Source organism: Lycium barbarum, chromosome 11 (assembly GCF_019175385.1).
Source record: "Lycium barbarum isolate Lr01 chromosome 11, ASM1917538v2, whole genome shotgun sequence".
In the NCBI taxonomy this organism is placed as follows: domain Eukaryota; kingdom Viridiplantae; phylum Streptophyta; class Magnoliopsida; order Solanales; family Solanaceae; genus Lycium; species Lycium barbarum.
In genome coordinates, this window is record NC_083347.1 from 53784711 (window position 1) to 53856799 (window position 72089).

The window sequence follows — 72089 nt, forward strand, 5'->3', positions numbered from 1 at the left end:
CGCCGACTAAGACTAGCTAACGTATATGAAGACAATAAAGTAAGAATAACACGTAAATAGCAGACTACAAGTCATTACTAGACAAGTATCCACAATACCAATCACAACCTATGTTATAGCATCTAAGCCCAAATGTTCTGAGCTTTAGAATAATCACCCAAGACCAAACTATTACTACAATATCTCTGTCACGACCCAAACCGATGAGTCGTGACGAGTGTCTGGCCTCTAGTGACCAAACAACCCTATACTCATATCTGAATCTTACTGAACATGAAAGGCCCATATAATGACTTAAACTGATCTCATAAATCGGCGACATGATGAACTCTGAACGATTTGTATATACATAAATATGCTGAAGGAACAGTGCAAGCCAACTAAGCTGCTACATATACTGTACACAAAAGAATTGAAGCCGACAAGGCTACATCATCTGACTAATACATACAACTGTCTACAGACCTCTACTGGAATAAACCTGTAGAAAGGACGGGACAGGGCCCCGTCATACCCATATGCATATACATCTCAAAAGGGTGGTATACCAAAACTAACTGCAGCTCCGAATCAAATGGAGCGCACTGATCACTGTTAGATCTAGAGGTCCTACTGGCCACCTGTCTATCTACCTGTACCTGCAGGCATAAACGTAGCCCCCCGAGCAACGGGGATTCAGTACGGATAATGTACTGAGTATGTAAAGCATAAGAACAATATATGTATACAAGAATCATGAATAAGATCTGAACTCATAAGCTAAAATGACTATCTGCATGTACTTGTATGAACTAGTACCTATATGTATCTGCATAGATCTGTGAAACTGACAATGCCATTGTGGGCGCATAATACGCATGCTCATGCCTATCAATGAAGGTCATACATTTATATGTATGTGTGTATATAACGCCTGATATATGTGTGTATAAAACGCCTGTCTCTTTTCTCATATCATATCGGCCTCTCTGCGGCCATCATCCTATACATTGTTACGACACGAACTGCCTGATTATCATATCATCATCATAGTGGTAATGCGTGTATAACACCTATCTGTTACACCTCGAAACTTTGGGTTGCTGAGCGGCGAAGGGACTAACGTAAGTTAGGGTGAACGTGATGTCTCTACAAGTGATAAGGGATACTTAATAATTCTAATTAGGATTCCAAAGAAGTTAGAGGCAAGAAAGAAAAGTTCGTCAAACGAAACCCCGACGTAGTTCTACGAAAAGGGAGTTTGACGGCCGTCCTTTGTACCGTCGAACGAGTCGACGTTTCGTCGATGGTACCGTAGATTGAGTTAGAGTAAAGACCATCCAACGGACAGGTCGACGCCCCGTCGATCAGTTCGACGCTCCGTCGATCAGTTCGATGGAGCGTCCTTCTCACCGTTGAATGAAGGGAAATGGCAGATTACTCACTGGAAATTTAATGACTTCGACGACTAGATCGACGCCCCATAAATCCAATCGACGCTCCGTCGATCTCACTGTACATTTCAGTCGAGACTGATTTCAAGAATTAATATAAGGACCCTCCTCCATTTTATTTCATTTCATCTTCCACCCTCTTCTCTCCAAGAACTCTCTAGAACCTTCTCCACCATTCATCCACAAGAAATCAAAGGAAAACCATGGTCAACTACACCAAATCCATGAAATCAAGCTTATGAAACCCATTAAAAGTTCATCTAAACTAAGAAAACTCAAGGGAAGTGAGTTAGGGTTTTGGTGAAAGAAGAGGAGCTTCACTTGAGGGTTGTTCATCCATCATCTAAGGTACGTTTTATGACCCTTCTTCAATGGTTTGAGTGGTTGAAAGTTGTAACACTTGAGCTGTGGAAAGATATGGAAATTGGGTCATGAATGGGTGAATAGTGTCATTGTTGAATAGTGGTTGGGATGAATCATGAATGGCGGTATGTTGTGATTGTAATTATGTTATAAATGACATTTAGACCATGGAATAAGTATTATATATGAGAAAACGCGATAGTGGGTTATAATCAAAATTGTGGAGAAATTGGAGAGAAATGGTGAATTGTGGTAAATGTAAATATATGATGATTGTTGTTGCTATATTGTGGATGTTGTTATTAACGTTGGGAGTTGATAGAGGATGTGGAAAAAGTAGTATAAACAAAGGAAGTGCTGCCTAATTTTCCCTAGAAATAGTGAAATGTTCTTATAGCCAAGTAACTAATGTTAATGCGATTCCTTTTGAAGGTAGAAACGTGGGCAACGAGGGGAACCAAACGAATGACAATCTAGTTAAGCACAAAAGGTATGTGAGGCTAGTCCTTTCTTTGCATGGCATGAATCCTGTAGCATGATCTCCTTTCTCTTCATGAATCTCTTAAATTCCGGAAAAGTTACGAACCTATGACCCTAAATTACTACACAAGGTAATGAGTTAGAGTATATAAATTTTGGATGTTTATGATGGGATGTTCCCAAAACATTCATGGTGTCATTTATTGTTTACACTAACCTCATACACTATTCTCTTCAAGGTGAGGCAGAATGTTAATGTGTGCTCCATAAGGAAATCGGGGAAACACGACCTTACGTCACCCCGATAAAGCATAGTTAACCTTAAGTCTTTATGCATGCATTATATTGAGCATATTATGATGATGAGATTACACCGCGCCTATTTGGCCGGGCAGCTATACACCATGGCCAGATGGCATGGGCAGACACCACTAGTGGGCGGCATGAGATGGTACCCCGGACGCGGGAGGCCTGAACGCAGGCTGATGTTATTGATTATTACACCGTACCTATATGGTCGGGCAGTATATATATATATATATATATATGCTTACATGGGATGATGATAATTGTGAGGGTAAGTCAACATGCATTATTCTTTATGCTGCATGGTCAGTTACAAGTTGCTCTTCATTGGTGTCCCCTTATTTCATTGATGTATTGTTATGGTTTATGCCTCTCATACTTAGTACAATGTTCGTACTGACGTCCGTTTTCTTTGGACGCTGTGTTCATGCCCACAGGTAGACAGGGAGGTGATCTTGATCCAGATTTGTAGGAGCTATTAGCGGAATATAGAGCACTCCATTGTTCCGGAGGTGCTTATGGTTATTTCCTTTATGTACATGTATATTTTAGGCACGACGGGGTTTTGTCCCGTCCATATGTCTAGTAATCTAGTAGAGGCTCGTAGATACGCAGTGTGGGTTGTATGGTCTCACGAGATTGCTATATATATGTATATATATATATATATATATATATATATATATATGTATATGTTATTTCAATGACCAAAAGGCTTGTGCATAGAAAGGTAATTATGTTTTTGAAATGAAAGATGAACTTCGTTGTGCTTCGAGTATAATATCGAATAAAAGAGCTTTAAATGAGCATGATAGGTAGTAGAATGAAGGATGCTCGGTGGTTAGCCCCGGGTATCCGTCGCGGCCCCTAGTCGGGTCGTGATAGAAGTGGTATCAGAGCAGTTCAGTCCTAGGAAGTGTCTACGAACCGTGTTTAGTAGAGTCTTGTTTATGGTGTGTTGCGCGCCACATCAATAAACAGGAGGCTACAGGGCATTTAGGAAAAATGACCATCTTTCTTCTTATGAGATCGTGCGATAGAGCAGTGTATAAGATTTTATCCTCTCTAATAGTGTGTTGTGGTTTCAGCAATGTCGCCAAAGGGAAAGACTACAGCCGCCCAGAAGGGTAAGACTACTACAAACAGGCGAGTAGTAAGAGAGCCGACGACGAACGTAGAAGAGGGCGAGTCACATAATGAGGCCTTATCTAATACTTCCTCCAGCCCGCCCAATGTAGAGGAACCAGGAGGAGTTCCAGCTCCAGTACCACCACCAGTTATTCCGGGACAACAAGTGACCGAGGCCATTCATTTATTGACACAGTTAGTTTCCGCCTAGGCACAGCGGCAAAATTCGGGCCCCAGTGATCGGTCAGCCAGTACCCGAGCCCGTGACTTTATGACTTTGAATGCTCCGGAGGTCTTCGGGTCAAAGCCAAATGAGGACCCGCAAAGTTTTATCGATGAGATGTTGAGAACATTGAGACTTATTCACGCCTCCGAGACTGAATCTGTGGAGTTGGCATCTTATAGACTCCGAGATGTGGCGGTATTGTGGTATAATAATTGGATAACATCGAGAAAAGAGAATGCGCCTCCTCCCGTTTGGCAAGAATTCGTCGATGCCTTCACTCGCCACTATTTGCCACTCGAGGTCCGCCGAGCTAGAGCGGATAGATTCCTGAATTTGAGGCAAGGAAATATGAGTGCCCGGGAGTATAGCCTGTAATTTAATTCCTTGGCTAGATATGCCCCGGCTATGGTGGCCGATATGGGAGATAGGGTGCATAGGTTTGTGAGTGGCTTGGGGCCACATTTGTTCAAGGATTGCTTAACGGCCTCTTTGCAAAACGGGATGGATATCTCCCGAATACAAGCCCATGCTCAGAATTTAGAGGGACGACAACCGCCACAGCCAAGAGGTGATCGTGAAGTTGATAGGAGGAAAAGCAAGAGGGCTAGATCCATGGGGGTAGGCAGTGATTATGGAGGGGGACCGAGGCAGACTTATTCCCAACATTCAGGCCAGTCGGTGACTAGTGCACCTCCTCGATTCACGGGTAGGAGATTTGATCGCTCCTTTCGTTCAGGACCGGGTCAGAGTTCGAGGGTCTCAGATTCGCAGTTCAGGGAAGATTATAGTCAGAGGAGACCCCCTGTATCACGATACAGCCAATGCGGTAAACTACATTCCGTACAATGTCGCCAAGGTTCGGATGCTTGTGGCCAGATTGGGCATATGATGAGAGATTGCCCGTCGACGAGTGGTAGAGTTGGAGTTCAGCCTACAGGTTCGGCAGTCGGTTCCTCCTCAGTGCGCCCGGTAGGGCAGACTCCCCAAATGTCATCAGGCCGAGGTAGAGGCAGAGGGGCAGCATCTACTCCACGTGCCACTCAGCCCCGTGTATATGCGCTCGCCGGACGACAGGATCTTGAGTCCTGTCCGAATGTGGTTACAGGTATATTGTCTATATTCTCTCGTGATGTATATGCGTTGATAGATCCTGGTTCTACCTTCTCTTATATTACCCCATATGTTGCTGGTTGTATCGGGGTGAAACCTGAGCCTATTAAGCCTTTTGAGGTATTCACTCCGGTTAGTGATCCCGTAATAGCAAGACAGGTGTATAAAATTGTGTAATTGTGATATGTGATCGCCAGACCAAAGTCGATTTGATCGAGCTTACAGTCATAATCCTTAAGCAACTCTAGCTATCTTCATACTCTCAAGTTTAACTCTCTTTGTTTGAATATATATTGCAAGCTCTTGTGATCTGTGTATATATCACATGGTACTCCACAAAGATAGTGACGCCATATCTTCAGTGCAAGCTCAAGATCGTGGGTAGGATAATTTTTCTCGTGATTCTTTAACTGTCTAGAAGCATACGCAATTACTTTTCCATCTTGCATGAGGACGCACCCTAACCCAACTCTGGAGGCATCATAATAGATAATAAATCTCCCCGTAGAGGTATGTAAAGTTAGGACTGGAGCTATAGTCAACCGTTTCTTGAGTTCTTCAAAACTCTTCTCACAAGCTTCAGACCATTGGAGCTTTACCTTTTTCTGAGTTAACTTTGTCAATGGAGCAGCTAGCGAAGAGAACCTTTCTATAAAATGATGATAATAACCTGCCAATCCCAAAAAACTACGAATCTCTGTAGGGGTCGTCAGCCTCGGCCAACTCTTAACAGCTTCAATTTTCTGCGGGTCCACTTTAATGCCCTCGCTCGAGATCACATGCCCCAAAAATGTGACTGTGTCAAGCCAGAATTAGCACTTCAAAAATTTGGCATATAACTTGCGGTCCTCAAGAATTTCTAACACTGTTCTCAAATGCTCTTCGTGCTCTACCTGGTTGCGGGAATATATCATAATATCATCGATAAATACAATGACAAAAGTGTCCAGAAACGGCTTGAATACTCTGTTCATTAAGTCCATGAAAGCTGCCGGTGCATTAGTCAGCCCGAAGGACATCACCAAAAATTCATAGTGGCCATAGCGAGTTCTAAAGGTTGTCTTTGGGATATCTGCTTCTCTGACCTTCAACTGATGGTATCCAGATCTTAGATCTATCTTGGAAAAATATTTAGCACCTTGTAACTGGTCAAATAGGTCATCTATCCTTGGTAGTGGATATTTATTCTTGATAGTGACCTTATTCAGTTGGCGATACTCTATACACATTCGCAGGGATCCATCCTTTTTCTTAATAAACAAAACTGGAGCTCCCCATGGTGACACACTTGGCCGTATAAAGATCTTATCTAAAAGGTCTTGTAACTGCTTCTTGAGTTCACTTAACTCTGCTGGATCCATTCTGTAAGGAGGAATCGAGATTGGTTGAGTCCCTGGCAATGTGTCTATGCCAAACTCAATCTCCCTATCTGGCGGTATCCCTGGGAGATCGTCCGGAAACACTTCTGGAAATTCCCTCACAATTGGTACAGACTCAAGCAATGGGGAGTCTGCTTTCGTATCCTGCACATGAGCTAGATATGCCAAACACCCGCTACTAACTAATTTTCTGGCTTAAGATAAGAAATAAACTTACCCACAGGCGTTCCCACTTCACCTTTGAATATTACTGGATCTTCCCCAATAAAGGAGAACTTAACTATTTTTGCATAGCAAACAGCTATAGCGTGACAAGAAGATAACCAGTCCATGCCAGCTATAACATCAAAGTCAATCATATCCAACAAGTTCAAATCTACTAATGTATCCCGACTTTGGACCGTAATAACACAACCTCTGAATATGCTATCAACTTTTACAGATACACCTATAGGTGTGGAGACCTCAAATGTACATGCTATCTACGAGCCTCTACGAACCTCTAGTACAGGCTCGTAGATACGTATGTGTGGGTTATATGGTCTCACAAGGTCACTATTGTATATACATAGATATGTGTACATTATCTTTTGATAGCCAAAGGGCTCATGTATATAAAAGTATTTATGTTCTTCAATGAAAATGATTTTCTTATGATTATGAGTTTATCAACGAAAAATGAGGCTTAATGAGTATGATGAGTGGTAGAACGAGCGGTGCTCGGTGGTTAGCCCCGGGTACCCGTCACGGCCCCTAGCCGGGTCGTGACAAAATCAAAATCGAGGGGTTATAACTACGCGAGAATTGTAAAATAGAAACAAACTTATCTTCGTGACAAAGCAGGGTCGTCCGCCCTAAAAATGTGACAAGCAGGGTCGTCCGCCCTAAAAATGAGACAAGCAGGGTCGTCCGCCCTAAAAATGTGAAACTTACCTCTTAAATAGACATTGCCTATCTCTAAAGTGGATTGTCAAAGGACGATACGCTGGTCTCGAAAATTCGAGATGACATCATAAAAACATTACCACCAATTATGTTTATGACATAATTCCCAAAGTGGGATTACATAGGCGTTTTTCGAGTTTGGTCGCACCAAACGAAAATCGTAGATATCCCTAGATAGAAATTGGGGTAGAAATTTTGAGATATTTTTGGGAGATCTCAAAATGCGGCGCGATAGGTCGCCGACGCAGCTTTAACTGGGGCAGAATTTTTTAGAGGATCTCAAAAATTCTTTCGGTACGGCAAGTTTAAGAATTAGCGAATACACTTCTACATTGGGGTAGAAATTTTGAGGAAACCTTAAAATTTCCGTTTTTTAGACTCAAAATAACGCCGTTGCCAAGCGACATGATACTAACAAAGGCATCAACTAGACAAGAGTCGCCACATCAAACGGTTTCATATCCAACTTTATCTGTCACACCTTACTAACTTTAGTATAATGGTTTTGCAGGTAACACCGTCAAACATCGAGGACATGCCCAAAATGATGGACCGAAGTGGACATCAAATCCGCAACAACGACAAGAAAAATCAAATAAAGCCTCTCGAATGGCGAAGCCGAACGGTTACACTTTGAACTCTCTTCTTCTCTTTTATGAATACATTATCATTTCTTTTGACTAGTTTAACACCTTTTCGCTTCAAGTTTTGCAGAAAGTCACCATCAAGTCATTAACGACTTCCCTTGACCGCAAATAGGAGCAATTTGTTAAAAAGGAATACCAAACTCTTCGGGAAAAGCAGAGATCCTACAAAGTGTATCAATGACCACCGTGAAGAAAAAGCATGGAAAGCGTGGCCTGCTTCTACAACGAGCAAAAGATCCTCGGTGGTGGCAGGACTTTGGTAATACAATTCAAAATTCAGAAAGGCATCAAGATGATCGCCACATAACAAAGGCTTCAAAGAAAGCAAAGGAGAGCATTTTGGCCACCCACATCGACAATGAGACATAAACCATGTCAAACACATGTTCCTCGGTATATCAATTTATTTTTACCAAGACAATATTTTCTTGTCCACCTTAGAAAGGGACAATAATCGCTCGTCCACCTTAGAAAGGGACAATACTCGCTCGTCCACGTTAGAAAGGGACAATACTCGCTCGTCCACCTTAGAAAGGGACGTATAACTGTTTGTCCACCTCAGAAAGGGACGTATAATTTTTCCACCTTAAAAAGGGACATACTTATTCATCCACCTTAGGTGAACGTTTATACCGCATTATCTACTGATAAGGTTTCTAAGGTTTTACAGTTTAAACATGCTAAAGAGATGACATATACAGCCAAGAGGGCCATTCATTCAAATTGCTAAGAGGACCATTCATTCAAACAAAATGACGAGAGGACCATGCATTTAAGATAAAATTCAAAGGAAGAACAACAGAAGCTGCAATTCAACGAAGGAACACCCGGAAAGGGTAACAAAGCTATTTAAATAGAGTTTTTTCCGCTAACTTGTTTGTTCAATGATTGAGATAGGAAATGGCGCTAGCGGAACAAAACAAATCAAAAAACTAAAGGCGAAAAAACAAAAGCAAAAGCAAAGACGAAAAATTCAAAGACAAAGCAATAAAAGCGAGAAGCATCCGAAAAGGGAATAATGATGACGAAGCACAACAAAGACAAAAACTTTAAGAGATGTGATAAAGCAAAAGCATCCGAGAAAGGGTAACGAAATCCTCCCCAAGTAAAGTTTGTTTTACACTAACAAGTTTGTTCGTTTTGCAGAGCACGAAGATTTTTACAAAAGAAATTTTTTAAGATTACAAAAAGATATAATCACGATTTACCGAAGTCTAGTCTCTACTAAACAGTATTGTATCAAGGTATTGAGACCCCTGCTAGACGTCACATCTTTCCTTGATACAATGACTAATTAGACATCTTAAATTTGGTAAGCACAGTCCTCACCTGAATCAGGTGACATAATTCTGACATCAAATTCAAGATCGCTGACACAGAATGTCAACAAAGATGGATTAATTTTGACCCGAAGGGTGGCCACAATTTTCATCTTGACAATCTGTGATTTGAAGACAACGCATTGATATCGGCATTGAAATGTAGTATTCACAATAGAGTCTAGTCCTTTCGAAAGATGTGAACCCTGTCGACGGGTGGGTATTTTTCCCCGGATTCAAAAAAGGAAGGTGTCAGTCTTGCCACCTAGGTAAGCTTCATTCCTCAAGATGACGATATGGATTAAATGACTACATATCGAAGGGGCTGAGTCAGCATCCATATATATAGCCAAAAATAGGTAGCATAATTCCAAGGTTGATGTCCACAATCGTTGAAATACGAATGTGATTCCTACATCAAGATTTGCAGTCGCTACTGCAGTTTATTTCAAGTTAACATAATCCTGGTTCAGGGATAGTGGTAGTCATGGGAAAAGGTTTCACACTTGAGTATGCAGTAGTTAACTTTAATATTCTGACAAAATGTTGTAATTCTGGACACAGAGGTTAGTAGTCATCATGAAAGGAATATGATACCGCACTCTGATGTGCAGTCTACATTTGGGTATTTTTGACTATAAGTGATGTAGTCCCGAACTGGTATGCTGCATACTTCATATGAGGATAACGATGCAGTCGACACCAGATTTGCAACAGTCACCGCAGTGGGTGAAAATGATGTGAGTCCAAATTTTCAGGTATGGCGGATGTCATAAGAAACAAAAATTACCCCGCACTTGAAAATATGGTTTTTATTAGTAGCATCCTGCTTACGAAAACGACAACTGGACTGGGGTGTGAAGGTTTCGCAAAATGCGGTATAGCCCGACCTAAATCCCAACGAAAGTTAGAATGGTATGCAATATTCAATGGCATGGCCAACTTGGTTAGAATGGTAGGCTCAAGTGAGATTTGGCCTGTACCATCGATCAGTGGGGTTAGCAGGTTTTGGTGGGACAGTGCTTATTCGTCTGGCATCCCTTAGTTTGGCAAATAGACTTGTCCTTGATTCTGGCAAAAGAGTGAATTCTCCCACAGGTTTTCTTTAGGGTGCCTCATAGTTTGCTGGTGGAGGCTGGTTCGGGAAAGTCTAGTTTTGCGGAGCTTGGTTATTAGGTGCTAGCATTTGATAATTTGGTCATGGGGTTCGGTTGCTCGGTGGTGGTATTTGATAGTTTGGTTGTGGAGCTTGGTAGCCGGGTTGTGCGTAGCACACAGTCATTGGGATATATTGGGGTGAGGTGGTTGTGTAGTTGGTTGGTGGAGGTGATTGGTAGCTATCTGGATTTTTGTGGGTCATCTCTTTTCCTTGGCTTTTTGGACTAGTAGTTCTAGAAACATAGGTTATATCTTCTCTTTTATTTTTGTCACTCATGGCGCCAGACGCACCTGATCTATTTAGTACACTAACAATCCTGCTGGTTTTGAAGCCATCTTCGATATCTTCCCCAACGACAACTATATCTGCGAAGGAACTCCCTTTCATAGTTATCATTTTGTCAAAGCAATCAGCTTTTTGGTACCGTATGAATGCGGCTAGAAGCTCAACTTCGGTCATAGGAGGTACATGTGCCGCTTCATCTCTCCAGCAACTAGCATATTCTCGGTAGGTTTCAGTCGATTTTTGATGAATTTTCTCCAATGAGAAGCGATCAGACACATTTTCTACATTGAAGCGGAATCTTTCCATGAATGAACTTGTCATTTCTTCCCATGTTTTCCATCGGCTAATATCTTGAGAGATGAACCATTCCATAGCCATTCCTGACAAACTTCGACTAAACAACCTCATGAGCAGGGCTTCATTTCTGCCACTTCCAATTAACTAGTCGCAGTAAGCCCTCAAGTGGGCTCTGGAATTGCCTGACCCATTGAAGTGATCATATTTAGGAATTTTGAAGCCTTCAAGTAGACCCAGGTTTGGATGGATGCACAAATCAAAGTATCTCAACCCCTCTTTCTTCTTAGAGCTATGTTCTGGCTCGGCAGTTTTCTTCCCCATCTCATTCTCTAGTTTTTCTATTCTTGCTTCAAAGAATATTTCCATGTTCTCCAATTCTGGTGAAGAGTCAATATGGGTGACATGGTCTTGAAAAGTGACATTTGGTTATACGGGATGGGTCACAGGAACTCCTTTTGCTCGAGGGGCTTGATAAGCATTTGCGTTTGTAGCGCGAGCTGGTGTTTGAAAAGCTGGGGTTTGGTGGGAGGAACTCGCCACATGGGTGGTATTTCGGTGTAGTGGAGTTTGAAAGGTAGCCCCAGTCTGGGTTTGAGGGAAATGATCAGGAATTGGTAAATCCAAATTTGGGAAAGTGGGTGGAGGTCTCCTAGCCTCAGTATTAGTAGCATTTTCTTTCTCGGCCCTCAGGCGGTCCGCTTCTTCTCTGGCTTTAGCCAATTGTCTCATCAGTAGACTGACAACCTCTTCCAGAGGCATTCCAGCTATATTCGCTGTTGGGGTACCTTCTACTAAAGCATTTATGTTTGGTGGTGGAGTTTCAGGCATGTTTTCTTCTTAAGGGTTTAAGGACGCTGCGGCAGCTTTTGATCGAGTGACTGGTGCCAGCGAATCGACCCCTGTGTATAAGATAAAATAACTCAAAATCTTTCAAGTTAGCGTTAGGTTTAAGCATGAAACACAAGATATCACGTTGTTCGCAGTTTATGGCACACAGAATCATATATTTTGTTTCAACTTCTTGATTGACTCCCATTCCAAGGGTATTTTGGTCTTTTTATATTTTTTGGGAATACTGATTTGCAGTAAATAGGTTGTATGGTTGATTTGCTTCTACCTATTCTATACTAAGGGGGATTTAGATTTTTATTATAAAAGGACTGAGTCTAAAATAGGCTGCCTACGTACCCCATCAAAATGAAATCAAGTCCATCCGTAGTTCAAGCATACACAGAAAAGGTTTTTCCTATGCTACCTGAAACTTAATTTTTCTACCCTGACTAGGCCTTATATAGGCTTCCCACGTATCCCCAATGGGACATCAAGTCGGCGTGGTTCTATTTACATAAAAAGGGAAAGGGATACTCTATCTTATTGAAAGCAGTAAAGGGATACTTATGTTTTTCTACCCAGCCATACTAAGCAGGTCTTCAATGTCTTTTCCACCTTCATTTTCTATCCTTGTCTTCCTACAACAATCCAAACATGGCCTTCATTCATGAGGCGTTCCAGTTCGAGCTTGAAATCCACACACTCTTCAATGTCGTGGCCGGGACAGCCATGGTGATACACACAAACCCTTTCTTTCGGGGATCCTGGGTGACCTTGGTAGGTTTGTGGCACTGCCCTTATCTTCTTCATGCTACATAGTAGGGAGTGGATCCTGGCATATGACTCTTCAAATTTGGAAAATTTATTTCTCCAGAACCTAACCTTTGATATCCTTCCTGGGTGATTTCTTCCCTGGTCATGAGTCAGGAGAGAGTGGGGTCCCCACAGTTGGCTAATTCTCCCTTGATCAATCCATTAGATAAGCTTTCTTTCTAATGCTATGCACTCATTGGCAGTATGACCCGATTGACCTTGGTGGTAGAGGCATTTTCTGTAACCTACAGAAGGAGCGCATGGTGGCAACAGATTTGGGCTTTGTGCATACACCCCAATGCTTCCCAAAGTTTGCAAGAGTTCTTGTTTTGACAACTCTACTTGTGTACACCAATTATGTGATCTTGTGCCTTTAAGAACAATTGTGCATGAAACAGGAGGCTCCTCGAGCTGAGAATCGCGCGGGTCTCTATCTATATAAACTTTCAGATTGGGATAAGTAGCTCGTCTTCTCCATATGGTATGGGGTCAAACCCTTCTTGTTGGCTGAGTGGGACATAACTCCCAAGTGGTGATTCAGGTGCCTTCCACCATTTTACCCGATTGGCAGGGTGTTGTTCTGTTAGTTCCTCAACATAAGCTAGAAGAGTTTCTGCTTCTTTCATTTTCTCATTGGCCGTCTTAGTGGTTTGTACAGCCTCTTTCATTATAGTAGTGGCTAGGGCCATTCTTTCATCCCATTGTCAGCTTTTCTCATTTGTTGCTTCCGTACCCTCATCGTCACTGACTAGGTTGACGTAAGGCAAAGTTGCACTCATCCTGTCTTGAGCCTCCATTTCCTATTAGCAAATAAACCTTTTAAAAGTGGATCTAAATTTGTTTTGATGGTTATTTTCCTTGGTTTTTCTTTTGGGTAGTGGATGAAATGTGGACCAATCATGAGTTTCGACAATATATATAATTTTCACATAAAGCAGTTATATCAAGTAAGCATTTAGGAAATATATATAGCATTCATGAGCAATCTATATGGTCTACCTAGATGTGAATACGAATGTACGATAAGCGGTACCTGGGTGGGTTAGCACTGGGTGCCCGTCATGGCCCTCGGGTCGGGTCGTGACACCAACTTATCTTCCCTTATCACATTCATTCAATCTTTCTGAGCATCTTTTATTCCCTCCATGCGACCTTTTTCATAATCTCATACAAACTCTCCCATATTACCCACGTTCAGAATAACCTGTCTCATACCAAACTGTTTAAGAACTCAATGATACGTAAGGTCTGATTCCCCTAATGCCCATAAGTGGTAGATATGGCCGTCTACGGCTCTTAACACAGATAGTCATGGAGTGAAAATCAGGTACCCTCCACCTGATATGTTCTTCCCTCAGTCTGGAAAAGATGTAAGCCCATCCTTTTTTATCTTGAACCTCACAAGGCATAGCAACGACTCCCAAGTCATCCTCTCTCAGGGCTGGATCTCGGTGGGTAGATAAGCCACTCTTATCTAAATGCTTAAGTATCCACCATTGGACTAAGAGGTTGCAACCTTGGAAGTAATAGTAATGATCGCGGCATTTTCCCAAAGCTCGGTATATGTCTAATAGGATAATGGGGGTGATGTTAAAATATTTGGTAAGCCCATTTGTTGTGACTCCCCTAAGAACAGCATAGGCAACAAAGACAACCCGGGTGTCAATAGCTAGGGAGGCATTTTGTGGAAATACCATGGTCCCCAATAGGCAAGTGATAATGGCTAGTGTTTGATTAGCTTCCCAGGATTAGGGTGATGGAAACTCAAGGATGTAGTTCTTGTACCCCCTGTTTGGATGAATACCTCCCATATAACTCTCTAAAGGCTATAGTGGGTCCCTGCGCCCAATCGGCTTTGTTGACAGCAAACATGTCTTTGATTTCTTTTGGAGCGATTTGTGAGGGATAAGGATATTTTGGGCCAATTTCTTTTTGGATCTGTTAGCACTTCCTACACTTTCCAAAACATCTCTAATCTCTTCCAAAGTGGGAGTCATCTCTATTTCTCCGAATCTAAACACCATTCTATCGTTGTCTCAATAACCGCTAATGATCTCTAGCAAACCTGAATCCCCTGTCATATCTATTAATGAAGGCAGATGCCCCACACAACTCTTAATTTCTTTCTTTTGATCATTAGTCAAATCTTTCCACCATATCACTAAACTTGGTGGTGGACCCACAACCATATCAAACTGCACATTAGGAGACATATGCAAGACAAAACACTGTTAGTTCTCCGCCCCCAGGAACAATATTTTATTTCGCATATAGCACAATAATGCTTCTAAATAGCAAATAGTGGGACATAGTGTCTTCAGGATTTTACACCATCTGAACACAGTAGGGTGTCTTTCCTGGCCGATTCAGGTAGGCCTGAGATAGCCAAACCAGTTCTATGGTCAGTATGCGCTATATCAGTAGGGATTTGACTTCGCTCTACGCTAATTATTCTAGAGTGGTTTTCAAACGAATGACATAGGTTACCCAAGCGGACAAGCTGGGGGTGGGCTCTCTAAGGCTGTGGGATGACCGCATACCCACTCGACCATAGAGACCTCTAAAGAATATATTAAGGGTTTTTTAGTGAAAGTATGACCACAACTCATCCCGCGTCATCATCCTTTAGAAAAAATAAAATAAATGCCAGGAGTGGCGGAGTATGCATGCCTGAATGACAGTTATATTTTGCAAATATTTAAACACATAAACAGTTTATATCACTTAAACAATTTATATGATACAAATACACAAATAATTGGAACCCTTATGGTTAGAACCTTAGAAATCCCCAGCGGAGTCGCCATCTATAGCGTGTCGTATTTTTTCCGATTCGCATTTGCACTTTCCTCATTTAAAGGAAAGTGTCCATGGGAAGTACGGTTGTCAATCGTACCGGAAAAAAGAAAAAAAAATATACTTCTACATAATGGTATTCTAAATGGACTTATTTTTAGAGTTGCCGCCTAATTTTTAGGAAATTAGGAAAAAACGAGTCGAAAAGGGTTCATTTAAAATAATTATTTTATGATTATTTTAAAAGAAACCTAATCTACACAGAGCCTAGGTAAGGGTTCTGGTGATTCCCCGTGAAAGGTGTTAGACACCCCGGTATTAAAGATCCGCTCAATTGCGATTTACCTACAGGGTCTAATAATATGTTTATATAGATATAAATTGATTTGTGATAAAAATAGTTTCTGTTTAATATTTCCGCTAATAAATATTAGTTATTTATACAAAAAATAGCGCATTTTCAAGAATCAAAAGTGGTAAAATTTTTGCCCAAAATTGGGCGTTTTGGGGTATCGGACTAGAACACTTAGTCTAATACCTAAAGGCTCTTAGCCTAAGTAGGACCCTACGTAAGTCCACCCAAAATAGTTTTTGAAAAATGTTTTTAAGTATGGATTTTTTTTTATACAAAAAGAGTTTTTGCATGTAATATATAATTATATCAAGTCATTTATATTAAATTATTTATATTAGGTTATCCAATTTTGTCCCAACTTTTATCCCATTTTTTATCCGTTTGATACAAGTCTAAGAATATCAAAATCAGTCCAACAATTCAAAAACGGTCCATGTGTTTCATAAATGTTCAATTCGGTCCTTAATTTCACAAAAATCAATAGTTTCGGTCCATTGGATCAATTTAGTCCCAAATTTACATTAGTGCCTCTGAATTAGTCTTAAATTTTGTAGCAAATTCATTTTTTGGCGACTTTCAAAAACGTGATAACCCAATAAGGGCTCCAATTGACATAATAATTGCGCAGATAATAATTTAAGGTACATAATTAAAAAAGATAGAGAGTTTGGGCCGACCAAGCCCAAAAGGAAGGTATTTGTGCAATTGGGTTCGCCTTAAATCCAACGTATGCTCCTTTTTGCTCCCAAAGAGTGGTTGACTCGATCTAGATACATTAGCGGGCCCCGTTGGGCCCCACCAACCGGTTTTGGGTGGACAAGAAAACAAGGGTATACATGACATCAGAATATATCCGCAAATATACTAAGTACGATGAAGTAAACTATACATGGTATTACATAGCCAAAATTAAATCACATAATATTTGGGCCTATCCCGGTATAAACGTAAACTCTAGACTGCTACTAATGTTGCCAAAAGAAGCGCAATACAGACCAAAGAATTACTAGAACTGAAGATACAGGAATAGTCGGCCCAACAAAGCCAAATCCTCAAAAGGCCCAGAACTAAAGGTCCAAGGCTTAGAATCTTGAATTTTTTCTAAGTGTGGAAATAACTTTTATGCACTGAGTATACATTGATATACACCTTTTTTAGGAGAGTAAAACAAATGCTTGCATACCCTCCCATATATATTTGATATACACCTGATCTACACCTCTTTTGTTTGAATCAATCTCATCCCCATAAATAAGGACAGGATAAAGTCTTCGAGGCACTTCCCCGTTGAAGAAAATCCCAAGTTTCCCATTGGTTTTAAAGGCACAAAGGATTTCAAAATTTTCGCAGGGATGATTAGTGATCCTACATACTCAGAGAACCATCGTAATTCATTTAATCCCCACCCAGAGTTTCAGCCTTAACCCCAGAAAACTAATAGGGTCCAAAGGAAATCAGGTGATGCAAAAATAGGTAAAGCAAGTGTGGCTAAAGTCCAATGATGCAAAACAGGTAAGAGAGAGTATTGTGAGTGTCAAGTAAGGAAGAAGCACACACAAAAGACAGTGCAGGATAAGAATAATACACCATCAACAAACAGTAAGCAAACAAGTCCTATTTTCTTGTTTGTGTATATATATATATATATATATATATATATATATATATATATATATTTTAAAAGGAAAAAAAAAAGAGTAGATCAATGACCTGAAGGAATGGGGTAAAGGACCAGCTAGCAAGGAGTTAATTTTTGGGGTCCACAATGAGTTTAAACCAGTATTAGAAACTGCCCTTTTAATCCAGTTAGCACAGAGGAGGTGTCATAGAAGCAAATTCTGGGTTCAAGATCCAATCTAAGCTTAGTTTTAGCTTAAGCAAGTTCAATTTCCAAGTAAAAAAGTTTACAGGTTCATCAAGCTTAGTTAAGTTCTATATAGTCATAGTTTAGTCTCAGATAGTCATAGAAACCATCTCCATTCATAGCCAATTTTAAAAAAAAAAATCATTAACCAAGTCTCGGAGTAGTTTTTTACTTAGTCTAATTCACAGACAAGTTGATAGAACTATTACAAGATCAATAGGATCACATCATATAGGCAACCAGGAATTCTAAGCAGAGGACAACCAAGACAAGGTGAAACAGTCCAAACGAAAGAGATAAGAGCATGGTATTGCCCCATGTGCAAACTATAGGTCAAGCTTAAAGTCATGTTGAATTCAGTAACTAGGAAGTTTCAAAAAAGAGCAATGGCAGATTCAATAAGTCTAAAATAGAATCAAGGAAAAAGGGAGGCACATATGGCTATCTTAGGTCATTGATAGAGTTCAAAGTATTACATGGCCAAACAATGAGCCAAGATCACAAGTAGAGGTCAAATAGGTATGGACAATGGTTGTAGTCAAACATGATCAAAGGGAAAATTCAAGTAGCACTTAGTATTTCAGGAGTACCAAAGATATTAGAGAGAGCATGGCACTATCCTAAATCCTTCCATAGCATTTCTAGTCATGGTTTAGTTTCAAATAAGCAAATAGAGACAAGGGAAACACGTAAGGTAGTCTCAATTTTTTTTTAAGTGGACAGCAAAGGAAGGGATATTTCAAAACGAGGACCAACCTAATCTTCTTAAAGCAGCCTTTAGTATGATTTTAGTCCTTAGGTGATCATGTTAAACAAGAGGAACCCAAACAAACTGTAAGCAACACTATTGTAAAGGAAATACAAATCACACAAGACAGGTCATTTTAAAAGAAAAATAAGGACTTAAGCTATTTTTAGGATCAGCGCTTATTTTGAAGATCACTTAATCGTCCCCAAGGGTGTTTATATCATTTCAGGATACTTTGGCTAGATCTTGGCTATTAACAATAGCCACAGGAATACCAGCTTATCTCTTAAATTTCCAGATATAACAGAGAACATGGCAACTAACTAGAAATCAAACTTAGTAACTATACTTTATTCAAAGTCATTGTATCTACAACTAATAACCCAAACTAGACTTTAAACAAATCAGATAAGATCAAAAAGAAGCATTGAATTTTCAAGACAATGGCCAAGTGTTACACCCCGTACCTTCAGAGCATCAGCATGACACGTACATCACCGTAGTAATGGAGTGTCGGAGACGTCCCATGATGTTTTGGAAGGTACAAGCCATGGAAAGTATGTAACAATGAAGTAAAAGATGAATTACGATCTCGTAAATCGTAATCGGGAAAGACTATTTTGAAACACAATAATATGGCCATTATCATGTATAATAAATGATAAATATCATGTATGAAGAGTTTCAGAAGGTTTCGAGGTCAAGCAAATTGAAGAAAATAAGTTCGACGAAAATTTGAGAAATGTTGGGCAGATTTTTAGTCAACTTTGGAGGAGTATATCTCCATGTATATTTGGAGTGTTAAGGCGTTTCAAAATCCTAAAATGAAGTTTGTAGAGTCTAGTTTCTAATGCAACAAACCGCTCGTCAATAGGACATCGGAGTATAGAATTATAGACGTTACAAACTGAGCTGTCGACGCAGAAACAGGGCGCTACAGTACTGCTACAGTACTGTAGCAACAATGACGCCGCCTCAGCTCTTATAAAAAGGGGCAAACCCTTATTTTTTTTTCATCCAAAATTCTCCAAAATATTCCAGAATTTTCAGCCATCAAAGGGCTCTTAAATCTCCCATAGAATTGAGGATTTTGAGCAAAAATTCAAGCTACGAGATACCAATCGAAGTCCGGGCAACGCGTAGTCGCGATTATAATTTCGTTTGGTGTTGGAGTTGGCTTGGGAACGAGTAAATGTTGAAGATTTTTCTACCTTCACAAAAATAAGGTATGAATTGTTGAATCTCTTTCTCTATCAATATGAATTAAGGAATAATTTCAAGAATAGAGGTTATGGTGTGTCGTGTTGATGTTGTTGATTTATGGATTGAGGGTTGAAGAGAAATTTGGATGAAAATACATATATTTATCTTGTAGGATGTTGAGGATGTTGTTATTGATGTGTTGGTATTAATTTCGGCTTCTTTACGGAAATAAAGCTATTAAACAGTCGTATCACAAGTTGTTTAGTTGAGAAATTTAGAAAACATCGTGTGGAATGTTTTAGGAGATATATTGGCATGGATAATGGTATTGATGATGTTGGTATTGTTGTTGTTGATTGGTTGTTGCTATTATGATTTCGGGCTAGGCATATAAACAGAGGAGATGCTGCCCGAATCTCGACAGAATTTAGAAGGATTTTAATTAAAGTTTTGAGACGAGCATGATGACGAGCCTAACAATGGTATGAATGATTGTATGTGTAGATTACGAGGCTACGAATGATCTTGAGTGAATTGCAAGACAGGAAGTAAGTTGGAAGTGGATAAATTACCTTCCAGGTATGTTAAGGCTCGTCCTTTTTTTGAAAGGCATGATCCCTAGGTTATAATTTCATAAATGTTTCCATATTTTCCTTGTTATCAAAAGTTAAAAAGTCTAAGATTCCAAGGCATGATTTCCTTCCTGATAATCCATAAGTGTTTTCCAAAATATTCGTATTTTCCAAACCAAAGTTTGTGATTACGTGAGCTCTTATGATAAAGATGATGGATATGTTTTCCATGACAACGATGATGTCAAAAATGAGAATATTATTATGATGACTATGATGAGAACGATCTTATGTTTAAAGGTTCCAAGTTTACGATTTCAATGACGATATGAGAATGTCGAGCTATTTATTGATTTCTCAATCTATTCATGGATGGTGACTTTATTTCTAAATCTTCCAAAGTATATGAATTGATGCCTTATGAGATTTATGATCTTATTCTATGTTTTCTCTTAATGCTATTCTTCATTGATAGTCTCACCTTATAGTAATTGCTCCTTCGAGATGAGACAAAGCGACGACGATTATTCCATAATACAATCGGAGACTACCAAACTTACATCACTTCGATATAGTTGTGGCTTTTGATTGGGCTCTTATGCATGCTTTATATATGTGTATGTATTTTCTCACACCGCGCCGCGCTATATTCGGCCGGTCAGGCACGTAGATGTGCACACCACTGCAGTGGGCATGTTATGATATTGCCTCGAATGCGGGAGGCCTGAACGCAGGCTAATGATGATAATACCGAGCCTTAATGATCGGGAATGATACTATTTATATATGACACGACGCCTTAATGGCTGGGCATGTTACTATGTATATGTATTGAAATGTTTTTTTAAAAGGCTAAGCATGCATGACATCCGCCTTACGAGACATCCAGATGTACAGGTTATCTCTCTTATTCCTTGTTACTTTTCATATCTATGTTATGTTGTTACTCATTCCTTACATACTCAGTACATTATTCGTACTGACGCCCCTTCTTGTGGGCGCTACGTTTCATGCCACGCAGGGGTATACAGATAAGTAGAAGATATTGCTAGAAGATGTTCCAACTGGATTGGCGAGCTCCATTTCTTTCCGGAGTGTTACCAAGTCAGAGTATCTATGTTATGGAATATTAATTTATGTTAGAGACTTTGCAGACAGAGTCATGTATACAGTATGCCAGTCTTGTACGCGACTATTTAAGCCGATGTATCATTATGCTTTACTTTACAGATTCATATGATTACAGATCTCATTTGACTCGAGAAAGACGAAAAGAATGTTTTCGAAAAGCTTCCATTATGCATTTCATTTCATGACTTAAGAGTCCTGTGAGAATTATGAGTATAACGAGAACCAGCGTGTTCGCTCGGCCCTAAGTAAGGGTCGGGTGCCCATCATGCCCTATCAGGGTTGGGGTGTGACACCAAGCACGTAGGAATGAGAGATAATGCCACCAAAATCTTCAATATGATCAATGAAATAGTAAAACAAAATCCAGAATCCTTGGTTCTAGAGACACCCAGCCATTCTTAACAATTTCACAATCCACAGAGCAAGTTAGGAAAGTCATTTTTTACCTCCTCTAAGGCTTAGCAGGATTTTAAAGATGGCAACATATATATAAGTGAAAGCCAAAACAGTAAAAAAAAAGCACATCAGTCTTGTTCTATCAGCCTTAACAACTATTTAGTCTAAAAGAGGAAATCAGAGGTTTAGGCTTCAAAGATTCACATAATTTTATAGCTAGCTTATCTTTTGGAAGTTTTTTTTTTTTTTTTTTTTTTTGTAAATTTGAAAAGATTTAGTCTTTAAAGGATAGGAGAAGAAAATCCAACATAGGTAAAACAAAGCAAACAGAGATTCAAATGCTTTAGGCTTAACATAGGTAAACTGTAGAGAAGGAAACAAACATATTTCAGGTTTTAAGAAGCCATTTTTGGTTCAAACCTAGTCTAAGGTAACCATATAAGATCATAACATAACACAGCCCCAGAACCTCACTGATGTGCACAAAACTAGTTATTCAAGTGAAAACATAGACTTAAATTTCATTTCTTTTTTAGAATCATTTAGTTTTTCTTTATAAAAAATGTTCACATCATTTAAGATGACATTTAGACTGGGTCTTAAATGCTAACAACACACATAGGAAACACAGTCCCACTCTCGAGTTTTTCTTTTTTAAAACAGTTTTAAGACAAGATTATTGGCAGCTATCATTAAGACAAAACAAATAACCTATACTCCATTTCAAGTCATTGTAATCAAAGTTAACAAACTCAAAAAAATAAAATGAACTAAAACAAACATAATAAAGTTAGGTCTTCAGAACCCACAAAATAATAATCAAACCAATGCAAAAATGGAAAAATGAAACCTCAGAACTTTTAACTAAACAGTGAAACAATGATCAAGGGCCCAAGCTAGCAACCTTCCTATAATCCTTGTTTTAACCTTACTACCTAATAACCATCATTTAGAAATCTTTTTAACTTCATTAACATTAACATTATATCAAGACAGCCTTAATGCTTAATGAAACAGTGGCCAAGAAATGTTTGTATCAATATAGTAGACTTAAAACATATCTAAAGACTACATTCTTTAATTAGAAAACTTAAAATAGCTTTAGAAATTAAACATAGGCAATGTAATTTATCAAATAAATCAAAGCAGAAATAATGATACTAGAATAGGATAATACCTTTCTATGGGGCAACCAAAAGATCAAAGGAGGGATTGGGATCCAAAGCCTTAACAACAACCAAGACCTTAAACCCTTTTTTCAATTTTCCAGCAAAAATCCCTTGTTTTTTAGTAGTGTAGGCTATATATTGAAATATATCAGTATTGTATATGGTATATTATAGTATATCCCGGGTGTATTTTTTTTATATATAGGCTAATATACTTTGTATTTCTTCTACGGTATCCGAAAATATCTCCCTCTCTCTATATTGGACAAACTTTCTATTTATAGGCAAATCACTTCAGCCAAGGGTAAAAAATGGTAGGGAAAATAATCACAGCAGAATTTCCCCCCAAAACTCCAGATTTTTGTCTCTACCCCCTCCAATTCGAACTTTCAGTAGATAAGACAACAAAAGTGACAACTAATTGTACCCTAAAATCCATGAAAAATATAATAAAAATCAGAAATACCACAATAGTACAAATACAACAAATTTTGTACCAATCTAACGGTACAATTGTACCAAATCGTACAATGAGGATAAAATCCCCAAATTCATACCTTAACCGTGAAATACCTAGGAAGTTTCCCCTAGATCCTCTATCTTAATGCATATGGTGCACAGGATGGCAAAGGGCTCAAGGCCCTGCCGATGGCGACTATAAACTCATAGAGAATCCGAGTAACAAACCTGGTATGACTCAAATTAGGTTTAAATACGAAATTCGAATAATAATAAACCTGAAAATCACGAGTAACCATGATTAGAAGTAAAACCCCACAAGAAATTGGCCAAGAAAGACCTTGAATCGCCATGAAAAAAAACACAGTTAAGGAAACCCTGAAAAGATCGCACATCACCTCATGAAAGAGACGAAGGAGTCGGGTGAACAATGAAATAAAATGTGGGAATGAACCCCCTCTTTTTTTAAACAGTAACCCCCCTTAATTTTTTAAAATAATAAATAAAACCCCCTCCCTAATTTAAATTAATTAGAAACTATATATTATAAATACGCGTATTACTAAGCAAAAATAGTCATTTAGGTTAATTAAAATTTTAAAATTCGCAAATTTAGAAAATTAGTTTCAAAATGAGCCTAATATTGATATAGTTCCGGATAATTTTTAGGAATGTAAAAAATGGGGTCAAAATGAGCCGTAATTCATCGGTCATCTTAATTAACAATTTTCCCGAGTAAGACGCGGTGGGATATGTATCTTCTTTTCAAATCACGTTTGGGAAAGTAAATAACTTGTAATTTCTTGTAATTGTTTATTTTTTATGAAAATAATCATTAAACATCAATTTTGCAATTTTCTCGGAATTTTAAAAATTTGATTTTTTAAGGGCATCCTTACTCCGTCTTGGACTCGGGAGATATGAAAATTTAAATATACGTTTTATGAGGTGAAAATTAGGTGTCAGCAATTACTGTTCGGAATAGGACGATGACTATCACCAAGATTGGTGCTTTTGTTCAGGGTAATGAGGACCGAATGAAGGAAGATGAAGCACTTCAGAAAGAGAAAGAAAGGGAATTTAACAAAAGAGCTAAGTCTGCAGGTAACTTCGGTCATGAGGGAGGTGGAGGTAGCAAATTCTTCAAGAACAGGTCATCTGGACCCGCTCCATCTGCAGCCAGTGCCCCAGCCCCAAAGTTCAGGAATGATCAGAAGGGACAAAATTTGAAGCCACTAAACTCCTATTCTCATGCTAGTGTAGGTCAGACTTATAATAACCCGATCTGCAGCAAGTGTGGTAAGAGGAACCAGGGGAGTGTCGCATGGGTATAGATATATGGTATGGGTATGGCTAGTTAGGCCATTTTCAGAGGGACTGTCCATCAGCGAGACAGGGTACCTGAGGTAATATGGCTCAGTCCATAAATTCAACAGCTCCTCAGAATTCACAAGCCCAGTCATGGCATGGTGCAGCTAAGTCTGGTAATGCAGGCGGAGGTCGAAACCACTTGTATGCTTTGGCAGGTCGTCAGGATACAGAGGCACGTGCAAATGTTATCACAGGTACATTAGCAGTTTTCACTTTTGACGTTTATGCCTTTATTGACCCAGGATCCACCTTATCTTATGTAACCCCATTTATTGCTATGAAATTTGGGATAGAACCTGAAAAGTTGCATGAACCCTTTGAGGTATCCACTCCAGTTGGAGAGTCAGTTATAACTAGATGTATTTATAGGGGTTGCCCAATTTTAGTCTATCACCGCAGGACCATAGCCGACTTAGCAGAGTTGGAGATGGTAGACTTTGATGTAATCATGGGTATGGATTGGTTGGCTTCAGGTTACGGCACAGTAGGTTTTAGAACCAAAAGAGTAGTATTTGAGTTTTTTAATGAACCAGTCATAGAATGGAAGGGCAATTCGGTAGTACCCATGGGTAGATTTATCTCCTATCTCAAAGCCAGAAAGATGATTTCCAAGGGGTATATTTATTATTTAGTCCGATTCAGGGATACAGATACCCAGAACCCAACTCTCCAGTCTGTACCAGTCGTTAATGAGTTTCGAGAAGTCTTTCCAGATTTCCTCCCGACAGGGAGACAATCTTTAGAATTGATCTACTTCTCGGCATTGAGCCGATATTTATTATGTCGTACAGAATGGCTCCAGTAGAGTTAAAAGAGTTAAAAGCCCAGTTGAAAGGTTTTCTTGACATAGGATTTATTAGGCCAAGTGTCTCACCTTGGGGCGCGCCAATTTTGTTTGTCCGAAAGAAAGATGGTTCCTTACACATATGTATTGACTACCGCCAGTTGAACAAAGTCACCATTAAGAACAAATATCCTCTCCCCAGAATAGATGATTTGTTTGATCAATATCAGGGTGCCCAGTATTATTCCAAGATTGACCTCAGATCAGGATACCATCAGCAAAAGGTTAAGGAAGTCGATATTTTGAGGACCGCTTTCAAAACCCGTTATGGTCATTTTGAATTTCTTGTCATGTCATTTGGGTTGACAAATGCACCAGCTGCTTTCATAGACCTCAGGAATAGGGTCTTCAAGCTGTATCTTAATTTATTTGTCATTGTGTTTATTGATGATATTTTGGTGTATTCTCGTAGTGAGACTGAACATACAGAACATCTCAGAATAATGTTGCAGACACTTTAGGATCATGAGCTTTATGCGAAATTTTTAAAGTGTGAATTTTGGCTTAAGTCAGGGCGTTTCTTAGCCACATGATTTCAGGGGAAGGTGTGAAAGTTGATTCTCAGAAAATAGATGCCGTAAAGAATTAGCCCAGACCCACCTCAGTATCCGTTATCAGAAGTTTCTTGGGTCTGGTAGGCTGTTATAGGCATTTTGTAGAGGCATTTTCCTCTATCTCAGCTCTATTGACTAGGTTGACACAGAAAAAGGTCAAGTTTCAGTGGTTAGATACGGGTGAGCAAAGTTTTGAAGAGTTGAAAAAGAGGTTGACTTCTGCTCTAGTTTTGATGCTACCTAAAGGAATCGAAAGATTCGTAGTTTATTGTGATGCTTCAGGAATTGGTGTCAGATATGTCTTAATGCATCATGGTAAGGTGGTAGCTTATGCATCCCTACATCTTAAGGCTCATAAAAGGAATTATTCAACTCATGACTTGGAATTGGCAGCTGTGGTTTTTGCACTTAATATATGGTGTCACTATTTGTATGAGGTGCATGTTGACATTTTCACCGATCACAAAAGCCTACAATATATTTTCAAGCAAAGACAGATGAATCTTAGATAGAGAATATGGCTCGATTTGCTCAAAGATTATGATGTAGATATCCTCTATCATCTAGGGATGGCGAATGTTGTAGCCGATGCTCTTAGTCGGCACTCCATAGGAAGTTTAGCTCACGTTGAAGCAGATAAGAGAATTATCACCAAAGAAGTTCACCGCTTAGCTAACCTAGGAGTTCGACTCTTAGACTTCGAAGATGGTGGAGTTGTTGTTTAGAACAGGACTTATTCCTCCCTAGTGGCTGAAGTAAAGGAGAAACAATTTAGTGATCCCTACTTATTGCGGATGAAATAGGGGATTCACAAGCATAAGACAATGGCTTTCAAACAAGGGGGAGATAATGGTACCTCAAGGTACCAAGGCAAATTATGCATCCCAGATGTTGATGAGCTTAGAGAGCGAATTATGTCATAAGCTTATAATTCCAGGTATTCTATTCATCCAGGTTCCATGAAGATGTACCATGACCTTAAGGAAATTTATTGGTGGAATGATATGAAAAAGAATGTAGTAGATTTTGTGGCCAAGTGTCCGAATTGTCAACAAGTGAAAGCTGAGCACCAGAGGACAGTTGGGTTGGCTCAAAATATTGATATTCCTATTTGAAAATGGGACATGATAAATCTAGACTTTATAATAAGTCTACCTTCTTCATCGCGAAGATATGACTCGATTTGGGTGATTGTGGACCCACTTACTAAGTCAGCGCACTTTTTGCCAGTCAAGACCACAGATTCAGCAGAACATTATGCCAAATTGTATATTCATGAAATTGTCAGATTGCCTGGGACCCCAGTGTCCATTATTTCAGATCGTGGTGCTCAACTCACAACAAACTTTTCACTACAAGAAAAATGTCCATTAACGAAGGGAAAACTGGTCCTTAAAAGTGTAATTCTGGTCCCAAAAGGGCAACAGCGACTAGAAAAATTTGGTCACCACCCGTCGCAATAGGCTCCGCCGCTAAAGGTCTATAGCGACGAGATTTAATAACTGGTCCTTAAAGGGTTTTGGCAACGTGAACATTTTTGGTCCTCAAAACACTTTTAGGGACTATTAATCCGGTCCCTAGGGCATAGATCAACTGGTCCCCAATATTTTAGTAGCCAGTTTTCACTGGTCCTAAAAAGCCTTTTAAGATTAAAAATTTGGTCCTTAAAGTGTCTTTACTGGTCATGTATCATTTGAAATTATACAATTATCAACAGAAATAATCATATATACATCATTTAAAATATCAAAAAAATTAATGCTTTCATAAACAAATATGCATTTAAAAATCTGAAATTGGTAACTGTTATAGAAAAAAAGGGTATTAACATCCCATTGTAGTGGTATAACCACAATGCACATGTCATGGTATTGTTTACACAACCTCTAAGCCAAATAAAATATATTCTCCTAAGAAAATGACAACCAATTTCTCAACTTGTATGAAGTCTTCAAAATTCCCATCTTGACTTGTCCTTGAAACTCTTCTAACCCCGGTAAAAATACAAAAAGTAAAATCTCTATAGTAAATTATAAAGATCAGATTGTATATAAAATATAACATATTGGAGAAGAAAATCTGGATACTGTATCTTTCTTCTCCTCCAAAGAATGCCATTTTCATATATAGTCCAATTACAGATTTCAAGATTACAGGGAAAAAGTAAAGTTATTAACCTTATCACCAAACTATTTTGAGAGCTAGATATCGAGCAAATTACACAATCTAACGAACCACTTAATCTTCATGTACATAAATAGAGCTGAAAACAAAGAGCATTACACAATCTAATGAAACCTCCAATTATTCATCATGTATGTCTCCACTCAAATAAAAATAATTGTTGTCTATAGCTAACATTATCTTTAACCTAAAAACTGCAATGGAGATGCACCTTAAGAAGCATTTATTTGAAAATATCAAAGTAATCATGAAGTCACAATAGAGCAAAAAGGAAAAACATATAAAGCAGTTGGTAAAAGAAACTAAAAATTAATATGGCCGGGGGCGGAGAAGATAGATGAAAAGAAACCGATAAGATGAGAGCTCTATGAGAAATTGAAAGGGATGGCAGTTCAACAGAGAAGCTGGAATAATAGGTCGTCCATACATTAAAACTAAAGTAAGATGATAAAGAAAAAAGAAGTTACCGTGGTCTCTAGTTTGTGTTGTTCATATGCAGCATATACTTCTTCAATATATTCCCCAAAACCTGCACTGCACCAGTATCTTCTTGTCAAACATGAGGGGAAAAAACCTAGGCTTACCGGGATGAAGAAGAAAAAAAAAGAGTTAAGTTTATCCAAAGGAGTTTAGATATTGTAAATATTGGTGCTTACTCGGATAAAGAAGAAAGAAAAAAGAGTTGAGTATTATCCCGACAAAGAGACAACTCATACTTCTTATACCTGATTGTATTAGAATTATGAAGGTTTATACTAGTACTAGGGGGCAATGGCCCATGCTGGCATATTGAATTTAGAAATTCCATTTTCTTTTTGGGAGGGGTGTAGAGCTGCTGTTAAATGATAGTATAGGATATCAATCAAGACTAACGAATTTGTATCCTCGTATTCACATCACTTATTTCATGATGAAGTGGTTCCTACTATAGATACACGTACGTCACCATTGGAGCACACTACAATACACAGCTTGGCAATAAGACAAATGATTTTCTGCTATGTAAAGATTGAAGCACCTCCTCTCTATGTGCAATGAAAAAATTGTATGTGAAGTGTGAAGCCAACTGTTTGCATCATTTATCAGGGAAATACTTTGAAAACTCCTTTGTACCCTTCCAAAACTTGAAGACATCCAGTTGACCCACTGAATATGACTGCAATGGCCTCTAGAGTTTAAACTCAAATTTCGATACGAAGCGCTTATCTCCAGCAGCAACAATGTCAGTTGCAAAATTCGTCATCATAATCCTACAAGTCAAATTCACATACAGAAAATGCCTATATATATATATATATATATATATATATAGAGAGAGAGAGAGAGAGAGAGGCATGGCCCGTGCTCAACATTTTACATATTAAACTGTTCAATGATTTGTGGTCATTTGATTGTGAACTAAACTGGTATAAATGATTTGCAGTCATTCGATGGTGAACGACGTGAATGGAAAATAAAAAAATTAAACAAACAGAATATTTGCACAGGGAAAATCATAGAGCTAAGATTGCATAAAGTTGTATGCTGATAGAACCAACTCACATTTATCATTTTCAAGTGACCATCCATAAATAAAGTAGTAAATTTTTTTATATCAATCCTCACGACACGTAAACAGACTGATATGTCCATGTGCCTTTAATCTGGTTTCAAAATTCTATATCAAGATATATCTCTTTGAGCAACACCAGAGAAAGCTATATAGCTATGCTGCTATAATTTGTAATCAGATTCACCCAAAATGTTGCATCTCAGTTTATCCAAAAAATGAAAATCAATGAAAAGCATCAGGATGGAAGGCAACAATATGTAAAGGCAATTAAATATGACTGATATTATTCTTGACACAAGGGTGAGAGAAACCAGAAATGAAATCAACATCTGAAAACGTGTAACAGGTAAAATTTTACCTATTTCAACTTCTAAAGCGCTATCATTTTATGTTGGCCGCTCAACTTTTAAGATTCATCTTTCCTTGCTTATGTCAAGGGATGAAGAAATAACATCTTCCATATTATTGCCAGCCTACAGAATGATAGGATCTTTCTTAGCCTAAAACTGTAAAGTTTACACGACAGGCACCCAAAACTTGAAATATAACTAAAATTTTAGAATGGAAAGGGGAAAAGAAACATACCATAGCACTACTGGGTACCTGCATCCATAAAAAATGCTCCAATGATCAATGAAGCAGTCACTATTGACATTAACAACAACGGACAATTGGATATAGTAAAAATGTTCATGAATAAAATGCATCAAAAATATATACCGTTAATTTAATTTTCTTTGTCCTGTTGTTCTTGGTTTGTTCAAATTCCGATCACTTTTTCTATTTATATTCCCACATCTAGTATCTTCTTGCAAGCACTTCGATTGGAAAAATTAATCTAAGTTAGGCTCTTGTTATTTGGGGTGGAATACAAATTTATATTTTCAACAACTACAGCTGCATTCTTTTAGAACCTAACAATATTTTGTATTTTGAAGTGGCCAACTACACAATATTCAGATTCTTCTTTTAAAAAGAGAATAACAAAGTAGAAGCACCAAAAGTACGTGTAATTCTCCATTAAATCCTAAAAGCAGTTGAATTTTAACGGGAATAATATAGCCTTCATCAGATCAGACAAAATAAAAACAGTAACTCCAACATACTGCATACAACTCCAAATAACAGATAAGAACGAAAGATATAGATATCCGATATATCCCATCCGATTACATAAAATCAAGATCTTTTTTGACAACTTATCATACATTCAGATATGCATTGGGGTTATCTTATCGATTTCAAATTTCATATTAGTGTGATAGACTTTGTAGTTAAAAAGGGGTTTACGTGATGTTTATGCTTATGTGTTTGTATTTTCAAGCTTCAAAGAGTGAAGCATTACTCATTTTCACTGATGAGTCATTCATCATCAGTTGAATGAATAAAATTAACAGGTGCCATTTTTTCTTGAAATTGTATCAATATTTGGTGCTCGATTGTATTCAGAATATCTGGAGTACAAAAAGGCATCATCAAGTGAAAGTAGACTATTTGTTCAAGTATTTTGACAACTCATATATTGAAAATTGAAATCAAAATAATGTGGAAGCGAATAGAAAAAAAATGTCAAAAGCAATTCTCTAATATAACTTACTAATATTGTCTAGTAGTAATTAAAAATATACCTCTTGAATTGGTGAATGATATTCAAGGTGTAAAACTCCTATGTTAAAAAAGGAAAAGAATAGAAACTTTGATTAGTTACTTTAGGCATAAAATTATCAAACACCTTAGCAATATCAATGTTAAGTAGTTTATTAGTGGAACATGCTCTTACACACAAAAGATTCATAAGACTGCATTTGAACAAACAATCAAACTCCTGTTCTGAATTAACAAAGAAACATGAAGAAAGACAAAAATAAATATATGTATCATCCATAAAAAGATACTAAATGATAGATACTAAATGATAGACTTAGTTGAAGAGGAAAGAAGAGAAAAGGCTCAAATCCATAGGGATACAGATGTCTAAATCTTTGTAATCGGTGAAGACATTCCAAAGGACTGGAAGGGTCTCCAAGTCACCGTTCAAAACCACATCTTTTTGGTCGTGTAAAAGGTCGATTCTGTTTGCAGGTACAGGTTAAATTCTGGATTCTCTAAAAATCATACCTTTGATTCTATTTTGCTTGGAGATTACTTGAGAGGGATCCATCTTTGGAGGCATTTTGGCATAGTTGTGAAGCAAAGCCAGTTTTTTTTGCACTTTTTAGTACACCTGTTTTACAATGGTATTGACATTTGTTTATATGGAGACAAGAAAGTACAAACTATATATATATATATATATATATATATATATATATATATATATATATATATATATATATTACATGAGCAAAAAAGGTTCTAACTATAGACTCTTAATTGAGGAAACAACCAATCTAGACGAAAACAAGTTATAAAACAAGTTATGTGGAAGAACTCCCAAATTCCAATCAAAACTAACAATGGTTAGGGTAGAGTAGAAACTCATAAATCACAAGAAAAATCCTAGAATGAGAAATAATATAGGAAAATTTTACCCGAAACGACATAAATAGAGAGACAAACTGGAACTGCCTCCACCATAGCCTTTGTAAAAATGAAAATTAAGGATGATGTAAAGCATTGTAGAGGAAGGTCGAACGGGAGAGGGAAAGTGAAACAATTGATGTGGTGACAGTTCATTTCTACTTTTCTAGGGTTGAAGAACATTTTTCTTAGATCTGCTGTGTAAAGACTGTAATGCCCTCAACTTAGTTTTGTATTGACATCAAACAGATATGTCCAAACCAGCATTTCTATAGTATAAAAATATGATACTATTGGAAGAACATTATAATGAGGAGAAGTTTCTATGAGTAGGAAATTACCCAGCTGCTGAACCTGTTAAACAGTCTAAAACATGTTTAAAGTGACCCCCAGAGGAGGATAAAAGTAGATGGATGCATAGTAACAGGGCTGATTTTACAGTGACTAGTTACTATGAAAAGTGCAGAAAGTATTAGTTTAGAGCCACGCACTAAGAAAAGGAAATTAAATAAAATTTAAGAAGATGAGTAGTAATTGTACCTTGAAGATGCTAAATCATATGTAATCTCATGGGCTGCTATAATAACGAAAATGATAGGCTGAAACTAATATCAAGTGTAATCTCGTGGGCTGCTATAAATCAGTGTTTTATTGACAAACACTACAATAACAGAAATGATAGGCTGCAATAATAGCAAGAAGGTCAGATTTAAGATAGAATCAACAATATGAAGAAACAAATTGCAACTGGACTTAAACATGAGCAGTACACTCTGTAGCAATAATTTGACAAGAAAAAATTGCATAATTAGTATCATCAATTGATGGGTATAAACAAGACCCCATACCAAAAAAAATAGACCCGACAATTCTCAACTCTCCCAAACCATATAAGCTAAATTGTTTTAGCACAAACTTGTCATTCTTGAATTTGTCACCACATAAGTAAGGATAGTCTCAGAATTTTATGATAAATGGAAGTGAAAACATTAACGATTGTTCATGTAGTGAAAGAAAGAGTTCATAAACATACCTACAAAACCAAGAGAGCTGCAAAAATACATATCCTAAATCAGAAGAAATAGGTAAAGCATTCATTTGTCGAAAAAATTAAGAGAAAATAGCTAAATAAGCACTGAAAATCACACACGGCGTCCAGCTGCAGCATATAGATCGTTCGTTAAACTCTCCTCCTCAACGCCGCCGTTAACCACCGTCGAAGACGATGATAGTTCAACATTTATTGATTGCACCTCCTCAATCTCCGATGCCATTTTTTTTATAATTGAAATGGAATTTCAGAATCAATATGGAGTTTGTATGAATTTGACTATGAAATTGGCATTCTAGGGTTTTTTCTAGTAAGGAGATGGAGAGGGTTGACCCAGTATTTTTGAGGAAACAACAAATCACCAATAGCAAGACCAAATTGCCAGGGATATGAACTATTAGGTTTTGGATTTCCCCAAAGTGATGAAGGAAATATTGGAGCGTGAGTTTTTATTTCTATAATAATAATAATAATAATTGTAGGTATCTTATTTTATTATTTTCTGATATTATAAGAGATAAAAATAAGAGGTGCCTTTTGTCTCTGCTAGAGTATGATTATTAGGGACCGGATATCCATATCTTTAGGGACTAGATGTAGGCTCTTCGTTAAATATTAGGGAATTAGAGACCAGGAAAAGTGCTCGTCCCTATACATTTACTTTTAAGGATAGGATTTATAACCCGTCGTTAATTGTTGGTCGCAGATAAGCTTTTTTCTTCCAAATTTGGAAATCCTTTCAGAAAGGATTGGGTACCAAGATAAACCTCAGCACAACTTTTCATCCTCAAACAGATGACCAGGCAGAGCAAACTATTCAGACTCTTGAGGATATGTTAAGAGCATGTGTCCTACATTTTAAAGGTAATTGGGATGATCATGTGTTCCATTTTTCCATGTATAGAAATATGTAGGAGAGTCGTCGTTGGTTGTTCCTACTGATACTATAACAATTACAAATGGCCTAACCTATGAGGAGATCCCTGTAGCTATTCTTGGTCGTCAGGTTCGCAAGTTGAGAACTAAAGAAGTAGCCTCAGTAAAGGTATGGAGGAGTCAGAAAGTTGAAGAGACTACATGGGAAGCCAAAGAGGACATGAAATCCAGATATCCTCATTTGTTTGAAGAGCCAGCAGAAAGCGTTGAAGGTAAATACCTTCAATATCTATGTCATGCCCCTTACGTATTCATGCCTCACGTTTCACGTTCACGCCCATGTATTCTCTACTCATGTCTTATGTCCCAGTGTTCATGTTTTCACGAAACCATGTCATGTCAGTTAAGTCTCCATGTTCCATGTCATGTTTCCTCATGTCCACGTACTCAAGCCATGTCCAGTCACGTTCTTAACCATGAACCATCATTCGAGGATGAATGATCCCAAGGGGGAGATATTGCAACACCTCGTATCTCCTAACTAAGCTATGTTCAAGATTCAGGACTTAGAAAATGAGATGAGAAGTGTTAAAATTAAATTCATTTTACTTCAGTGATGTACCAGTTTCATGCCCAGTATACGGACCATATAAATAAATATGGACCGTACTTTTGGTCCGTATCGATGCCTGGAAAAATCTCAGTTTCTGGAAATTGACATGTGAAATACGGTCACTTTATACGGTTCGTACTTCATATCCGTAAATCTTGTGGGAAAATTCTAAAACACTATTACCAATTTACGTCCACTTTTTACGGACCGTAAATCATCCCAACATCTGAATAGTATAAATTCATGGGTTCAGTCTTTATTTCAGTGTTTCATACTTTCAAGCCCTAGCACGAAGGTTCTCTTCTCTCACCATTAAAATACACCAAAGTAAGCCTATTCCAAGCCTTGCAAGTGAATTCAAACATGTATCCGTGATCTCTAAATAGAAAATCATTGTTCCTAACTACCTAGGGTTTTCAAGAAACCCATCTAAGAGATTCAAGATTAAGGCTTTTGGATTTCTTCTCCAAGTTCAGACAGTTGTTGCAAGTTTTAGAGCATTCCAGGTACGTGTGGAAACATCATTGATAGTTCCAAGTGCATTCTTGTTTTGATGATTGTCAAACTGTTTCAGAACCAGATAGAGACCTGGTCTATAATCTGCTCTATGTGCACCTTGCACTGTCGGCAGAGGCAGCTGTAAAGCCGAGCCACTTCCTGCATACAAGTACAGCTGTGAGTTGGCCCATGCTTTAGGTCAAAGTGAATAAGTGATCTTTATCCATCCCACATGCTCCTACTATATATACAACATGATGACAACATATTGCGTAGACTTGAAAACCTAATCTAAATCGTGCAAAGCTGCCGACACAAGTTCTCAAGATCTCTCAAAGAACAAAGTCACCTACAAGTTGAAGATCCTGATCCACACACAAGTTTTAGTCTAAGTTCTTTATACTGTTGTCAATCTTTGTTCGTTTGTGTGGTTAAATTTTTAACCTACTCTTCTCTCTAAAGGAAGCTATTTGTAGGTAGATCAAAAGTCTCAAAGGGTGCTTGTTGGAACTGAGTTGCAACACCTCAGACCTTTAACTTAAGCTTTAACCATGATTCTAGACTTACAAAACCAGATAAATAATGTGGGAAATTGAAATTTCTCTTCAGTTATCAGATGAGGATTTACGCCCCAGAATACGGACCGTATTTCAGTATACGACCCGTGTTTCACATCGTAATTGGGTATCTAAATCAATGCGCATTCTGGAAATTGGCTCAGGAAATTTCATAGTTAAATATGGACCGTATTTTGAAATACGGCCCGTATTTTCTATACGTTGAACATGCTTAATTATGATCCAGGTATAAGGACCGTAATTCAGAATACGGACTGTATTTTGGTCCGTATTTGTCAACCCGCACCAAAACGTATAAATACCTGGTTTCAGTTCTAATTTTATTTTTACAAGTTCCTAAAACCTTAGCATGACTTATTTCTCCTCTCCAACCCCAAGAACTCTAAGGTAAGCAAGTTCTACCCATTCCAATCAAATTCTATCATGTATTTAGATAATCTAAGATGGAATTCATTGTTCTTAACCTAGGGAAAAAGGTTTTCATGAAACCCACAGATAAGGTTTGAGACACAGGCTTTTGGGTTCTTCTCAGAATTCAGACTTTTGGATTGAGGATTGTGAAGAAAATAAGGTATGTGAGGCTAACTGTCTACGTTAAGGAATGTTCATGATTCTCCCTACGCCTCACTTTTCATACTTATCAGTAAATTGACTCGGAATACAGTTTAGCCCTAGTTTCTTGAATAGTTGTAGAGCTGCTATCTTTTAGGGTTATAGTTTCATAATTCGTTCATGGTAATCATTTTGAATGTCATGAACTCAGTACGTAATCAATATAGACTTGTGAATTATATCTCATGAGTCTCAGTATGAATACTTAGAATTATTATGAACAATTACCATTTTTATCTTCATAATCAGTAATCAGTTATATCTTAGTCTCAGTGCTTGTTATTGAATACCTGTATTAGGGAATCAAGCCCACAAATATGGACCTAAGGTCACAGATGTTGTATACGTATACTTAGGCACCATGCCACAGATTTTTGCATGCATATTATTATTATTGGACATAAGGTCACAAATAGCAAACAGGTTATTCATTATTCAGGACAGGGAGTATCCATATCTTTACTTCTCTGTTTCAGTCTAGTCATAAGCATTTCAGTTCAACTTATATTTCATCCAGTTGCTTTACATATCAGTATAATTCTAGTGTACTGACGTACCATTTGCTCGGGGCCTGCATCTCATGATGCAGATACCGATATATAGGGTGCAGATGCAGCTCGCTAGGAGGCTTTCAGATTCAGCTAGACAGTGGTGAGCCTTAGTTCTCCAAGGCCCTAGCTTTATCTTTATACTCATTCAGTTAGCAGACAGTATTTCAGTTTTAAGGTATGCCGGGGGCCTTGTCCCGATAGCCAGTCAGTATTTCCTTATTTAGTAAAGGCTTCATAGATTACAATCAGTCAGATATTTCAGTATTTTGTTAGATTATTGAGTTAGCCCTTTTGGCTACTACTTATTCAGTATTGCAGACTTTTAGTATTACTTCCACACAGATATATTTCAGTCAGTTATTCTCGCTCGATTATCATGTGTTTATTATACTTATATATCAGTATACCACATGTTGATCCAGCCAGCCAGCTAGTTCGCTCGGTTATATGCCGACAGACACCGAGTGTCGTGTTACGCCCAGGCCATGGTTCGGGGCATGACAAAGCTTGGTATCAGAGCCTAGGTTTAAGAGTCTTAGGGAGTCTATGCAGCCGTGTCTAGGGGGCTCTCATTTATGTGTGTGTGCGCGCCACACATGTAAATAGTTGGCCACCAAGACATGCAGGATTGTTTCACTTCTTTCATACTCTAGATCATGCAGTTAGAACAATACCTCAGGAAAGTCTTCTAAGTTTGCGAAATTTCGCATTTCAGAAAAATGCCTGCAAAGAGAAAGCATACCAAAAATGTTGCAGCTACTAGTCAGAAGGCTTTCATCGAAGCCGATCAAACTACAAATTCACAGGCTCGAGGGATGCGCACTAGGGCTCAAGATTCAGACCTCCCAGCTTAGGGGAACCCTCCAAGAGTTGTGCCCCCAACTGTACCTCCCTAAGCGCCAACTTAGACTCCCCGCTCTTCTGAGAAGGATGTTGGCAGAGCTATTCCATTGCTCACTCAGTTGGTAGCTGCTCTAGGACTCAGGAAGTTTTGCACATGAAGCCCAAGGGGTTCACAGGAACAGACCCAAATGCAGACCCTCAGAATTTTATCGATGAGTTATAGAAGATTTTCAAGGTCATGCGAGCTACAGGCAGGGAAGCAGTGGAGTTTGTTACCTTCCAACTCAAGGATGTGGCTCACTTATGGTATGAGTCATGGGAGATGTCCCGTGGTTAGCATGCTTCCCATGGTACTTGGGAAGAGTTTGAGACCGCCTTTATTGACCATTTTTTGCCAGAGGAAGCTAGATAGGCTAAAGCCTGAGAATTTGAGCGCTTGAGATAGGACGACATAAGTGTGACCGAATATTATGTCAAATTCTCATCACTGGCCAGGTATGATCCTCGTATGGTCAAAGACATGAGAGCCCGAGTCCGGCACTTTGTGTTGGGACTCAGTCCAGAGTTTACAGTCTTGCAAATATAGTGGCTCAGAACAAAGACATGACCATCACTAAGATGTTGACTTTTTTGACAGAGAACGAATGTCATGCCCCAAAACCCACCCTAGACGTAACAGGCATCCGATGCTATAAACAATACCGGAAGCACCTTATAAAATCAATAAAAATCTAATCTCTTTCGATAATTTTTTAGTAAATACAAAAACCAGTCATTAATAAATTGAATAAAAGAACAATCATACTTTGAGATAATCCAGTGGAAGTCAAATCAGAAACTTAGTAAATAAACGTAGCAAAATGCCTAATGAGTCACACAAGACTCCAACACACTACCCACAATCTGACAACTGTCTATGGAGCTTCTAAGATAATAAAGACTGTCTAAAAACATCGGGACGCAGCCCGAAACTGAAATACGAAAAGTAAAGATAGAATGGTGCCCCACGATCAATCATGTGGGCTCACCGAATGGTCTCGAAAGCAGCAAGTTCTCTTAAGTTGTAGGCGTATCACGAACCTGCTCCTCAATGATACCTAACATACTATCAAAAACAACAATGGTATGCCTGAGTACTGGGTACTCAGTGAGTGTCTAAGGGGAAATAGTTAACAAAACATGATATGATGAATAAAATCAATGAAATGATATCAATGAAAATAACAGTTCAAACCCAGGAATAAAGTAAGTCAGCAACATTAAAGAGTCACCAGAGAATCCAACAACGAAGGACACATTAACTAACTCCTTACCATTTACCATGCCATGTATTTCACTTACGAATTCAATATCACCACAAGCCACTCACAGGTAACAAAATATCAATCACTCAATACTCCAGCTAAGAAGACATGGAGGCTAATCGTCCTCTGGACTAGCACAGCAACAGATGCACCGGACGACATACCTCGGAGGTCAATCATCCTCTGGACTGACACAGCAATAGATACTCCGGGCTAGAAAGCAATGGAGTTCAATCTTCCTCTGGACTGACACAGCAATACTCGTATCGATACGTTAGGATCCATAATGGATAATCGTCCTCTGGATTAACACAGCTTACCCATACGGGCCCAAACACCAACAAAATACAAATCATGAGATATTATCAAATCATCAATCATAGCTTAGAGCAGAATCTCACTTCTCAAGTCATCATCTCAAAATAGAGGCATTTCAAGTCATAACCGATTTAGAATCTTATTCAAATCTCTTATTCAATTTCAAGTTCAAGAAACCCATTCAACAACAAAACAAGTTTAAGGTCCAACCTTTAGAAGAATAAGTTCAATCAACCAATAATGGTAAAAGCGAGTTGCACAAAGTAGTATAGTTCGTATAAGGTTCGATGCGGGCTTGACCCTACACACGCATGACCTTGTCTAAAAGAAATCATCTTTAATTGCAGAATAAATTCCACCAAAAAAGAGTTATAACTTATACAAACAATTAAGGAAGGATTCTCAAATACAATTCATGCTTTCACAATATAAACGTACTTCACAAGTAGACATAGTTGAAAAGATGATTTTTGGATTATAGACATACTTCAAGAAGGATTTTTTGGGAAAATCTAGACATACCTCAACTCCCGCTCAAACGCACTTTCCAAGGTTCAATAATCACACTACAATGGTTTTAGATGAGAAAGATTAGAACATGAATAGTTTCTTGAAGTTTTCTTGGAATTTCGAAAACTAGGGTTTTCATGAACATAGCTAGAATCTTGATCAGAAAACCCTAGTTTGGGAATAATGAATTCTTGATTACTAATCATGGGTACATGTTAAAATTAACTTGGAATGGCTTAGAATGGCTTACCTTAGAGTATCTTGAGTTTGGGAGAGAAGAATTTCGTCCTTAGGGTTTGGGAGAATGAAAACAAATGGGAATAAAAGAAGACCATACCCATTTTAAACTAAATTTTCTGCCAAAAACGGTGAAAGTACGACCACAAAATACGTCCCATACTTGTAGCCCGTACTTTTGCTGCCAAAAATAGTGAGGAATGGAAGAAGGACGACCTAAAAGGACGTCCCGTACTTTCTGGGCGTACATTGGGTGAAATTTCTAACTTTTGCGCCTTTTAGTAAAACGGACATAACTCCTAGCACAACGATCCGTTGAAGCTGGGAGATCTACCGTTGGAAAGATATTTCTTTATCTACAACTTTAATCAAGGAAGTTTTTTCAAATTCTCAACACATTTTCATGAAAATCTCCCCGATGACAGACCTACTGTCACACCCTAACCTTACCAGGGTGCGATGGGCACCCGACCCTTAGTTAGGGCCGAGCGAACCCGCAAACTCTTATTACACGCATGATCTCTTTGGACTTTTAAATCAAATACAAATGAAATTCATAGTAAATGCTTTCAGAATATTCTTTTCATCTTTCTTTAATCAAATAAAATCTGTAACCACATGGACTTTATAACATAACACAAAATGACACACCGGCTGATGGAGCCGCTTACAGACTGACTTCCAATACCCACGACTCTGTCTGCAAAGTCTCTAACATTTATCAGAAATCATAACACATATACTCTGACTCGGCAGCACTCCAGGAGCAAGTGGAGCTTGCCAACGCCACTGGAACATCTTCTATATTGACTTCTACTCATCTGGGTGTACCTGCGCGGCATGAAACGCAGCCCCCGAAGAAAGGGGGTCAGTACGGAATATGTACTGAGCATGTAAAGCATGAAATACAGAAAACAGAACCATAATCGAAACGAACAGTACAAGAGTGAGTACATTATCCAGATTACCAAAGCGCTTATTTTCCAATCACAAATCGTGTATGCAGATGTCATATGTCAGAAAAAGTACAGATCCAGAATATCAGAATGATTGTTTCCCAGGCACAGATCATATATGCCGAAGTTATATATTAGAAGAAGTACGGATCCAGAGTGTCAGAATGTTGTTTTTCCAGACACAGATTATGTATATCAGAATCTTATATCGTATGTGTGCATATAACAGATCCCGACCCTCTCGTGAGGGACGCGGTAAACAGAATCATATAACAGATCCCGGCCTTCTGGTAAGGGACGCGGTGAACAGAATCATCATATGCCAAAATCATATATCATATATGCATGTAACAGATCCCGGCCCTTTAGTGAGGGACGCGGTGAACAGAATTATCAATGCATGTCAGAATCATATACCATATGTGCAGATAACAGATCCCGGCCCTCTATTGCGGAACGCGGTGAACAGAATCATCATGTGCTATCCTATCCGCCATCCCCATATCATCATATACAAATATACATATAACAGAACCCGGCCCGCAAGGGAGAGGGACGCGGTGAACAATGCAGAGGAAGGAGCACGATAACAGATCTGGCCCGGGACGCAGTGAATAACATACTGAGACTTGTACGAACAGAGTAGTGCGAAACCATATGCACACAAATCCAGACTCGATAGATACATACACTTACCGAGGTTCGAAGAATCATAAATACGTTTCAAGTCAATCGGAGTTAGTATATGAAAGTTACAGACATTTTTACCACAGAACTTTTACGAACATTTCAAAGCAAATCCGAGATGTTTTACGAAAGTTAGGGACATTTTACTACAGAAACCTTTTTGAACGTTCCAGAAGCTATTTTTAGAAAATCAAGCAACAATCATATTAGGTACCTTTTGAATATCGTTATGGATCGAATCAAATAAAGCTTTTGGAACCATATGTACGTATCAAAATAAATCAACGACTCAACGGAATAATCAAACATGCTATCAAAATCCAGACATTAGTCATACCAATATCTCTCGAATACCATACGGAAATATATCAAACAGAACTTCGGACATTAACACATACAAAACTCTTTTAGGAACAAAACTCTTCATGCTCATCTCGTTGTTCAATCCTATAATAAGATCGATCATATGGAATATACTCATATCAAGAAGTGAATAAGAATCGTAAACAAACTCAAAATCAAAGAATAGAGTAATCCCCAGAGTACATATCATACCTTATTTGGCTCTAGGACATGCCAAAAGAAAGAAAGGGTAAGCCTTACATACCTGTTCGACCGCTTATAAGCTACGCTTATTCGTCCAAGCTTGTAAGTCTACATTTAAAAAGGAATTTATGCTAATTTTATCCTTTTCGTCGCACATTTGTACCATATTTCAAATCATACTATTTTATATTCTGCCGAAAATCGGACAACATCTCCCCTGTTTATATGCCTAGCCCGGATTCTCAATTCAGCAACCAACAACAACAACAACAACACCAACATTAATCATAATATTTCCAATACCAACGTATGCCATAAAACAGCCCACACATTATTTTCTAAATTCCTCAACCAAGCAAATTTGCGATATAACTATTTAATAATTTTATTTCCGTAAGGGAGTCGAAATTAATACTAACAACATCAATAACGACATCCTCCACATTCTACAAGTTGAATACATTTATTTTCATTCAAAAGTCTCTTCAAATCTCATTCCATAATTCACAACGCCAACAAACGAATTTATCACACTATTTTCTCCGTTCTAGTTTGGTAGAACTCTAAATAAACTTATTAGCAATGAAAAGGAACCTTAACCTTACCTCAAGAGTGCAGCCACCACGTCCACCCCCTTCTTTTTGGTTGATTTTTAGCTCAAATTGGAGGCAACGCAATATAGAACACTTTTCTCTTCACGGGCTTCGGGATTCGGGGCTCAGATTTTGGTCAAAATTGATCTTTTCTCTCTAAGCTCTCTTCTCTCTTTTTCTCCAGAATTTTCTGGGTGTTTTGTTCTGAAAAATGAGGAGAAAAGGCTGATATATCACTTAAATAAACATGGGTCATGGGCCTAACCCGGTTGGGTCCGGATTGGGCCTATCCCACTGACCTTCCTGCCTTAAAACGTCCACATCTCCTTATCCCGACGTCGCCTGTGGACCCACGACCTTTCGTTGAAATTGTTCGTTTGGAAATTTCCCGAAAAGCTAATCATAGGTTCTTCTGGTTGGAAATCTGATTCAATTATCTACAACTTCTATTTCTTGGTATTTTTCCAAATTCCAAACTTATAATACCGTGTTTGCCCCTCGAAGTCAGATCACCCGAAAACGTTACTTAAAAATATTTGTTTGGAGGACTTCCACTTTGATTTGGCTCAAGGGTCCTTCTTGAGTTGTGTTTAACTTCACATATGTGATTCATATAACTTGTCACGTGTTCCAAAAAAAATCTCGATGTGTGGGCCCCACCTCCGCTTACGAATAATCCGATGTACAAAAAAATACGAAATATAATACTATCAAGGTGAGTTTAAATTATGTAGTAACAACGTGATTGTCAATGTTTGAGGAAGCACGTGTCACGCTCAGGCTCTGAAAATGCGGGGTATAACACCTACCAAAACTTAGGCGAATTTAAGAGCCCTTAAGAACTTCAATTGTTGGTTTGACTTCAAAACGACCATCTTCCACCCGAATTCATCAAGAATGGATTCATATAGATAAAATATCATCTTAACACTAGAGTTTTACACATTCACACCTAGTTCAACTTTACGGGATGTTAAAACGAAGATGACAGAAAGAACAAGATAGAGAGTTCGCAAAAAGGGCCAAGTCCACAGGCCATTTCAGTCAGAGAGGTGGTGGCAGACCATTTCAGAAAGGTAAATTAGCAGGATCTGCCCCATCTGCAGCCAGTGCCCCAGTTCCAAAATTCAGGAATGATCAAAAGAACAGGAATTCTAGAGTAGCAGGCTCCCAATCTCAGTCCAACATAGGTAATAAGGGTTTTTAGCACCCCGTCTGCAGTAAGTGCAACAAAAGGCATTCGAGAGTTTGTCGTTCAGGTATAGATGGTTGCTTTGGATGCGAGCAGCCAGGGCACTTCTTGAGAGACTGCCTATCAGCGAAGCAGGGCAGCGTAGCATAGTCCACTAGTTTAGCAGCCCCTTGTGCTTCTCAAGCCCAGTTAGGGCGTGGTGTGGCTAAGTCTGGTAACACAGGCCGCATGTATGTTCTAGCCGGTTGTCAGAGCATAGAAGCTCATGCAAACGTAGTCACAGGTATTTTATCAGTCTTCAGTTTCAGTGTTTTTGCCCTTATAGACCCATGCTCTACTCTTTCTTTCGTAACCCCTTTCATTTCTAAAAACTTTGGGGTAGAACCCGAAAAGTTGCATGAACCTTATGAAGTGTCTACTCCAATTGGAGAATCAGTTTTAGCCAGACACGTCTATAGGGGTTGTCCAGCTAGAGCTTATCATCATCTTACCATAACAGATCTAGCAAAAGTAGAAATGGTAGACTATGATGTAATCATGGGTATGGATTGGTTAGCATCCTATTATGCCACAGTAGATTGTAGAGCCAAAACAGTTCAGTTCAGATTTCCTAATGAGCCAGTCTTAGAGTGGAGTGGTGATTCAGTAACACCCTGGGGTAAATTTATTTCCTATCTTAGAGCCAAAAAGATGATTTCCAAGGGCTATATTTACCACTTAGTTCGGGTCAGGGACGCAGATGCCCAAACTCTGACTCTCTAGTCAGTACCAGTTGTCAGTGAATTTCCAAAATTATTTCTAGATGATCTACCCGGAGTCCCTCCCGATAGGGAAAATGACTTTGGGGTTGGCTTACTTCCCGGTACTAAGCTGATATCTATTCCGCCATATAGAATGGCCTCAGTAGATCTAAAAGAGTTAAAGGTCCAGTTAAAGGAACTTCTTCATAAAGGATTTATAAGGCTAAGTGTCTCACCCTGGGGCGCACCGGTCTTGTTTGTTCGAAAGAAAAATGGGTCCTTACGTATGTGCATAGACTATCGCCAGTTGAACAAAGTCACCATTAAAAATAAGTATCCTCTTCCCAGAATAGACGATTTATTTGATCAACTTCAGGGTGCTCAGTGTTATTCCAAGATTGACCTCAGATCAGGCTACCATCAGTTAAAGGTTAAGGGAGTTGATATTTCGAAAATCTCTTTCAGAACCCGTTATGGTCATTTTGAGTTTCTTGTCATGTCCTTTGGGTTGAGGAATGCACCGACAGCTTTCATGGATCTTATGATCAGGGTCTTCAAGCCGTATCTTGATTTGTTTGTCATTGTATTTATTGATGATATTCTGGTATACTCCTGTAGTGAGGCTGACCATGCAGAACAACTCAAAATAATATTTCAAACACTCAAGGATCATGAACTTTATGCAAAATTCTCAAAGTGTGAGTTTTGGCTAAAGTCAGTGGCATTCTTAGGCCACGTAATTTCAGGAGAGGGTGTTAAATTCAATTCTCAGAAAATTGACGCTGTTAAGAATTGGCCTAGACCTACCTCAGCATCAGATATTAGAAGTTTCTTGGGTCTGGCAGGCTACTACAGGCGTTTTGTAGAGGGGTTTTTCTCAATCTCAGCTCCGTTGACTAAGTTGACTCATAAAAAGGTTAAATTTCAGTGGTCCTATGCATGCGAGTAGAGTTTCGAAGATTTGAAGAAAAGGTTGACTTCTACTTCAGTTTTGATTCTACCAGAGGGAACCGAAGGGTTCGTAGTCTATTGTGATGCTTCAGAAGTTGGTCTTGGTTGTGTTTTAATACAGCATGGTAAGGTTGTCGCTTGGGCATCTAGACAGCTTAAAGTTTATTAAAAGAATTATCCGACTCATTATCTAGAATTGGCAGCAGTAGTCTTTGCACTGAAGATATGGCGTCACTATTTGTATGGAGTGCATGTTGATATCTTCACCGATCATAAAAGTCTACAGTATATCTTCAGGCAAAGAGAGTTGAATCTTAGACAGAGAAGATGGCTCGAATTGCTTAAGGACGATAATGTAGATATTCTCTATCATCCAGGGAAAGGGAATGTTATAGTCGATGCTCTCAGTCGGCATTCTATGAGAAGTTTAGCCCATGTTGATGCATATAAGAGAATTATGACCGAGGAAGTTCACAGTTTGGCCAGTCTTGGGGTTCGACTTTTGGACTCCGAGGATGGTGGTGTTGTTATTCAAGATAGATCTCAATTCTCCCTAGTCGCTGAAGTGAAGGAGAAACAGTTTCGTGATACGTACCTGTTGTAGCTGAAGGAGGGGATTCATAAGCATAAGACGATGGCTTTCGAACAAGGGGGAGATGATGGTACCTTGAGGTACCGAGGCAGATTATGTGTTCCAGACGTTGATGTGCTAAAAGAGCGAATTATGACAGAAGCTCACAACTCCAGGTATTCCATTCACCCAGGTTCCACTAAAATGTATCATGATCTTAAGGAAATTTATTGGTGGAATGACATGAAAAGGAATGTATCTGACTTTATGGCTAAATGTCCGAACTGTCAGCAAGTGAAAGCCGAACACACCAGAGGCCTGGTGGCTTGGCTCAGAATATTGATATTCCTGTCTGAAAATGAAAAATGATCAATATGGAATTTGTATCATGTCTACCTCATTCAACTAGGAGGCATGACTCTATTTGGGTGATCGTTGACCAGCTTAATAAGTCGGCGCACTTTTTACCAGTCAAGACCATAGGTTCAGCAGAAGATTACACCAAATTGTACGTTAATGAAATTGTCAGATTGCATAGGACCCCAGTGTCTATTATTTCACATCGTGGTGTTCAGTTCACAGAGAACTTTTGGAAATCCTTCCATAAAGGATTAGGTACCAAGGTTAATTTCAACACAGCTTTTCATCCGCAGACAGATGGTCCGGTAGAGCGTACCATTCAGACTCTTGAGGACATGTTGAGAGCTTGCATTTTTGATTTTAAAGGTAATTGGGATGATCACTTACCTCTCATTGAGTTTTCTTATAATAACTGTTACCATGCTAGTATTGGGATGGCACCGTTTGAAGCTCCTTATGGGCGGAGGTGTAAATCACCAATTGGTTGGTTCGAAGTTGGTGAAGCAGAGTTGTTAGGACCAGATTTGGTCTATCAGGCTATGGAGAAGGTCAAGTTAATTCAAGAGTGTCTGAAAATGACTCAGAGTCGCCAGAAATCTTACACAGATGTGAGACGGAGAGATCTAAAATTTGAAGTTAATGATTGGATTTTCCTCAAAGTTTCACCTATGAAGGGTGTTATGAGATTTAGGAAGAAAGGGAAGCTTAGTGCCAGATATATTGGACCATATAGAATCCTGAGAAGGGTTGGTCAAGTGGCTTATGAGCTTGATTTGCTGCAGGACTTGATTTCTGTGCACCCAGTGTTTCATGTGTCCATCTTGAGAAAGTGTATGAGAGACCCGTCGTTGGTTGTCCCAACTGATAGCATTACAGTTAAGGGTGGTTTGACTTATGAGGAAGTCCCAGTAGTAATCCTTGATCACCAGGTTCGTAAATTAAGAACTAAGGAAGTATCATCAGTAAAGGTTTTGTGGAGAAGTCAGAAAGTTGAAGAGGCTACATGGGAAGCTGAAGAAGACATAAAGTCCAAATACCCAAGTCCAGATACCCCTATCTCTTTAAAGCGTCAGCATAAACTGGTGAAGGTAACGTGCCTTCTACTCTTAGATTTATCTTTCTATAGTTTCCACGTCCTCAGTTTTCAGCCAGTTAGACATTCACCTTAGTAGTTATTCAATGCAGAAGATAATTCAGTTCAGCCCCTTTTAGTTCAGTTTACATATGCTCAGGCCAGTTAGTGTGCACATGTTTCAGAAGTTACTTGTAACAAAAATCTATCATTCGAGGACGAATGATCCCAAGGGGGAGATATTGTAACACCTCGAACCTTTAACTTAAGCTTTGACGATGATTTTAGACTTAGAAAACTAGATAAACAATGTGGGAAATTGAAATTTCTCTTCAGTTGTCAGATAGGGATTTACGCCCCCTAATACGGACCGTATTTCACGTCATAATTGGGCATCTAAATCACTGTGCATTCTGGAAACTGTCTCAGAAAATTTCATGGTTAAATACGGACCGTATTTTAAAATACGGGCCTGTATTGGTGGTCGTATTAGGTCAGGAGTTTGTGTAGTGTTTCTGTCCGTTGACCATACTTAATTACGGTCCAGGTATACGGACCGTAATTCAGAATACGGACCGTATTTCTCAGCCCGTACCAGAACATATAAATACCTAGTTTCAGTTCTAATTTTATTTTTACAAGTTCCTAAAACCCTAGCCCGACTTATTTCTCCTCTCTAACCCTAAGATCCCTAAGGTAAGCAAGTTCTACCCATTCCAATCAAATTCTATCATGTATTTAGATAATCTAAGATGGTATTCATTGTTCTTAACTGTCACGACCCAACCCCGTGGGCCACGACCAGTGCCCGAGCTGGACACTCGTGTATGAACCTGTCCAATATAGTCAAATTGAAACTAAGGCAATATGGAAATTTTGCAAAAGCAAGCTATAGACTCATAACGCCATATATCACAATAAACCTGTCTCCTGAGGAGTCACAGCTAACCAATACACAACACGATTTACAAGCCGACAAGGCTGCCACTATATACGAGAATATCCAAAGCGAACCATACAGACACAGCTGAACAAAACCTATATACAACCCACACATGTCTACAGACCTCTAAGAGTACAAGAGTGAAATACGATGGGACAGGGCCCCGTCGTACCGCTGGATATATATATATATATATAAGTCTATATCAGAAGGTCTGTACCAAAATATCTAGGCTCCGGAACAATGGAACTCTCCAAACAGCTGAGCAGAAGTCCTAAGCTGGAGGATCACCAAATCGAGTATCTGTACTTGCGGACATGAAACACAGCCCCCGAAGAAAGGGGGTCAGACGGAATATGTATTGAGTATATAAAGCATGTAATACAATAAGGAAAATCATAACCGCATAAACGATTACAGGAGGCAAGTATGATAATCAAAGATACCAATGCACCTGTGCCTTACGATATGAAAATCATGCATGTCTATATCATATACCATATCCGGCCCATTATGGGACTCGGTGAATAAGTCATCATATACCATCCTCGGAGCCATAATCACATCATCATCATATATATACATATATATACCGTACCCGGCCCTCTAGTGAGGGATTCGGTGAACAATGCAGTGAAACTATGCACGAAAACATACCCGGCCCGGGACTCGGTGAAAGATATATTAACGGTATGCACGAGCAGAATAATGATAAACCATATGCAAACTAAATCATCATCTGAGACTCAATAGAATAATTAGAATGAACTAATACTTGAGAATCAAAGACAAGAATCATGTCAAGTACCCCTCGAATATCACTATGGATTATATCAAATAGAACTTCAGGAATCATAGACACGTATCAGGACATAATGAAATAGGTTCTGGAAATCAAAGTTATTAGCTATCCTAGAGTCTCTAAGAGTAGGAACTTCCTTGGAGTTATATGCTCGTCGTCTATTTGTTTCATAAAGATCATGCCAAAAAGAAAGAAGGGATAGGTTTACATACCTTACGTTGTCCAAGGAACTCAACTTAATCACGAACTTTTCACAATTAGTATGCCAAACCTATAATCATAAGAATATGCACGTGACTTAAGAAGGCTTTCGTATATCATTTATATTAATTGATAACTTAATTCTAAAACGAAACGGGCAGCATCTCCCCTATATCATTAGTATCTCCCAATTCAGTATATCACCACAACAACCCAACAACAAATAAATCTCAAAAACACAACACTATACTTAATTTACTGCAACAATCCATCCAATATATATCCTTAAAATCAATCCCTTAAACTTATCTCTATTTCTAACGGAATTTCGATAGCATTTCCTTTATAAACTGGATAAACCCGAAAAACCAATTCAGCTAAATTATCAGCAACAACGTCAAACAACAATATCGACCATCAATATACATCATAACTCAGATATTTCCATCCATTTAACTCCACTAAAACAGCCCCACCTTCATAAACCTCCAAATAATGCCATACGAGCTTTTAACATTATTTCCTCCATTCTAATCCGTTAAAACTCTAAATAAACACTTTAATAACATAAGAGGAACCTTATACATACCTTAGCAGCAGATCAATCACGAAATATCATCCACCAAGCTCAATAATTAGCTTAAAACGACGACAACAACTCGTACTACACTTTATCCTTCATGAGCCTAGGGATTCGGGGCCTCGAACTTGCTCGATTCTCCACTTTCTCTTTCTAACTCTCCTCTCTCTCTCTCTAAAAGTTTGTGGACTGCTTTATTTGTAAAGGAACGAATTTTTATGCATTTAGCCCTTATATATGGGTCTTGGGTCGGTTCCCACCGACCTTGAGTCGGGTTGGGCCGAGCCTACTGCCCAGCTTGACCTTGCTGCATTAAAACGTCCATAACTTTTTATCCCTATGTTGTGTGAAGGCCCACGACCTATGGTTGGAAAGCGAATTCAATTATATACAACTTTAATATTTGTGGTTTTCCTAAATTCCCATATAATGATGGGGTTATGGTCTCCCGAAGTCAGATCACCCGAAAACGTAACTTAAAAACATCTTTTTGGAGGGCTTACACTTGGATTTGGCTCAAGGGTCCTTCTTGAGTTGTGTTTAACTTCACATATATTGTCCATATAACCTATCATATGTCCTTTATGGAAATCCCATCATGTGGGCCCCACCTCAGCTTACAGTTACGAGGGCTATATATCTTTTAACGTATCATTCCAATCATATTGTACGAATTCCAAATATCATACTCATGCTATCCTCATGCTACTACAGTAGAATATCATTCTTTATACTTGTAATATTTGCTCCTCCTTGAGCTCACATTAAGCCGTCTGTAGCCTTAGTAACACGAAATTTTCTGGGGTGTAGCATCCTTCCCGTCTTAGAAATATTCGTCCTCGAATGTTAAATGAAGACTAATACTCATATCCAATTCCAATGCTTACTATTATCACTCAACCCTTCACAATTCCTAAAGTGCTTTTCAATACTTATCTTTCTTCTATAAGCTTCAAATTCATTGTCCTTTTCAATACTTATCTTTCATCTATAAGCATCAACTTTCCTTAGCCAGTTGATGCTTTCAGTTATATTGATTTCTATAAGGGACACATTACTCTCTTTCCTAAAAAACATGTAATCATGTTTCTTTCTCTTCCTTGTTTCATTCTTTACTCCTTTAAGCTAACTCTTTTTATACTAACTCACCTCTCGAATGACTCCTTGCTTATCATTGCTTCCCCTCTCAAGTCTCTTCTCATAATCTTATCACATTATCCGAATCACATTAATCTTAGTTCATCAACCTTACTTCTAATCCCCGAGAGAACTTATCTTAACCTTCCTTTCAGTCAATTTACTACTATTATTAACCTTTCATTCTTCAGTTTATACTTGTGTATCTTACTGATCATAGCACACATATATATACTGATCACAATCAACTTTAACAAAATTTTGGCAGAACCCCCTTGATACTCGGACTCGTCGATCCTTTTTCTTGCTCAACAATGGTATTAAGTCTCACATGGTTTGCAAATCTCCCCCACTTCGTTTCTTCCATATGACCATGAAAATGGTATTGATTCACATATGTAGAGTCTAGATAAATTCAATCTGAAATGTCCTGTCGAGGGTGTCCCTCGTCGACTCAGTAAAGGCTTCATAATTTTCGAGAATTTTCATAATCCTTTGGGATACTCTATAACCACAATGATAAAAAATTAAAGTTCCAAGGCGTAATATTCTTCTGGTAAAACCCCATTTATTCAATGATCCCATCGAATTCGCAAGTAATCTAACACACCTCAAGGCTATCGTAGGAAACATATAACATATACTTATATCATATTCAAAGTGATTGTCCTATTTTCCCCTAATGATAATTCCAACTCAACATTTCGACTCAATTTACCATATATTTTCCCTCAACTGACTCGGAGTATCACAAATACACTATTCTTGCTTACCTCTTACTCCTCTTTTTAAGTACCTAATCGGTTTCATTCCCGACATGTGAATACTTGCAAGTTACATAACCGTTCTTGTGTGATTCGTGAATGAACATCTAAACTTATTCATAAACTTCCCTTCCTTTGGTTCATTCTACTTTACGCATATCATACATAACAAAACTCTTTGTTTTTTGTTGTATCCTATCTCGTCATACTCTTATCTTTCTTTTATTTGTCCCCTGATTATCACATCTTATATTCTATAATAGAAAGCTTTATGTCCCTCTTATTCGTCACTTATAAATCACTATATCATTATCAAACGACTCTACTGTCAATTCCTTTGCCTCTATTCCAACATAGCATCGCTATCCTTTACAATATTCCTTGAGTTATCCGATCTCAATGTCATGTTGTTCAAGGTCTTTACAATGATTTTTAGTACAGCCTCAGATACCCGTTCGATTCTTGTCCACTTATTTACTAGCTATTAGACTCATTTCTACATAAAAGTCTATATCTATCACATCTCAGCATTCCTCGTTTCAATCCCTACACTTGTATTTTCCTTACTCGCTTCCCCTCTTTAAGGGTCTTACTTATCTCTGTTACCTCACTTCCAATCTCGAACTCATATATCTCTTTCGTCAATTCCCTTATTATACTATATCATATTCATATGTGAAGTCTTAACGTGCTCATCTTGCAGTTTTGCAACCAAGTAATACAACCAACATAGCAACCCAAACAAGGTTGTATTTTACTTAGCTCAACCATTAGTTATGAGTCAATGTCTACATCCGCTCAAATTAACAACTTCTGTTCCATAGGGATGCCAGAAATAGTAGTATGTCTAGTTATCCGTATTATCCATGTAATGTCACTTATTCCATTCTTCAATACTCAAAATTCACTTATAGCGTCATCCTTCCCTTTTCTTCCCATCTCAACTTATTCCTCTCTTTCCCGTAGTCGACTTGTAGTGACCGTAACTGCATTTTCTCTTAAACCTGCCATCTTTATTTTGAAGGATCTAAGTCTCATGCACAACTAATACCTCTTATGCCTCATACTTTTCTACTCTTGTGTTGCACTCAACATTGATTTCAAAACCAAATCATAATCATGTCGTATTTTTCGTTGGTGATAGCCTTGCTTTATTGGTTTATCGTCGTACGGTAAACATTTTTCTTTCCAGCTTATTCCTTTATATACTTTACTTGTTCTATCTTGGTATAGGATATTCATAGGAGATGCATATTTTTTTTTTTACGACTACTTCTTAAGTGCGCGTACTTCGCATATTTCCTTTTCTTCCTATACCCATACTTATTCCTTTTTATTCATTCCTTCTCAATTTATCTTATTACCTCCCGTTATAATCAATCCTTCATTCCTCGCACGAGGAACCCTATTCTTAACTCAATAGCGCCTTGTCCTTTAGGATATATTACTTCTATACAGTCCATTCTTCGTTTCCAAACCTATTTTGTTCATTCTGATCATCCCCTCTCATTATTATTATGCTGATCCCTTGCCTAATAATCGTTTTATTTCGTTATTCATCTTTCCGTAGTCTTGGTCTTTTACATCCAGCCAAAAATATCACTCGTGATCTCAATTATACAAATCACAACTATTACTACTGTGCCATATCACTTTTCTCTGATTTCTCTTTCAAGTCGACTTCCTTTTTCCTTTTGCTTACTATCATTTCCGTCATTGCGAAACCTCTATGCTGGATCTTCCCCCAACAAGATCTTATAAGCTTTCTTATCTACTGCCCCTTGGCTCGCTTATTGGTTTCACACTTGCATTCACTTTTTATTCAGGTAGAACATGTCACATCTTTAGTCGTTTCCTCGCTACACTTCACTTACTTTGTATTAAAGTTCTTGCTACGTTCTCATTATACCCTGATCATAATCAACTCTATAGAGTGCCACTTCTTGATCTCATTCGTTATAACCTTCGTATTTCGTACCCCTGTCTCAGTCATGTTGTTACATTATTTTGCTAATAAACTTGTCATAATTTACTCGTGCTTATCCATCTAATCAGTACTTCAGTATCACTCTATTGGAATTACCCTTTCTCTTTTATGTCATGCTTTAGTACTACCAGTCTCCCTAATTTACCCTAGCATTTCTCTTTACCATATCAATGTCGAACTGACAATCGATGCTATTTTCAATTCAACAATATTTAACTCATCTCTTGTAGTGGTGGACGATACTCCTAACTTAATCCCGTCCTGCCATTACTTTTTACATAACATCTTTTCCCGTTAGGACATATTACAAGCTTGTATCTCATCTCCTTTAAATTCTAGAAAAACTTCGGCAGAGTTTCCTCTATATTTCTTTACTATCCAAAACCTGCACGCAGCAAATACCAGCAACGCCTCACAGGGCTAATGTATATATGACATATCTCAGCCACACAGGGCTCCCAATTTCAAGTAAAAGTATAAAGATGTCGAAACTTACCTCATATATCCTTTAGCGATCTGTCCTGTTATACCTTCCTATCTACCTTCCCTTTCATTCTTAAACTTTACATTTCAATCATACTTCAATATTCTTACCTTATCCGACATGCATCTTTCGCACCGTTGCTTACTTGTGTACTTTGTAACTTCCAATATCATCAGTCACTTTCTTCCGTCGATGCTGTTCTTCTGCTGAAATCAAGGGTTAGTATAATGAATTTCATTTCCTATGACTGGGCTCTATCGCACGATCTTAGATATGAAAGGAATGTAACATCCTAAATGTCTTGTAGGTTCCTGTTTATAGATGTGGTGCACAATACACCAATAAACAAGACTCTACTAGACACGGTCTTTAGACACTCCGAGGATGAACTGCTCTAATACCACTTTTGTCACGACCCAACCCCGTGGGCCACGACCAGTGCCCGAGCTGGACACTCGTGTATGAACCTGTCCAATATAGTCAAATTGAAACTAAGGCAATATGGAAATTTTGCAAAAGTAAGCTATAGACTCATAATGCCATATATGACAATAAACCTGTCTCCTGAGGAGTCACAGCTAACCAATACACATTACGATATGCAAGCCGACAAGGCTACCACTATATACAAGAATATCCAAAGCAAACCATACAGACACAGCTGAACAAAACCTATATACAACCCACACATGTCTACAGACCTCTAAGAGTACAAGAGTGAAATATGACGGGACAGGGCCCTGCCGTACCCCTAGATATATATATAATTCTATATCAGAAGGTCTATACCAAAATATCTAGGCTCCGGAACAATGGAGCTTTCCAAACAGCTCAGCAGAAGTCCTAAGCTGGAGGATTACCAAATCGAATATATGTACCTGCGGGCATGAAACGCAGCCCCCGAAGAAAGGGGGTCAGTACGGAATATGTACTGAGTATATAAAGCATGTAATACAATAAGGAAAATCATAACTGCATAAAGGATTACAGGAGGCAAGTATGATAATCAAAGATACCAATGCACCGGTACCTTACGATATGAAAATCATGCATGTCTATATCATATACCATATCCGGCTCATTATGGGACTCGGTGAATAAGTCATCATATACCATCCTCAGCGCCATAATCACATCATCATCATCATATATATATATATATACCGTACCCGGCCCTCTAGTGAGAGACTCGGTGAACAATGCAGTGAAACTGTGCACGAAAACATACCCGGCCCGGGACTCGATGAAAGATATATTAACGGTATGCACGAGCAGAATAATGAGCAACCATATGCAAACTAAATCATCATCTGAGACTCAATAGAATAATTAGAATGAACTAATACTTGAGAATCAAAGACAACAATCATGTCAAGTACCCCTCAAATATCACTATGGATTATATCAAATAGACCTTCAGGAATCATAGACACGTATCAGGACATAATGAAATAGGTTCTGGAAATCAAAGATATTAGCCATCCTAGCATATCTAAGAGTAGGAACTTCCTTGGAGTTATATGCTCGTCGTCTATTTGTTTCATAAAGATCATGCCAAAAAGAAAGAACGAATAGCTTTCATACCTTACGTCGTCCAAGGAACTCAACTTAATCACGAACTTTTCACAATTAGTATGCCATATGCCAAACCTATAATCGTAATAATATGCACGTGACTTAAGAAGGATTTCGTATATCATATATATTAATTAATAACTTAATTCTAAAACGAAACGGGCAGCGTCTCCCCTATATCATTAGTATCTCCCAATTCGGTATATCAACACAACTGCCCAACAACAACTAAATTTCAAAAACACAACAATATACTTAATTTACTGCAACAATCCATCCAATATATATCCTTAAAATCAATCCTTTAAACTTATCTCTATTTCTAACGGAATTTCGACAGCATTTCCTTTATAAACTGGATAAACCCGAAAATCCAATTCAGCTTAATTGTCAGCAACAACGTCAAACAACAATATCGACAATAAATATACATCATAACTCAGATATTTCCATCCATATAACTCCACTGAAACAGCCCCACCTTCATAAACCTCCCAAAAATGCCATACGAGCTTTTAACATTATTTCCTCCGTTCTAATCCGTTAAAACTCTAAATAAACACTTTAATAACATAAGAGGAACCTTATACATACCTTAGCATCAGATCAATCACGAAATATCATCCACCAAGCTCAATAGTTAGCTTAAAACGACGACAACAACTCGTACTACACTTTATCCTTCATGAGCCTAGGGATTCGGGGCCTCGAACTTGCTCGATTCTCCACTTTCTCTTTCTAACTCTCCTCTCTCTCTCTAAAAGTTTGTGGACTGCTTTATTTGTAAATGAACGAATTTTTATGCATTTAGCCCTTATATATGGGTCTTGGGTCGGTTCCCAATGACCTTGAGTCGGGTTGGGCCGAGCCCACTGCCCAGCTTGACCTTGCTGCATTAAAACGTCCATAACTTTTTATCCCTATGTTGTGTGAAGGCCCATGACCTATGGTTCGAAAGCTAATTCAATTATATACAACTTTCATATTTCCTTATTCAGTAGAGGCTTCATAGATTACAGTCAGTCAGATATTTCAGTATTTTGTTGGATTATTGAGTTAGCCTGTCACGGCCTAAATTTGGAGCAGCGTGACTGGCACTCTATGCCAAACTAGGCACCGAGCGAACCACTCTAAATCTAAAACTCTGCTAAGGCCTACCTGCACACCGACAAAAAAAACTAGCCGGCGAGGTCGTAATCTGGATACATATAAACAAATGCTATCTGTCTCGTTTGAACTGGGCACACACACACCCAAAATATATATACACAACTGAGCAAGCTGACGAGGCTGCTATGTAGGCGGAACAAAAAACTGAGAGCCAACATGGCTATATAATATCACAACTACATACAACTGTCTACAAACCTCTAAGGAACACGAGCTGCAGAAAGGACATGACAAGGCCCCATCACACCCATATATACATGTAAAAATAGCATACCACCAAAGGGACTGCAGCTCTGGACCAAGTGGAGTGCACTGATTGTGGTTGAGTGGAAGGCATACTGAGTTGAATCGTCTGTCCGATTACCTGAACCTGCGGGCACGAACGCAGTGCCCCCAGACAAAGGGACGTCAATACGAATAATGTACTGAATATGTAAGACAAGATAACAACTGAAATGAAATAACAAACTATACTCTAGATATTTCGAGAAAGCATCTGGAGGTGCTCTAACTGGGTTGCCTCTCATCTGAGGCAAGATAACATCACTCTATAGATATAACTTCGTGATTCGAAGGTCAGGCATAGATAACATAACTCCATAAATAAAATTCCGTGACTCATAGGCCAGGTATAATCAACTCCATGACCCGTAGGTCAGGTGTAAGGAACGCCGTGACCCGTCGGTCAGGTATAATAAAATCCATGACCTGTAGGTCCGGTATGCGCATCTCCGTGACTCGTCGGTCAGGCAACAACCCCATGACCCGTAGGCCAGGCGATAACTCCATGACCCGTAGGCCAGGCGTATACATATAATGATAACTCGAAGGCAACATAATAGACTATAAACAACATATCCACTAATTATGCCTCCTGACATTCAATCATCTCATATAACTCAACTATTCTTATACTAGCTCTTAACTAGAGAGGAGTACTAATGGTAACCCAAGTATAATCTTCGTGAATAGCAGACCTTTGTGCGAATTATCCAAAAGGTCTCAATAGTAGGAATCTTAAAAAATGGAATCATCATCATTGTTACCATCATAGAAACATCCATCTTTAGCATCATAAGCACTTTGAGAATCGTGAGCTTCGGGCTTTTTGAAAATAAGGATATTATAGAATCCATGTATGCGTTCATAGGAAAAAGAATCATGCTTTTAGAAAGAAAGGAAGTAGACTTAACATACCTGGAAGCTTACTTCTCGACTTTTCCAACTTACTTTCTGTCTTGAAATCTACATAAAATCATTCGTTGTCCCGTAATCTACATATAAAGCCATTCATACTATTGTTAGGCTCATTATCATATGCTTGTCTTAAGCCTTCAGATTAAATCCTCTTAAAAGTTGCCGAAATTTGGGCAGCATCTCCCCTGTTTATATCCCTAGCCCGAAATCACAATACCAACAAAACAACAACTACAACAGCACCAACATCAACAACATCATTATCAATACTAAAATATTCCATAAAACATCCCATGCGATGTTTTTCCAATTTCTCAACCAACAACTTTATTATACAACCATTTAATCACCCTATCTTCGTAAATAAACCAAAAGTAATATTAATAAGGAGAGATTCATACCTTATTTTTGTTAAAACAATGATATCTTCAATATCCACCTTGAATCCACCGCAAAACCATACTAGAATCACATCTATGCGTTATCCGAGCTTCGATTAATACTCCGCCACTTGAAAATCACTCAAACCCTCAACCTTTTATGACATAATTGCCCTTTATGTCGCTGAGCTTTAAAATCTGATTTTGGGTGAAAAATATGGGGTTTTGCCCCTTTTATAAGGTTCAAAAGTCGGGTTGGGTCACTGTAGCAGTTATTGTAGCTAGTCGGTTACTGTAGCAGGTACTGCAACACGCTTTTCCGCTTTGTCAGGCTAACTTGTAACGTCCATAATTCTCTACTCCGGTGTCATATCGATGAGCGATTTGTAGCGTTCAAAACTAGACTCGACGAACTCTATTTTAGGCTTTTGTTTCACTTAAAAACACTTCATATGCTAAGAGATATTTTCCCCTCAAATTGGACCAAAATTTTCACACGAAACTTTACCTATCCTTTGTCCAAAGTCGTACCACTCCATTTCTTCCGCTCATTTCCTTATAAAAACTTTCGGTATACCTTATATACATCCTTCAATCATTAAATATACTTTATAATGCTTGCTCCTTATATTCCAAAGTGGTTTTACTTAACCATAACTCAATGTACTTATGTTTCAAGTTTGATATGTGCTTCTTCGAAGATACGGGGTGTAACATCCTTCCTCCCTTAAAAACATTTGTCCTTGAATGTTATAGGAGAGCTTGTTCTGACATTGATGTCAATATTCTCACCGGCATTTGCTGGTATTTACTTTACTTACTTGCAGTCATATTCACTCATTCAAAACTGAACTTATTGGCAACTTATGATCCTCTTCGCGGTGCCTTGGAGGCTATACACCTTAAGTTAATAAGTCGTAACCATAATTTATAGACTTATGAAGCTATATCGATTTGTTGGAGCGACAATCCTCTCTTGCTGCAATGTTACTCTATCTCTTGTCTGCATACCAGTCAGCTGTGTCGGCACTGATTGATTCTGCTCCACTAGTTAATATTCCTTACGTCTTTTGGGTTTTCTTACACTGAATCTGTGGCATTTCCAGTCTTACTACAGTAGTACTCGATAATTACTTATACTGAAGTGCCTCAATAGCTGATGATTAATCTTCCTTGGATTCCTTGGTTCTTTTGTATGAGCAATAACATGGTTTCTTCTTCACATATACAATTCTTCCTTGTGAAATTACTAACTCATCGTTCTTACGTATATGTAAACTCTATATGCATGCTTTCACAATTCTTTTGGTGTTTCTTGACTACTGTTGATTTGCTATCAATGGGGGTATTCTCGAGTTCACCGAATTCCTTGCCCAATCAATTCTTGGATATTATTCTCCTCCTTTTGTGGCTAAAATTTATGTTTGTACTCACGGTCGTCTCTTTTTCGTATCACTCATCTGCCGACTAGCTCCTTATACTTTATCATCCTTATTGTCTCTTTGACTTCTATCATTTACATCCTCATATACTCGTTTATCCAATACTTATCATATACTTTTATCCAAGCTTGGTCTTATCTTCCCTTTTATCCCAATATACCAGAGATTCTTGTTTCTTTTGATCTCCACGTATCCTTCTTACGCTTCACAGATGTTTTGTGCCCTCATCATCTTGGGATTTAATTTATTCTTCCCCCCTTAAGGATAACCTCAGAAACTAATAATGTAGTATCCCTGGCTTTCCTGTAGGAACTGAATCGATCCTTGCGGTATTTTATCTTCTAGCTAATGTCACGCCGAAATTTCCTTTCATCCATATACTTTACTTGATCCTCTCTTGTTCTTGATAAGGCTTCTTATGCTCGGTCTGGCTATCAGTAATTACTGTGCCTATTCCAAGAATATCTTAAATCTCTTCTTCAAGGATCCTTTTCTTTCAACTTTTTCTTAAGGTTGCTAATCCTTTAATCTGGCTGATAAATTAGGGATAATTTGGAAATTTGCCGAAATGTGAACCAAGCTCCTTATCACGCAGCGAATTCAGATCATTTCACTCTTTCTGTTGTCTGCAGTTTTCAATCATAGACATTTTCTTTCTAGAAGAACCATTATTTTGCTTGTTCTATGAGAGTTCATTGTCGCCAGCTTTGTTCCAATCAGACGCGTCATTTCACTATTACCTCCTTTGAGGTTCTTCGTTGATTCTTTCCCTTCGCTTTATTTTTACCTGATAAGTCTTCCCCATAGTCTGGCATACCATATTTGTTGTTGAGTTTATCAGTCGCATAGATATCCGAAGTTCTTAGATACTCATTTCCTCTATTTACCTTTGCGATTTAAGGCTTTTGTCTGTTTTCTCTCTTACACTGACCTTATACTTTAGCCAACCAAATCTGGTCTCTTTTTTCTTTCAATACCATCGTAAGTCAATGTACTATGGCATCTGTTTTCCATGACCCGCTCTTTCATTTGCCCAGCTCATACTATTCTGTAGTTCTTCTTCACCAAGTGGTTGTACCATAGTCAGGGGTCATAGTTCTTCCGATATCTTGTCGATCCTTTTCCTACTCATAAATACTTATAAAATATATCATTTTCTTCCTCCTTTCATCCCATTCTTATCTTTCCTTTTGATGCCATAACTTGTTCATATTCATACATACCCCTCGTATATTCGTCCTATTTCCTTTATAATCAAATTTCTGCACTCCATATCAAAACTCGTCTCCCATGCTATCTATGTTTTACCTCTTGGCCAAACTTATTATCTTATTAATCTTCCATAAAATCTGATTATTCTTTCTCGGGTTACATCCATACCCATCGTTATTATACTTCAATCCTATTTATCGAGATCTATTTCTGGGATCTTCGCATTCGCCCTTTACCATGTGTTTCCATACTCTACCCCTCCTTCTTATTTACTTTAAATTTTTTTATCCGAATAGCCCTTCGCCTCTACCGGCGCCTTACCCTTTCCTCGAAAACTTTACTTGACCTTTACTAGCAACATACTTCCCTTGCTTACACTTCTCTTCTTCTCATGACATCACAATCTTCTTACTCTTATGTACACATATTTTCCTTCTTCTTGATATTGTTGCATCATGACCATCCAACTTTAACATTCGGAGAAATAGTATCAATCTGCCCTATAGCACTTGCTACCTAAACTTCAGTACCCAGCTCAATCAATACCTTTAGCATATCGCAAGACCAATCATAAGGGCACGCATGACTATTAATGTGGCCACACATGAATTATCGTTTATATCGCTTCTCAATATCTTACTTACAAAATACTCCCTTTGTTTTTTAACTCTGTCCTGAGTCTGTGACTTATTACATTTCCTCTCTTTTTGACCAGCTAGCCAGACTCCTACCTTACTATCATTTCGAAATTCTAATCATAAGGCTCATATGCTCCTAATTTCCCTCGGCTATTCCGATTTCTCATAGCTGGATCCGAGGTCGTCATTAATATCAGAAGTAACTTGGTCATAATGATTCTCAGAATAGTACCAATTATCGAATACTCAGAGTCCCCTTGAAGTTAAATAACTAGTGACTTTTGAATCTCAAAGCAAACTTACATCATATAGGGAAGTTCAATAAAATGAGTCCATGTGTCTATCATCAACCCGTCCTGATCCGATATATATATACTTCCAAAATAAAACCTTCCCCTACTCATTAACTTTTTTTTTCCATATCAATATCTCTTCGTTATCTCTTACTTGTCAATCCATGAATCGTAGTACTGTACTTGAGTTCTTACTGTCAACTTTCCTTATATCTTCAATAAGTCTCAATCCTCTAAAATCTCGAATGCAACTCATTCCAGTTTCTCTAGCTACTAATCACTTTTCCTCCGGGGTTCATCCCTTAAATCAAATTAGAAACATTCTAAAACTCCTTTTTAAAAGTGTCTCATAATTGTTTATTCACTCATAGCTTACCAAACGTCTGGTTATGACATTTCCCTTTACTCTTTCTCTATGGCATAGACATTCAAACAATTCAATTTGTAAAAAATTTGGCAGAGTTTCCTCTATAATTCATACTACCTCTGTTATATCCCGCATTTTGTACCTTCGGATAATTCAAGACAATTGCAAGAAGTTAAGGACAAGGCTATATTTTGGTCTTGTTTAAGACACAAGTTGTTTTTGAAAATTTTGAAGTGGAAATATTAAGAAAGGCTAGGGGTAAAAAGGGAAATTCGCGATATGACTCATGGAAATATGGAGGAAGGCTAAGGGCAAATTTGGAATTTGAAAAAAATAAATTTTCATGAAGTGCAAAACAAAACAAAAAAAAATGGGCTTGGAATTAAAGGGGCCATTTGGCCGTCCAAATAAATGGGCCAAAGCCCATATGAGAACAAAATAAATAAGTCCAAAAGATGACTTATTAGTCATCTTATTCATCTTATCACTTGGAAATTTCAAGAAACATAGAGAAGCCAAGCAAAGGGGCCATTCGGCTATGTCCAAACCAACAAGAACCTTGGAAAAACAATTGATCAAAAATTATTTTCTTCTAGCTAAACAACCAATTGAAGGGTCCTTAGCAAAGTGAAGTGGTCATTGGAGCAAGTAAAACACATATTCTTGCAAGTTACAAATCTTAGCCAAGTGAGAAGTTAAGGGAAAAAAAGGTAAGGTTTAATCCTTTTCTTATATGTTATGGATGATTATGTATGTTGTAGTATGTAAAAGTGGATGAAATTCATGAAAATAGGGATGCTATATGTGGCCGTGTATATATGTAGTATGTGGCCGTGTGGATATGGTTTGGTGTGGAAGAAAATGAATCAATTTTACTTAGTATTTTGGTTGTTGTTGTAATGGAATCTATGATGGGAATGAAAGTTTAATGATTCTAGTTAAAGTTGTAAGTGTTGGAGAGTTGGTTGGAAGCTAATGTGATGTTAAATATCATTTCTTATATTCATGGAAAACGATGTTGTTAGTGTGTAAATTGTTGGTATGGTTTATGAACTTGAAAGAAGGAAATGTGCTATTATTGTTCTTGTTGAATTTGGAAGGTCTCGGGTGAAGTAGCATGTTGATTGGGTTGTTTTGAATGTTATGTGAATTGGTTGAAGTATTCTTGAATCGTGTTAGAATTATTTCGGATTAATACTTGAATGTGGGATCATTGGTATTGGCTTGATTATATGTGATTGAATTGAATATAAATGAAATGGCGTCGTATTGTGTGACGAAGGTTGCTAATGTTAGAATATATTTTGGATTGATTGTCGAAGTTGTTAGTATGATTGTTGGTATTGTGTTGATAGTTTGGCCGAGTTAAATTCTCGGATTGTTGTTGATAAAAATTGGCCGAGTTAGATTCTCGGGGATGGCGTATTTACAGGGGAAATGCTGCCGAAATTTCGGCAGATCATAAGTGAAATTTATTTGAGAACTAAGGCAAGTGTATGACGATGAATCTAATAATTGTGTGAACTCTTTTAAATGTAGACTAGCAAGCTTGGATAAATAAGCGTAGCTAATTGGACGTAGAGCAGGTATGTTAAGGCTCGTCCCTTTCTTTCAAAGGCATGATTCCGATGTTATGACTTCATAATTGTTTCCATATCTTCCTTGTTTTCGAAAGTTAGATGTTTATGATTCCAAGGCATGATTCTCTTCCCGATAACTCGTAAATGTTTTTTTCCAAATTTTCCGTATTCTACCAAAACAGAGGTTTGTGATTTTGTAAGATCTTATGACAATAACGATGGATATGTTTTACGATGACATTGATGGTGTCGAGGATGAGAATATTTCTATGATGACTATGATAAGAATGATTTCATGTTTAAAGATACTTGATATGATTATTGCTTCGATTTTTCCAAAAATAGCTTCTGAAATGTTCGTAGAAGGTTCTGTACTTCAAACGCTCATAACTTTCTTATACTAAATCGGATTGACCCGAAACTTGTTTCTGAGCCTTCAAGTGTCGATTTATGTACGTACCCATCGAGTCTTAAAAATTTGTTCTATGTGCATATGTATATGAAGCGACGCCTTATGAGATTTATCATCTTATTCTATGTTCTCTTAACGCTGTTATTCGTTGCCAGTCTCATCTTATAATAATTGCTCCTTCAAGGTGAGACAAAGTCATGATGATTATTCCATAATGTAATCGGAGGTTACCGACCTTACGTCACTCCGATGGAGTTATAGCTTTTGATTGGGCTCTTATGCATGCTTAAGTTGTGACGATTACACCGTGCCTATACGGCCGGGCAGCACCGCTAAGGCGGGCGGCTTATGGATGATTACACCGTGCCTATACGGCCGGGCAGCACCGCTAAGGCAGACGGCTTATGGATCATAACACCGTGTCTATATGGCACGGGCAGCACCACTAGTGGGCGGCGTGAGATGATTACCCCAGATGCGGGAGGCCCGGACGCGGGCTAATGATGTTATTTGATTCAGACAGTTTATTTATGTATGAAAGTAAAAGTGAGCATGCATGACTCCGCCTTAAGAGGCAAGCAGTTACAGTCATAACTTTTTCTTTATCTTCCATATTTTCTTATTATGTTGTTGTTCATGTTCTGTCTATATTGTCATATTATTGTTCATGCCTTACATACTCCGTACATTACTCGTACTGACGTCCCTTCTTGTGGACGCTGCGTTTCATGCCACGCAGGTAAGCAGGTAGACGGGTTCGATTCCTAGAAGCTCCACCAGCGGTACATTGAGAGCGCTCCAGTTGTTCCGGAGCTTCGGTCTATTGGTACTACTTTTGTGTATATATTTGGGCATGGCAGAACCCGACCCTCCTTGTGATTATATGTATCTTGTTTAGAGGCTCGTAGACAGATATGTACAGTCAGATGTTTTACACTCTTGTTCGTCCTTGTTGTTGTATAATATGTTAGTAAAGCTTATCGAGTATGTTATTAATGATGGTGTTAAGTAAAGCAAAGGCGGTATCGTTCATACGGCCCACTCAGTAGTAAGAGTAAGATGCGAGAAAGAGGTGCTCGGTATAGTAGTATCAGGTACCCGTCACGGCCCCTAGTTGGGTCGTGACAACCTCGACCCTGCACACAGCCCAGAAAACACATCCAATGCCTCTTAGGGCAATCACAAATACACGTAGGATCCCGCTCATGTACTAGTCGTCCATATACATCAATATCAATAAAGTAGGGAACATACCTTTCGGGTGAACAAACTTCAATTCTCATCACTTTCTCCAAACTGTATAATCAACTGCTCATCCACAACTCAAAATATTTAGGGTCAGAATCAGGGACTTCATATCCTATGGCTTAGCTCTGCAACACGTCTAAGATAAGAAAGAAGAGTAACCATCCTAAATGCCCTGTAGCTTCCCGTTTATAAATGTGACGCGCTTCACACCCATAAACAAGACTCTACTGGACACGGTCTGTAGACAACCCTAGGATAGAACTGCTCTGATACCAAGTTTTCATGGCCCAAATTTAGAGCGGCATGACCGACACTTGATGCCAAACTAGGCCCTGAGCGAACCACTCTAAATCTGAAACTCTGCTAAGGCCTACCTGCAAACCGACAATATCAACCAGCCGGCGAGGTAGTAATCTGGATATATATAAACAAATGTTGTCTGTCTCGTCTGAACTGGGCACACACACACACCCAAAATATATATACACAACCGAGCAAGCCGACGAGGCTGGTATGTAGGTTGAACAAATAAACTGAGAGCCAACATGGCTATATAATATCCCAACTACATACAACTGTCTATAGACCTCTAGGGAACACGAGCTGTAGAAAGTACAGGACAAGGCCCCGTCACACCCATATATACATGTCAAAATAGCATACCACCAAAGGGACAACAGCTCCGGACCAAGTGGAGTGCACTGACTGTGGCTGAGTGGAAGGCCTACTGAGTTGAATCGTCTGTCCGACTACCTGAACCTACGGGCATGAACGCAGCGCCCCCAGACAAAGGGACGTCAATACGAATAATGTACTGAATATGTAAGGCAAGATAACAACTGAAATGAAATAACAAACTATACTCTGGATATTTCAAGAAAGCATCTGGAGGTGCTCTACCGGGGTTTCCTCTCATCTGAGGCAAGATAACATCACTCTATAGATATGATTTCGTGACTCGAAGGTCAGGCATAGATAACATAACTCCATAAATAAAACTCCGTGACTCATAGGCCAGGTATAATCAACTCCATGACCCGTAGGTCAGGTTTAAGGAATTCTATGACCCGTCGGTCAGGTATAATCAACTCTATGACCCGTAGGTCAAGTATGCGCATCTCCGTGACCCGTCGGTCAAGCAACAACTCCACGACCCGTAGTCCAGGCGATAACTCCATGACTCGTAGGCCAGGAGATAACTCCATGACCCGTAGGCCAGGCGTATACATATAATGAAAACTCGAGGGCAACATAATATCCTATAAACAACATATCCACTAATTATACCTCCTAACATTCAATCATCTCATATAACTCAACTATTCTTATACTAGCTCTTAACTAGAGAGGAGTACTATACTAGGGTTATGGTAACCCAAGTATAATCTTCGTGAATAGCAGACCTTTGTGCGAATAGTCAAAAAGGTCTCAATAGTAGGAACCTTAAGAAATGGAATCATCATCATTGTTGCCATCATAGAAACATCCATCTTTACCATCATAAGCACTTTGAGAATCGTGAGCTTTGGGCTTTTTGGAAATAAGGATATTATAGAATCCATGTATGCGTTCATAGGAAAAAGAATCAAGCCTTTAGAAAGAAAGGAAGTAGCCTTAACATACGTGGAAGCTTACTTCTCGACTTTTCCAACTTACTTTATGTCTTGCAATCTACATAAGATCATTCGTAGTCCCGTAATCTACATATAAAGCCATTCATACTATTGTTAGGCTCATTATCATATGCTTGTCTTAAGCCTTCAGACTAAATCCTCTTAAATTTTGCCGAAATTTGGGCAGCATCTCCCCTGTTTATATCCCTAGCCCGAAATCACAATACCAACAAAAAAACAACTATGAAAGCACCAACATAATTATCAATACTAAAATATTCCATAAAACATCCCACACGATGTTTTTCCAATTTCTCAACCAACAACTTTATTATACAACCATTTAATCACTCTATCTTCGTAAATAAACCAAAAGAAATATTAATAAGGAGAGATTCATACCTTATTTTTGTTAAAACAACTATATCTTCAATATCCACCTTCAATCCACAGCAAGACCATACAAGAATCACATCTATGCGTTATCCGAGCTTCGATTAATACTCCGCCACTTGAAAATCACTCAAACCCTCAAGGTTTTATGACATAATTTCCCTTTATGTCGCTGAGCTTTAAAATCTGATTTTGGGTGAAAAATATGGGGTTTTTCCTCTTTTATAAGGTTCAAAAGTCGGGGGGTCACTGTAGCAGTTACTTTAGGAGTGCTGTAACAAGTCGGTACTGTTGCAGTTACTGTAGCACATGTTTCTGCTTTGTCAGCCTAACTTGTAACGTCCATAATTCTCTACTCCGGTGTTGTATCGATGAGCGATTTGTTGCGTTGGAAACTAGACTCGACAAAATTCATTTTAGACTTTTGTTTCACTTAAAAACACTTCATATGCTAAGAGATATTCTTCCCTCAAGTTGGACCAAAATTTTCACACGAAACTTTACCTGTCCTTTGTCCAAAGTCGTACTACTCCATTTCTTCCGCTCATTTCCTTATAAAAACTTCCGGTGTACCTTATATACATCCTTCACTCATTAAATATACTTAATAATTCTTGCTCCTTATATTCCAAAGTGATTTTACTTAACCATTACTCAACGTACTTATGTTTCAAATTTGATAAGAGCTTCTTCGAAGATACAGGGTGTAACACAGCCCTTTTGGCTACTACTTATTCAGTATTGAAGACTTTTAGTATTACTTCCGCACAGATATATTTCAATCAGTTATTCTCGCTCGATTAGCATGTGTTTATCATACCTAGGTATCAATATACCACATGTTGATCCAGCCAGACAGTTGGTTCGCTCGGTCACATGCAGACAGACACCGAGTACCGTGTTACGCCCAGGCCATAGTTTGGGGCGTGACATGTGTTTTCTCATGTTGTTGAGTGGTACACTAAGCTAGAGTTTGTCTAGGTATATTAGTGGTCCTTGGCTAGAGTTAGTCAAGTGGAGGTGCTTGCAATCGGAATATTGCAAGTGTAGAGGGAGGGGGGTTAGTTCCTAGGTTACATAAGCATTATTGTAAGGGTGAGGGATTATGGAGTTTGTTCTTAGCTTACAATAGAGTTGTAACCTGAATTTTCTCGTGTAGTGGAGTTGAAATCCTACTGGGGTAGGTCGTGGTTTTTAATCCCTTGAGCAAGGAGTTTTGCGCTGCATAAGGGAACTGGTACTCAACCAGGTCCCTCAAATATTGTGTTTGGTGGGCGCTTAGCCTGTAACAATTGGTATCAGAGCGGGTTCTTTTTGAAACGTTAACACCTAGAAAGGATCTTGATCATGGCCAGTTCACTAAACCAAATGAAGGGAGAATGCATCACAAGTCCTCCAAGATTCAGTGCAGAACACTATGACTGGTGGAAGGCTATTATGGAAGATTTCATCACTGCTGAGGATCCAGAACTGTGGGATATCATTTGTGATGGTTCTTGTGCTTTTGTTCAACAAACCGATACTCTGCGACAAGACCAGAGAGCTAAGCACATCCTTCTTTAAAGCCTTGGATCAGAAGAGCACAATATGGTTTCTTTCTATAAACAACAAAGAAAATCTGGGAAGTTCTTAAAAGTACATGTGTTGGAATAGACCAAATCAGCACAAAGCTTGGATCTCTTAAAATGAAGGATGATGAGACCACTCAAGATTCAGAAAGAAGAAATAGTCTTGATGATGAGAGCAGTAGTGAGTCAAGTGATGATGACTTAGAAATTGCATATCTTACTCATAGATTTCAAAGAATCGTTCGAAAAAATGTTAAATCCTTGAAGAGAAGGAGCAATAGTAAAGATCTCAAGGATAAGTCCAGTGAGACAGCTACAGGAAGTTAGACATCTGTCAAAAAGGTTACAGAGAGAAGGGTAGCTGAGAAATTGATGAGGAAGGCCCTAACTGCATGGAAGGATTCAATGAGGGAATCCGAAGATGAAGTTGACTCAAGTAATACACATAAGGGTGGAGTCAATCATGAAACCTCAACGAGTAACTTGAATTTGTGTCTCCTAAAAAAAATTGGGACCTATGATGAAGCTAACGAAAAGAAGGCAGATCCTCTTAAAGATTAAGCAGAGCTGGAAGGTCACTCTCACAAAAGGTTGATCTCAGTGGTAAAAGTATTGATAAGTGAGCTTCATGGACTCACTAAAGAAAAAAAGGAGTTAACTAAGATGCTTGACAGTGCCGAACAAGAGAGCTATGATATGGTCGTCAGCATCGTAGATCTACGAGAACAAGTGGAAGAAGTTACCAAGGAAAATCATCTATTAAACAACCAGATCAAAGAGCTGATGAATATGATTTATGGAAGGAAAGAGATAGCACCAGTAGTTCAGTTTGGAGACCTAAGTGAGAAAAGGACAGTCAAAAGGTAGCATATGAAGTAATGTTGCTCAAAATCCTTTTGAAAAACTTGAAGAATGTCATCTCATTGAAGGAACTCTGAGAGGAGTGTGTGCTTTTGAAAAAACACTCTCCCATTATATTAATTGTGCTTGCTACTGATGAAAATGCTACGATGTTCAGAAAACTCAGAGTGAAGTTATTTATTCATAGTTGCCTAGTGAAGCAAGCACAAAGGGACCTGGTCCACACGACTCAGGTTATGACACGATTCTACCTACGAAACTCTAGAAAAACGAAAGACCAAGAAAATCAAAATAAAGGGTGGATGAAGAATAGAAATGGAAGAGGGTAGATGGATAGATACTTGACCCAAGAGCAAGAAATCTATGGACAAGAAAGGATATATTAAACCCTAACCCTTCCAATAGGATTTACAAACCCTAGAACCTAAGTAATTCGAATCAACAAACGACTCAAATGAATCCACAAATGAGCAACATTGAATTCGATGGAAATAAACAATTCACTTCACAACTAGGAAGCAACACTTGGTTAACCAACTAAGCAATCTATATTAATCTAAAGCTATCAACTACCATCTCTCATAAGAGTTTCTTCATTCAACATAATCTAAAGATGAAAATAAACTAAGTCTAGTATTTATACTAAGAGACTTAAGAGCTAGGATAGTTATTACAAAAATGCCATTAAGGAGGCAAGGGCCTTGTTTAGATAGTTGGATGTTAGCTTGAAATCCAAAAAAGGCTCCTCTTGCACATATAGCCATCATCCAATCCTCAAGATTGCAATTGTGACCATTTGCATCTATGGCCCTTCTTTGTACGTCTAGCCACATTTTCGTTTATGTCCCTTTGCGACTCTAGCCACTTTGAGTGTTGGCCTTCTTTCTTGTAGCTTCTTCTTTCATTCCTCTCCAAGTTGCTTTCCATACTTCATAGGCCTTCTTATGGGGCTTGTATGCCTCCCCATAGGTCTCCAATGCTCCTTTTGTCATCCTCCTAGCTTGAGTAGATTGGAGTCCCATGCCTTGATCTTCAATGTGAGCCTTCAAGTGAGGTGTGCCTAGTAGCGTCATATCATCCTCCCCTTCTTGAAAAGGATTCGTCCTCTAATCTGAACCTTGCAAAGGCCAACGGAAGATGGAAG

The 72089-nt window shown here is 38.5% G+C and overlaps 1 long non-coding RNA gene across 14 annotated transcripts; it reads right to left on the reverse strand.

The window, feature by feature from the left end:
* Positions 1-281: 281 nt before the first annotated feature.
* Positions 282-34008, reverse strand: LOC132620388 (uncharacterized). 14 transcript variants are annotated; one of them, XR_009574878.1, is made up of 5 exons: positions 32980-34005; positions 32038-32143; positions 30505-31585; positions 30278-30392; positions 27946-29617 (listed from the first exon to the last, which is right to left on the reverse strand). It is a non-coding gene; the product is annotated as an uncharacterized LOC132620388 (long non-coding RNA). The 14 variants fall into 14 exon arrangements; XR_009574876.1 differs by having other exon boundaries at positions 30505-30522; positions 32980-33998; XR_009574879.1 differs by adding an exon at positions 282-638 and having other exon boundaries at positions 28835-28901; positions 30505-34007.
* Between the last annotated feature and the right edge of the window lie 38081 nt (positions 34009-72089).